This window comes from Patiria miniata, unplaced genomic scaffold (genome assembly GCF_015706575.1).
Source record: "Patiria miniata isolate m_02_andy unplaced genomic scaffold, ASM1570657v1 HiC_scaffold_1, whole genome shotgun sequence".
NCBI lineage: Eukaryota > Metazoa > Echinodermata > Asteroidea > Valvatida > Asterinidae > Patiria > Patiria miniata.
Window position 1 is genome coordinate 13,401,774 of NW_024037047.1, and position 72,089 is coordinate 13,473,862.

Consider the following 72,089-nt stretch of genomic DNA (forward strand, 5'->3'; position numbering starts at 1 on the left):
TTTATGCAAATTATTATCGGCATATCGCAAATTTGGGAAACATAGGGATATTGAAACTTACCAAGGTCTAGAATAATGAGTAAATTCGCCTGATGATCGCCACGCAGTGTGCGTGTGCGTGAAACCAATGGTAGCAGAATAGACTGAACCTATATTTTATATATAGATTCATATATATATCATATTGCAGATAGTATATATATATTACAGCATAATAAATAAATATAAATCATCTACAGATCCTTTCTGAAGTCAATGGGCATCTCAATAATAAATTAAGATCAACTCTCTGTGTTTAGTATTAAATATACTGTTGCAGCATCACTAAATATTCCATTATAAAGTAGCAAAAAAGTGGTACTGGGTGTGGTTAAGAAACACATTAGAAAACTACTTTCCACCACTCGGATTTATTAAGACTTTTAATATGTTATAGAGGAGATTTTTCTGAGTAATAAACTTTTTAAATAGTTTCTGTTGCAATTTGTTTGAGGTTACCCCTTAATTGTTCACATAATGCCTGTACTAATAGGTACATATCAAGTTACAACCAAGTCGACCCTAGCTCTTCATATACAGTACTTAAAAAACATCTCTTTAATGTGACGTCTCATGACATGTGATGCATGATCATGACGTCACTTCATTATTATCTAAAACAAGTTCCTATCTATGTATCTACACACCGTTGAGCCAATCTGATTCGTACTTTAGAAAATATAAGGCTTTGAAAAATGCACCTTTAATGTGACCTTACATTACAAGTGATTTAAGTTACGTCACATAACAAATGATTTCGTCATGATGACATCACTTAACACATTTTCCATCTACATGTATAACACATCCCGGTATGGGCACATATCAAGTTACAACCCAATCGAACCTATTGTTCTAAAGATATAGGCCTTAGAAAAGTGCCCTTTTAGCGTAACGTCACTCGACATGTGATTACGTCATGATGACATCACTTCAATTTTAACGAGTGTAACACATCCTTGTTTATGTGCATACCAATTTTAATCGTAATCAGACTTGTACTTCAAAAGTTATAGGGATTTGAAGAATGCACATTAATATAACGTCACGTGACACATGATGACGGCAATGTTACGAAACTCATCGGGACCATCTTCGGCTGCTGGTTAAAGTATCTGCCATGTCTGAAGTCAATCAGATATATGAAAGTACCAAATTGTATGGTTTGAAGACAATTGTGTACACAGCCTATGGAGAGAAAAAAAAACACCTTTAATGTGACGTAACTCGACGCCCGATGAATTCTTCTAGGACCATCTTAGGAGGTGCTCGAAGTATGTACCACGTCGATCGGATTTACGAAAGTGCCAAAGCGCACTGGTGGAAGAAATACGTGCACGAACCCTGTGGGCAGTGACTGGAAAAGGAAGGAGATAAAGGAACAAGACATGTGGTTGTGGACAAACACGAGCTGTTTCCGCTGATTGGAATGAGTTTGTGAAATAACATCACGTTCATTACCCAAATATAATAGTTACTCCTAATGTTGTGAAATTGTAAGTCACGGTCAATGTTTTAAAAAACTAATTACTAAGGAAACGCATTTCTAAACTTACACATTTATGTTGTGATTGTTCTTCAAATACATTAGATAATAATGTTGAAAATTCATTAAAGTCCTGAATTCATCTGCACCACTGTAAATTTTTTACATTTTTATGTAATTTCTTTGGATTTTTTTTTTGTAAAGTGCATGTGAAATTGAATTTTAATTTACTTTGATGGTTTTTCTCTGTACTGCCATTTTTAAATCACCCATAGGGCTGAATTATAAAGAAACATGCCAATGTTCTTCTGAATAACACACACTTGTCATGTATTTAATTAATACCCTAACTTTGTTCGTGTGTCGTTCATTGGGTGGTCGAATTTCTGTTTTGGCTGGCTCTAATTCAAAAGTAACATATAAACCTGTGGATTACAAAGTTACAATTTTATCGCCGTTGTCAAATAATTTGTTCTGAATTTAAAAAGGTGAACCTTCATGGATAAGCGAGATTAAATTATACACAGATGTTATCTGTATAGAACAACAGGTGTTGATTGTTTTACCTAAAAGGGATCCACGATATATTACATTTCAACCGCAGTTTTGTTTCGTCTCTCAGTAGGGCACCTCACGGTGAGTAAATTCAACGATGTAAACAATACTGTGAAACAAATGCGATTCCATAAGATATCGTTAGCTTGCAGATCTAACAGAAATAGATGATATGCATAATATTATATTGTGTACCCGTAAATTGTAGGTTTTCTTTGAACCGTCACACTCTTATCAAAATATTTACACTTGTGTGCTTGATTGGTGATCCATGCTTGAACATCGGACTCTAAAAAAAGCATGGTTGCAAAGACAGACTGAGCGAACAGTAATATTACGGGCGTGTTGAAGAGCAGCCATTTTTAAGAGCAGCCATTTTTAAGAGGATCACGTTTTAGTCATCGGGAATCGCTGATAAAACATATAGTTTATTCCTGCAGATTTCTGAGTTTTTTGTTATTATGTACGTGTAAAAAGCAACTGCTTTCACATGAATATACAATTGTTGAAATTAGTGGCTGTGGTTAGGAGTTGTGCTATTTTCATAGAAGTAGCTCATTTTCCAGTCTGCACACGAAATTAGTTTTGCCTCTTTAAATATGTGAGGATGTCCAAGTGAGTCAGTCACCCATGTTAGATTATATTCGTTATCACACTGCTACACAGCAGTACACGATTTCAATAAATTTGTTGAACTATGGTCAGTGTGTTTGTTAGCTTGTGTTCTTTGCTATACCATCACCTTTCTTCGAAATGATACAATGGTTATACATAAAACTTAAACCAAATATGTCAAAAATACCAGCCTATAACATATCGTTTCGGGTTGCTGTTACACCATACATCATTAATGCTCAGTAGATATGAAGTTCTGAAAGAACTTATCCTGCTTTTTATCAACTTCGTTAAATAATTTTAGTTCTGATAAGAACAGTCCTGCTTGAAGTTATAAAAGAACTTGTTTTTGGTTTCAACGTTTCGACCAGCTTTCTCTAGTCATCCTCAGGAGACTCAGTAGAGTTAAAGATGCTGCTCCTTAAGTAGGCTGTACTAGGATAGGGAGTGCTTCAAGATTCTGATTGGTTGTCTGTTAGGTAGTATCAGTGTTGGAATGGGATGCCCTGCTCGCTTGGGTCTGTCAATTGGCTGTGAAGCCCGCTGAGTGCCTGCTTGCTCAGGTGTACGTTGGCTGTGAGCCATGAGTGCTGCAACAAGGTATTAGTGAATGCCATATGTTGCTTATGACATAGCCGATGTCTTGTGATACAGTGCCATGTTTGTGGAGGGGGGGGGAGCACATTTTTTTTCCCCCAACATCCCTCTTTTCCCCAGCATTTTCCCGATTAATCATTTTTGCAGGGTGGGCAGGGACATTTTTCGGGGGGGGGGGGCATCGCCTTCTTTGCCCCACCCATGGCTGTGTTACGATTTAAGGAGAGCAGTTTGGCGGCAACTTTCCTTTCGATTGCTGCATTTGGGTTCTTCTTTAGGCGGGCATAGGTATATGTGTTGAGGATATCCTGAACCTTTTGATCATAATATGTTCAATTGGGATGTTTTGAGTGCTTCAAGACTTGGTGTATTTGGATATGGTTATTGTCTGCCTTTTGTTTGTCCATCTTGGGGATGGAAGGTTCAATCGATTAAATGAACTCCTCCACCGGGATCTTATAGCCTTGAATCTTTTAGCCATTGATATATCTCATTTGCACTTAATTTGATAAATTCTATATATTTTTTATTTTATTTTTTATTTTGGGTCCAGATCATTTGGACTCCCTCTGTTTTTTTCAGGCTCAGAATCCAGGGTCGAAATACGTGATGATTACAGCTCCGATCCCTGACCCCGCTGGATACCCTACTTTCTGCCGGGAGTTCCAATTGTTTGGGACCAAATACTTGGGAGACATGCAGCTCGGAAATCCAGTCGTTGGCTTGGGAATCACCGTTTCTCATAGTAACATGTATTTAATCGTGCAAACTATAGGCAATGTGTGTCAGTCATACCTTAGCCCAGAAATATAACCGCAAGAAATATAGCATTCCTTTATTGAATCGTTTCAATGGGACCAAACACACACGTTGAGGGTATGCAGACGTGTGAATAAAGCTGCCACCACATTTTTGTAGGTTATTTCAGCAATTATCCGTCCATTTTGACGTGAAATGGACATTGAAATTTGAGAGCATAAACTTCGATGAATGGAACCTCTGACTTAAGGTAAACAGAGACTGGTTTCAATTGGTGTTTATTCAACAACACTTCAGAGTTTTTATTTTTGGGTTTATGACCGACTTACTTTTGGCTCCCGACCCAGCGAGTCGACTCCGCCTGACTTTAACTATCCCCCGCAAAGAAAGAAAGAAACAAAAACCACACAAACACAAAGCAGAGGAAAAAATGATGATGAAATGAAGGCAATTAGGTTTTGTGTTGTTTGAGTATAGCTGTGGCATTTGTACTCAAAGTACGGCATATTCCAATCAATGCAATTCGAGAAAGTGTTGCCCTTCACATCACGGACCCCTTTTTCGCATGGCTGCCTTATTGCCAAAGCGTCTGTGAGATGAGAGGTGTATGCAGACAATGTAAGTTAAAGAAATATTGCCAAAGATGGCACATTTATTCTGTTATGTGCAATGATAATGAAATATGACAATATCATCGCATGAAATAAAGTTACTTAATAAGTTAAAGGCATATAGGATCGTTCCAAAAGTGACTTACCGAATTTTGATCAAAACAACATAATTGGATTGAAAAAGCCCAGAGATCTGGAGATATTAAAAGGATTAGAACCATATGTATCTGCGTCTGTATAATCTAAAATCCTTGATAGGATATCCCTATCAGGGTTCAAGCTTTAGTGTAGACAATGACCAGATATAGTTACTACTTTACAACACACAATTCATTATGTAAAGCATGTGGAAACTTTGTTAACTAAAACAATTATCTGCATTCTGTTAACATAACTGCAATTGCATAAAGACCCAATTGCTCAACGAACAAATAATATGAACGAAATAAGTTCGCAGAAAGCATTACGTTTCTCCTATTGATCTTTAATAGGGGGTGTTTTAATCGTTAACCCTGCGAGCTGCGAAGCGTAAAAACTTACGCAACGTAGCTGAGGTGCTCACGCGTGAAGCCCCTGTCACACCTTTGCGTATCCTAATTCCTTATGAGTTCCTTATCAAAAATTTTCAATACGCAGCCGTACGCTCAATTAACGTCGAAATGTTTTGATCACTTTGACTTATGTGCGACGCACATCTAGCGTACAAGTAACGAATTCAGCGCATCCGTTGCGTATGATATGCGTATGAGTTGCGTATGCAGTGCACAACATTATTTTTCGGGCTGCGAATAAGTCAGTATGCAGTGCGCATGCCAAGCGCATTCCGGACGCACCCGACTTATGCCGACCGCATGCTTGACGCACTTCTTAGAGTATTCCCGCCGCATTTCCGCCGCTCGCCGTTCAGCGTGCGTTGCATCTGCGCTGCAAGTACGCTATGTATACGTCCAATACATGCGGCTCACATGCTGACGGGATGCGTCACGAACACATAGCGTACTCATAACGCACTCGACCGATGTGGGACCGATGCGCTGCGTATTTAAAATGTATGACCTGCGCAACAGCGTACGCAGCGTAGTTTTGTGCATGCCCAAAACTATCCTGCGTACTGGGCCGTACCATGCGTATATCTGCGTACATAAAACCTACACAAAACGATAGAGATGCATATGAGGTTTGTATTGTGCGTACGACTGCGTATGAAAAAAATGTCGATGCGCAACTCATAAGGAATTAGGATACGCAGAAGTGTGACAGGGCCCTGAGGCAGTTTTGATTTCGCGTATAAAATACTGTTTTGTGGACACAATCCTTCTCTAATGGTCTAAATATCATGAATGCAGGTCCCCAAAACCAACACCAGATTGAATCCCCTCCAGTAGGTCACTCACAGACACTGTGGCTGCACAGTCATGTACATATACACTGCATGCACTGTGACCATTACATGTTGGATTGACCATTACATGTTGGATCGACCATTACATGTTGGATCCCCCAAAAAGATGGACATGAAACAGTCGGGACAGCCTTTCTGTGGCTCCAGACAGCTGTCGCTGGGCCAGCAGTAAAGGATGATTGATGACATTGTTGTGACGGCGGAATGTAAAACACAGAGAACTATTTTTGTGCACAAGTGAATGGGCTTTGGCTGGAGCGACCATACCATCTCAAACCACAAGGTTCACTTTAAGAATACATGTAGTTTCAAGGGAATTGGGCGATAGCTTCATAAAAAAAGTTAAGAAACAAAAAAAAGTGCCTAGCGCGCGAGCCCCTTCGCAGCCCGCAGGGTTAAGACGACAGATACACACATCTAATCCAAAATGGTTTTTTTCGCCTTACACAATAAATCATCTGATTATAGCAATGACAATAGGAATCGGAAAAAAATCCTACTGTTTGAAGCTTTCACACAGAGTACAACAATAGTGAGAATTAAAAGCGAGATGGATAACAAATGAGAGTTGCAGTTCTTCTATTGTATGGTTTCACGCATTTTCCCTACGTACTGCATGAAAACGAAACTTTTCTGAAATAATTCATTGTATGACGGGTTCTTTTCACGTGTCGTTATGATTTCAGTTACAAATTATTGTGCTATCCAATAGGCAACAATTGTTATAACGAAATTTATATAACCGACATACAGATCCTTGTCATTTGATTGGCGGAACTCACATCACGTGGCATTCGTTATTTCTTCCATTCATGCCGCGGTTCAAAAAGTACTATCCGCCCATAGGGAATGGGAAATACTATTCAACACGTATGTTCACGTCCCATACTTCGCTCTTACCCCCCCCCCCCCTCCCCGCCCTGCAAACAGGACGCTGGGATACTCTGATGAAGTCACGCTCTGATTGGTTGGATTTTGCGTGACCAGTGACCTGCGCGTCATCACGGTCATGACTCTGCAAGGTTTGAAACGGCCGTTAAGACTGATTCATTACTCTTTTATTCCAGTTTAGAGATGTTTTTTTTCGTTAAAAAGCGTAATTATGTAGGAAATTCTGTAAAACTTATCTGTGTTGTAAATTTACAATTCCCGTCTCTTGCTCAGGCTCCGTTTCGAATCACGAACGGTCGGATTGCATTATGCGATGCTCAAAATGTTGTCCACATGGTCCGCAATGAAACAGATAAACATCTGGTATGGAACGTGTGCATTTCTATGGAAAGTTTTCGGATAGCATTTGCGCACATTGTCCAACTGTGGTCTTGAACAGCTGCAGCCAGATGCTTTATACATAGGTCATAGGCCATTTCCTTCACAAGATTCTGTGAAGCTCATCAGAGTATCCCAGCGCCCTGTTTGCAGGTCCCCCCGCACGAGCGAAGTCCCATACGGCCAACGGCCAAGTACTGTGCGCATGCACATATCATTTCAAACTTTGATGGTAATTGTAAAGAAAATAATAATTGTGAACAATAATAAAGTGGAATTACAATAAACTTTTCGGACCGTTAAAAAGTGGAAACTAGCGATTTACCTCTTTCACTTCCATCAGATATTTAAATATCCAAATCGTTTTTCATGAAAAAAAAATCAGAAGTTATACAAAACAGCAATAACACAGAAATATTTCTGCATACGTTTTATTCGAATGCATATGCAATTTTTCAAGAAAAACGTCCTGCAAATCGTCGTTGTTTTCGTCCGCCTGGAGTATGTATTTTAAACATTATTCGATTCTAGATATCGAATACCTACTCGGACGCATGGGCGAATACCTATTTCATTATTACATGCAGTTTGTGTACGATACTGATGAGTCGGTATCGATACTCGCTCAATTCGTCAGTACCGCGCCGAGTTCTGTTTTGGATATGCTTCTGCGGCAGATCGATGCACACGTCCATTCAGGATGACGTTAGATTTTCAGTTTCATTTCAGTTCCTTGCAGAAAATATGCCGGTTGTGTGGGAAAAGAATCACACAAATCATAAGGTCGCCCATCAAAGTGGCAAAAAAGGTCGCTGTCTATTCCAAAGAAGTGATGGAGGATTTCAGCACAGAGGTGACCGCCGACGATCTGCGTATCCACCCCCCCCCAAAAAAAAAAATCTCTGCGAATCGTGCTACAGGAAACTTTTCCATAAGAAGAAACAAGTGGCAGTCAAGTGGGAGCAACACTCTGAGGAGTGCAGGGTTTGCAGATTATATGCTGAACGGAGCAAGCCAGGAAGGCCAGCGAAGGTGCAAAACAAAGGAAAATTCCTTTAGCAGCGTTCTGGACACAAACAATCACTTTGCCTCACTCGAAGTCCAAAAGAATCACGCCAAATTAAGCAGCAATTTCAGACCAACATGTGAAGTATACACCTGCCAAATGTGTGAATAGTTTCTATCCTCCCCAGTACAGACCCAGTGCTGCCTTATATTTTGCCTTGAATGTATGAGAGAGTACACAGCACGCACAGAACAGGAAAATGCAAACTGTCCCAAATGCCACAAACCTCCAAATTTCAAGGACTTTTTTTTATGATTTACAATCTGCATTTTAATAACGAATTTTGTTTAAGTTACAAAATTCCTACAAACAATTATTATCATCAAAAGAGTTAAAGAGTTACTTAATATACACATTGCCTGCAAATGAGGGCATGCTTATAATGTCCAAGTAAACATTGATTAATTTAAAATCTTTAAAAAAAAGAAAAAAAATCTGAAATACATTTACTACTCATGGAAAGCATAATTTTTTTCTTCAAAATTTCAATTACAGTGGAATATTACTTAAATTAAGCAATATCTTTGCCAAACAGAGTTTGCACGCAATATGTGTACCCAAAGCACATGCGTCAGACAGCATGTCTTCACGAACAAAAAAAACGGCGCACTGCACTTGTCAGTAAAGCTTGTGAGAACATCATGGGTGAAATGTGCACCATCCAAGCTGACCCTGCTGGGCTGAAATCTTATCCGGAGAGGAGTTCAATCAAGGTTCCCACTGGAGACTTGCTGGTACTCAAAGCTAACATGGGAATCAGCTAGAAAAAGAACAGGGAATTGAAAAGATTTGTAAGGCACCCATGCAACCTCCAAGTGGCGGATCCACCATTAGCTAGGGGGGGGGGGTCAGGTAAAATGGAGGTGAAACCTGAACATATAAGCGGTCAATATATTTACTCATGTAGGTGAACATTTCTGTTTTATAAGTTTAAATAACCAGTTGATAGCAGAGAAAATGGGGAAAAACGAGACATACTTCCAAAATTAAAAACCCAAAAAACTTCTGCCATTTGATTAAAAAAAGTGTATTTTTCTCAAGAAATCTGCATAATTAATGGCAATTTTCTTCCTGTGTTAACAATCAGGTTTACATGCTTTGCTTTCTCAAGGTGGCTTAGAGAAAATGGAATTATTACTGAATGTGAGAAATCCCTGCGGAGACAGCGTGACCAGATCGTAGGAGACAACATCATCGCAGAGACTCTGCCATTTCAGTTTCACGATGAGAGGAATGGCAACAAAATGATTCAGCATGCTCCATGTGTCCAAGTAGAGTCACTGCTAGCCAAAGTCATCAAGCAACTGGAAGAATATGATGCGTAAGAGTAAATATTGTAATTAGAAATATTTAAGCATATTATTGTAATGTGTAAACTGTTTTTTTCAGTCGCAGATCAATGGGGGGATGGTTGGGTGTGTGTGTGTGTGTGGGGGGGGGGGGGGGGGGGGGCAGGCCCCCTCGTTCAGCTGCTGACTAATGTTACAATACTAGGACCCATCTTATATTACCCCCCCCCCCCCCAATCCCTCCCCTTTCATTAAAGCTAGGTCCGGATATTTGTTTTACTATCAAGCAAAATGTTAAGATTAATTGGAGGAATCTTTTTCATTGTCAGGGGTGGCAAATTAACTTGGCATGATGAGCTAATCCCCAAGGACGAGATCTGGGTGAAAGTAGGAGGAGACAAGGGTAGCCACAGCTTTAAAGATATGTTCCAGATTGCCAACGTTGAAAGCCCTAATGCACTGAGGAACACTGTAGTAATCTGTGCCTTTGAGGCAATCGACAGCATTTACAACATGGAATTAGGCCTTCAACGTTACCGATGTGATGTTGTTGAACTGATGCGAGCATCATGGAGGTAAATTTCAATAGAATTTTCTAAAAACATTGAATTTTGTGCCCTTTACTTTTTGAATGGACAAACTGATACATGTATTTGTATTTCAACCTTAAGGGGCCGGGTTATTTTGACCATCTCTCAGCCGGGGGGGGGGCGCCCCCCCCCCCCCCTAAGATCTCGGCCATCGAGTGACGAAAAATTTTCAAACTCGGTACATGCATAGAGCAACTCTTCCTAAACATACCCAAGAAATTTCATGACTATAGGTTTAAAGGGTATTGGAATTATGGCTTATTAATTATTCATTTGTACGAATGGCAATTCTGCTCTGTGTACACGACGTATATGCGAACATTCAGTTTTCACGGCGCGTAGCGCCGAAAAAAAAATTTCCGATTTGTATGTTTTTGGGTATCAATAGATGCGCAAAGCTCGAGGCTAAAAAGTCATAACAGCTCGGGTCGCGAAAGATTTTTTTTTAGAGGCTATCACGGAAAATGTTGAGGGGGGGGGGCCGCTCCCCCGGCCCCTTTAGGGTTAAATCCTATTTGATATGGCCTATGGTAAAATAAAAATTTGCAAGTAACTGTTTATCCATTTAATTTGTAACTTATTCAATTTTTTTTCACAGACGTTTTCACTTTAAGGTATTCCTATTTGGAGATTACGAGTACTTGTGTAAGCTGTATGGTATCAGTGGACCCTCAGGTGAGTTTTATGATGCTTCAACATTGTTGTTGTTTACATGTAGGTTGACGGTTCAAACTTTAATATGAACATGAAAATAAGATTTAAAATTTAACATCCCACACAGGTAGACACTGCTGTCTCTATTGTACTACCATCAAAAATGCCATGCTTCTACCGCAGGTGAAACGACCAACCACACTGCCCAGAACTCTGAAGTCCATGGCCGATGACCTGCATAACTTCCAGAGAGATGGAAGTAAGCCTGAGCGTGCCAAGATGTTCAACAATGTTGTAAGATCTCCAATTCTACCAATCCAATTGAACCAGGTAAATAATCCAGTTGAATGCCCAACAAGATTGTGTTGGATTGGGGGGGGGGATAAAAGAATGTTGAGATCATAGAAGTACTACAGTTTCTCAGTCAAAACTCAAAACCTTCACACTGACCACAGCAGAGACTCTGCTATAGATCCGTGAAAAGTTATATTCGTATGAAAATCACCCATGACTAAAAAGCAGAAGATAAAGGGTACAAAAAGAACAAGAAAAAAACAGAGATTGTGACACTACTCATGAATGATTGAAACCTACAGGTCTGCCCACCAGGTCTCCACCTGAGCATCGGGATCTTCCTAAAGCACTTTGTGAGGTTTGAGAAAGCATGCCATGAGCTAGACATCAAGCTGAGTAACACACTAGCATCCAGCCAACTTGGAAAACTGGGAGGCAAATACAAGGTGTTTGTTGAGAACACTTGCAAGATGTCAGCACTACAGGTAGAAGCAAAGGGATGGGAATCCAGCATGGATGCACTGCAAGACCAGCTGACTGCTACCAAAGCTGCAGTATCTGATGAGTGCCATCCCATGATTGAGATGATAACTGAATCTGTAAATGACAGTGCTGCTAAATAAACTGAGACGGTAAGGATTACCTGTGCTGATCAGCATACAAAACTACACGTGTAGAACATACTGTTTTTTTTTTTAAATAGCTGTGTAGAAAGCGTTCCTAATTTGTAAATACCAGGGGCAACACTGATCTCTGAAGTGTACTGATGTATTGCAATCAGTGTGTAATTATTTTTTGAAGTTGTGGAATGAGGTTGAGGTTCATAACAGTCTGGTTTTGTTTTGACAGGATTTCAGGATCACTTCTGTAAATCTTGTCAAAACAAAAACAGTCTATTAACTTTGATTATCACACAGAGCAATGCTGCAGCAGAGGTGAGAAAGCAATTATCACTGAAAGTTGGTCAAAGGCCAATAGCAGGACAGCTAGACCCGACTCTCAAGGACCGAAGCGTTCATCGACAGGCATATCATGGTAATTCCTTCTTTTGAAACCATGTGAACAGGTGTGGCAAGGTATGTCAAATGTAACTTCAAAAACTTCAAACATTAGTAAAACAAAATATGTTCGACAGCATAAATGTGTTAAATGCACATTTTCACGCAGGAAGAAAGCATCAAGAAACTCACCCAGTCCATAGTGGAGAAAACCAAGCAGCTGTTCCCAACTTCTCCCGCGAGACTGCATGATGCTGAGAAGTACAGGCAGCTGCTCACACTCTTTGGCAGACGTCATCAGTTATACAACTGTGCTAGACAAATGGATGACAAAAGACATGTTTCTTAATTCAAAGACACCCACCAGTACCTCCACTCCTCCAGCTGTCACCCCAGGCACTGCAAATCTGGCATAGCGTTTAGCCAGGCACTCAGACTCAGAAGAATTTGTTCTAACGATTCCGATTTCTCCCGCCATACACAGATACTGAGGAACAACTTGTTGGCCAGGGGTCACAGCTCTCGCCAAGTTCATCGTGCCATTGCCAGAGCTAAAGCTATCCCCAGAAATCAAGCTCTCACGGGAAAGGCCCCTGGTGCCATGGCCAAACCCATGATTCCCTTGGTTACCACGTTTCACCCCAATCTCCCTCCCCTTCGCAAAATCACTAATGACAATCATCATATCCTCCATACTTCAGATCGCCTTGCCCGCGCCATCCCCAACGGCCCCACATTGGCTTACAGGCGTCCTCGAAATCTACAGGACTTGATTGTTCGAGCTGAAGTCCCTTCCTTAGATGCATCCCCTCCCACCCAGCATGGTACTTTCAAGTACAGTTCCAGATGTGTTGTCTGCCAGATTCATATCCAGGAGTCTGACTCCTTTTCTGGCCACTCTTCTGTCACTACCCACAGAACCATTGGTAACATCACTTGTAACACCTCTAATGTCATATATCTCATTTCTTGCAGGGTCTGTGGAGTGCAGTATGTAGGTGAGACTAAGAATACGCTCAAGAAGCGTTTTTATGCCCACCGGTCAACGGTCAATACCAAGAAACTAGACACCCCTGTTGGTCATCACTTCAACCTGCCTAACCACTCCATTTCTGATATGATTTTGCAGGGCATTGAATCTCTTGGCCATCGCAAGGACTCAGTTCGCCTCAGCAGAGAGAAAGTGTGGATGAATCGTCTTCGAACTATGCAACCACATGGTCTCAACATCCAACTTGGAAATGATTAATCCTGTTCTTCCTCCATTGTCTTCTGTTACAGATAATCCATCTGGTCTTCCTTGTTTGTGTTTACCCATCTTCCCCCATCTTTCATCCCTTTCCATCTCAATACTGTCCCCCCCCCCCACATCATCCCTTCACTCTCACACTCTTTTGTCCGTTCCCACTCCCTGTGACCTTTGATCCTTCCCCTTTCTGGTCCCTCCCCTGTTTACACAAGACCCCTTGTGGTTTGCCATCTCCCTTTGTTTCTTTGTTCTCTCATCCACCCTCCCCTGCATCTTTCCACACCTTTCACACCTAATCCTCCTTTTGTGTTTCTTCTTTCAGCCCTGCATGTTTGTGTGCACCCCCATGTTAATGTATGTACCTCTGTCATTTCTGTTTTAGCCTCTGAAGAAGAACTTGCTAAGTTCGCAACGTCAGGCCACATTAATTTTAAGATTCAAAGAAAAGAAATTAATTCCTTGAGGAGCAACTGAAACACTGTATTCACTCTGCTTGCAAGAATATTAATAAGAATGCAAATTACAAACACAATTACAAGTACAATCCTGTTCTATATTCCAATGCAGAAAGCTGCATCACAGCGTACTTCAATTTCTTTCGAGATAATTTCCTGGATGAATCAGTTACACCTAAAATGCACATTTTAGAAGAACATGTCATACACTGGATCAGCCAATGGAAGGTGGGCCTGGGCTTTCACGGTGAGCAGGGTGGCGAGTCGGTCCATGCCCGTTTCAACACCATCAGGAGCGACATCAGAGGCCTCAAGGGGGACCTGGCCATCCTTACGGCTGTCATGAAGAGGCACTGGCTGCAGACAAGCCCTGTAATTATTGCAAAGTAAACTGTAGGGAATGTAGTATCTCATTGACGAAAGTGGAAGTAAATGGAATGGCCTGATAAACTTCCTAAGTCACCTGTTACGTAAAAACGTTAAGACACATAAGAAATATAGCAAGATTATTGATGTTAACTGGTGTACATGAGGGTACATTTCACAAGCAGCTTCTTATTTTCATACCTTGATGTCTATCACGCAGGCTTGATGCAGTATATAGAACTCACTATATTTATTCGGTTTTAAACATAATATATCAAATGTTATATTTATTATTGAAGGAGAATTTATAAAACAGAGGTAGGGATAGTTAATTATCAGGAGTCACGTGCAGTAATTATTTATGATTGAAATTTACATATAATGTCAAACATGTAAAGTGCATTAAATTAACACTTGAAACAATTATAATTAAATCGAAAACAAAATTATTTGGCAAGAAAAGAAAAGAGGGGACAAACCATGTTGTCAATAAATTGCAATATTTCACAGTATTGAGATGTGTTGAGAGTTTTGTTTGGTTTTGTCAGTTCATCGTCATTCACTTAACTAAATACCACCAAAAAACTACCAAAGAAATGACTTAATCTGAAGAGAAGAGACTGCATGAGGCTGCAAAAGCCAGTTTACAATACAAGCTGTAAATTTGATTGGAACTAAACGCCAGCTGTCATGGCTGTGCTGGCGCTTCGTCCCTTCGTACATGCGTACATATGAGTTTGTCTTACATTCACTATGTGGACTTGAGAGAAATGATGGCTCTATCCCATTCAGATACGCCTCTCCTATAGATTGGCTTGTGAATAAAGAATGTGCGTAAGAACAACACATTGAGTTATTCGATGGTGTGATATTGTGTGGTTCATTTCTTCAATTGAGACACATGAGGGGGTCTCAAAAATTGGGAGAAATGAGAGGGAGAAATCAATGGAAGTTTTGACCGTAGCCAAATTTACCCAGGCAGTGGGGTGGGTTAGGTTTTACCTGAGGGCAATTGCGGGAATGCATTTTCGTCCCTTAGGGGACTCATCAGCCGCTGGATTCAAAAAAATCCGTAAGTATGGGTCAGTGAGTTAAAAGGAACTCACTTGGAGGAAAATGTTCCGTCAAAATTTATCTGATATGTGACACTAACAACTTCATTTGGATGAGATTGGTTCATTCAAGAGTGAAATTTGGATGTCAAAGGTATTGTCGTTCTCAGATAAGTGGAAGACGGGTTGGTATAGCCGGGTTGGGAACAAAGTTGGATCTTTTACTTCAAGCTATTTTCTCGGTAGGGGAGTGATAGCTTTGAGAGGTTGGTTATGAATTGTTCATTTGGTGGGCTAATTCTTTCCGTTGGTTAGCTTGGGACAGCCGATGGGGATTTGAACATGAATGGGCAAATCTTTTGGCTTTAATTCTTAGTTTTCCCTTTGTGGAAGGAAATAATGTTTTTCCTAGTCATGGTTATTATGATAATAATAATGATAATTATTATTTATAATAAAATGGTAAACACAATGAACAAATCTCTTTTTGGAAGAGGTGAAGGCTCTGAAAAGAGCCGTTTGTGTTTGATGGCGACCGGAGGTGGTTTAGCGGTGCCGCTTGGCTGGTTGCTTGGTAGACTGCTCACGTAGGAAATGGTTGAGCAGTTAACGAGCAGTGGCGATGTTTCCCTTGGTGAGGAGTTGGCTCTTGATTTGGTCGAGAGCTTCGAGGTGCTGTTCTTGGAAGAAACCTTGATTTTCCTCTTTCCAGTCCTGTAACTGCTGTAGGTTCAATCTGGCGAACCCGAGGGCAGCGGATGTGGCCACTTGTTTCCACACGGTCTTCAAATTTGTTTGGAGATAATGACCTTTGGGTGGAGTGGGTAGTGAGACTTGGGTGTAGAGGTATTTCGGTGGGTTCTTGGTTTTGACAGCTTTCTCCAGTAGGGTGATCTGCTTGTTCAGGGAGACTCGATGCGAAACAAGTTGTTGGAGGGGCACCGCTAGTTTTCGGACAAATCTGTAGTCCTTGTTTTCTAGACGATGATTCCTATTTGTTTGCTGTTGGTCTTTTGTTCTGGGTACCGGTTTGTCCTTACTTTTTGGGTCTCTTAATGAGATCTGACCTGTGGAAGTTTGCGCTTCCTGGGACAGAGTATGAAAGAGAGATTCACTGTTTTCAGACATGTCTGAATCAGAGAAGTCAGTTTCGGGTATTACCTGCGCACATGAGAAAGGGGAACTGAATGGGCTTGAATCTTGGGTTGACATGATGTTGTCAAAAGATGTCCACATAATGCAGGTTGTGTTGACGTTATGTGGACTTAGGGCCCTGTCACACTTCTGCGTATCCTAATTCCTTATGAGCTGCGCATTGACATTTTTTTCATACGCAGTCGTACGCACAATACGCACCTCATATGCATCTCTATCGTTTTGTGTAGGTTTTATGTACGCAGATATACGCAGGGCCAGTACGGCCCAGTACGCAGGATAGTTTTGGGCATGCACAAAACTACGCTGCGTACGCTGTTGCGCAGGTCATAAGTTATAAATACGCAGCGCATCGGTCCCGCATCGGTCGAGTGCGTTACGAGTACGCTATGTGTTCGTGACGCACCCCGTCAGCATATGAGCCGCCTGTTTTGGACGTATACATAGCGTACTTGCAGCGCAGATGCAACGCACGCTGAACGGCGAGCGGCGGAATTGCGGCGGGAATACGCTCAGAAGTGCGTCAAGCATGCGGTCGGCATAAGTCGGGTGCGTCCGGAATACGCTCGGCATGGGCACTGCATACTGACCTATTCGCAGCCCGAAAAATAATGTTGTGCACTGCATACGCAACTCATACGCATCTCATACACAATGGATGCGCTGAATTCGTTACTTGTACGCTAGATGTGCGTCGCACATGAGTCAAAGTGATCAAAACATTTCGACGTTAATTGAGCGTACGGCTGCGTATTGAAAATTTTTGATAAGGAACTCATAAGGAGTAAGGATACGCAAAGGTGTGACAGGGGCTTTAGCCGTATCCACATAACGTTTTGCCCTTTCTGGAAAACAGGTTTAGAGGCATTTTTGGGTTAGGTTTATCCGTAGCAGAATGAAGAGAAACACTGTAGGGAATCATAGAAAAAAAATTGGGTTAAAAGAGTTTTCACAGTTTAAGTAAAGTAATTTTTTGTACCGAGTTTTCTTAACTACACAAAAACAAAGGAATGTCCACATAGCGTATGTAAAACAAACATGGGTGTACATGTACGTGCACGGCAGGTTTGAACACAAACACACGTACTACTAGTGAAATACGCACGTGGCGCCAAAAATAACCTCAAAAAGAAACTCACCTGTCATAAAAACCTCCAAATGCATTTCATCCATGGCATGAAAAATGGCTGTAACAGGCCCTCGACTCGTAATTAATGAATGATTTTCAAGTAGAAAATGGAGTAAATTTACACCAACTTTTTCACGAAACTCGAACAAGTCATTGAAAGAAGTGGATCGTAAATGCAACATTTCAAGCCGAATCGCTTAGAAATCCAAAGATAATCGTTACTACAGCCTGAATTTCCTCATTAATATGAAATGTGCACTGAATATTTCACAATACTGTCCTCACATTTCATGCAGTTTATCCAGCAAAAATTGTCAAAAAATTTTCACACAAACCGCGCTAAACCTAAATTCACTGGTTGCTATGTGTAGCTAGGAAAATTTAACACGCATGCGCACTGACCTATTGGCCGCCGTGGACATACGTGTCAACAGTTAGGATCATGACGCGGTATTTGTGTGCAAATGCATGCTGGTATGCGCGTTCAGCGTTGCGCGTATAGCGCATATTGTTCCAAAGAGCCAGCGCTACAGCGTTGGGTTCAAACATTTTCGTGAAAGGGTGGTTTGGAAGAGAGAAATGCATTTTCCTCCAGTTTTGTATTAAAAAAAAACAGTCAAATATATCAAATGACAAGGATCTATAAGTCAGTCATATAAAAAAAAAAAAAAATGGCTTTCAATTGTGAAATTGGAGGAATATTATCGCTCGGTAAAATCTGGACTTTTCCAATTCACTCGGCTTCGCCTCGTGAAATGGAAAAGTCCAGATTTTACCTCGCGATGATATTCCTCCCATTCCACGCTGAGCCACTCAATATTGTATATTATATAACCGACATACAGATCCTTGTCATTTGATTGGTGGAACTCACATCACGTGGCATTCGTTATTGCTCCCATTCATGCCGAGCCTCAAAAAGTACTATCCGCCCATGGGGAATGGGAAATACTATTCAACAGTTAGGATCATGACGCGGTATTTGTGTGCAAATGCATGCTGGTGTGCGCGTTCAGCGTTGCGCGTAGCGCGTATTGTTCCAAAGAGCCGGCGATACAGCGTTGGGTTCAAACATTTTCGTGAAGGGGTGGCTTGGAAGAGAGAAATACATTTCCCTCCAGTTTTGTATTGAAAAACAGTTCAAATATATCAAATGACAAGGATCTATATGTCAGTTATATAAAACAAATAATGAGTGGCTTTAAATTGTGAAATGGGAGGAATATTATCGCTCGGTAAAATCTGGACTTTTCCAGTTCACTCGGCTTCGCCTCGTGAAATGGAAAAGTCCAGATTTTAGCTTGCGATAATATTCCTCCTATTCCACGCTGAGCCACTCAATGTAACGATAATGTGATGTAACGATTAAAAAGAGCCCTTTGAATAAATATTTATTTTTACAATGAAAGTAAGAGTAATAAAGGAAACGACTCGACCATTTCAAAAGAGAAACTGATATATTAATTTTAGTTTGATGTCATGCGCTGTTTGTTTTTGTTAAGATTAGCTATTCTTTTTCCACAACTTTGCGGTAAGACTTTGTTTTTGTGTGATTTTTTCTTTCTTCTCTTTCTGTGTATGTAGGCCCTAAATGTACAACTATGAATAATCCTTTTAATCAGGATATATCTCATAGTTAGTAATATTTCTTATGTAAATACATGTATTCCATTTTTCTCTGTTATGCCTTGTAATGTAGCAACTGTTACTGTTAACCAATCAGGATAGTGCTTATTCTGGCGTCATTTGTTTCTAAACATTCTTCCGAAATTAAATTGCAGACAATATATGAATGTCGGGTGCCGAAGAGCTCGTGGTTTTAACTATATAAATGTTACACCCCCAACGGCCACGGGAGCAGCCGCTGCAGAGTGTTCATTAAAAAGACTGCAAAACTGCAAGAATAAAGACAAATGGACACTGGTTTAGCTTGGTGTGGTGGTCAATGTTCCTCACTCATCGAAGTCTTAGATCAGAATAACAAAACAATAGTAAAAACAAATGCACAAAATAACTCAATAAGCATGATTCGAAAATCGACTCTGGTATCGATAATAATACCGATTCTGTCCTGCTTCTGAATAAACATAATCGATCACCTAAATCGATACTGGCCATGTCTCAACCTCACTGTTTATCTCTGGTCCAGGACTGACTCACTTCTAATTAGTTATGCATGAGTGATTCCAATCCTGTGCTCTAACTATCAAAGAATTCATGCACATGTACAATACATACCTGTCATCTAGTAGTACAGAATGTCCTGAAGTACATGTATGGAGTAAGCCAAAAAAGGGTAAAGTTTATAATAGAGAAATCTCTGTCTGCAATAAAATAAAGTAAAACAGAGTAAGCAAAGGAATTGTTCTTAATTATTCTTAACAGTCCAAGCATGAAACCTTGTCACAATGTCACTCTCCATAGAGTGGGACAATATAAAAGTTATAAATGGCACAGCCAAAACTAGCTCTCAAGAACCTGGCAACTTCCGTCTAGTATACGCAAGTCAAAAGCAACTTAATATCTCTAAGAGCAGTCTCGACTAAACCTGGGCGGACAGTACTTTCTTGTAAGTACCAAGTTACAAAATAGTTGAAGGGAACGCCGTACCTGTCCGACTTATCTTTCCATTAAGACAATCCAGAAATTAACAATGACTACACATAATTATCAGGCAAAACAGGGAACATTTATGAAGGCAAAATTGAGTAAAGGCTAAAGTATTTGCCTCTGTACTCTGGCACACTCTGACCATGTGCTTATTTAAAGACGAAGAAGCTAAGAGTTTAGCAGACTCTGGCATCACTTTTAAGTAAAATTTATATGTTTCCTCTCTTCACTTCCATAATCTGTCATCAAGAAAAAAAATGAAAAAGAATACAACATACCTGCATGAATAAAGACAAATGGACACTGGTTTAGCTTAGTGTGGCGGTCAATGTTCTTCACTCATCGAAGTCTTAGATCAGAATGACCCAAGAACAAAGACCATCACACAGCCCTCCAGTGCCCCACAGGAAGTGACATCATATCCTGCCACATGTACCCAACAGCTGTTTCCTGTGAAGGTGGGGTATCTCACATGAAACAGTAGTTGGTACACTCATGTACTGATAAACATTAAATGCAAATGTGGTTCCACGAAAAGTGGGGGAGGCAGTACATTAAAGAAATGGGGGGTGTCCCAATACTACAACATAAAGACAAAATGAAGATTGTTGGCCCGTCAATGAATTTAAAATGATTTCAAATAAAAGTGTGAGGCTCTATTCACAAAAACATCGGCATTTATTGATAATAGGCGACGACGAAGCGATCCGTGGCAGCTACGTACGGGTATATACAAGCACTATAAATTCATTTACTCAAAACTAGCCTAAAAAGCCGTGATCTTACGAATAACAAAATCTTGTCCTCTAGTTATTAATACAATCTTTTTCGATCGAAATTCGTCTAAAATTGCAGCCTTTAAACAGGGGCGTAAATCCAGTGGGTGGGGGTTCATATCCGTCGTTGAATTGAATTTTTTTTTTGATGTAAGTGTTTTGATTTAAGCGCGAGTGAACATATAGATGTGCATCTGTATCATAAACAGCGCTCCCATAGTGTAATTTGGTGTCCACCCTCCCCCCCCCCCCCGTCCCTGCTTTTCGAATTTCTACGACCCGGTAATGTTTGGATTTTGGTCATCCCCTACCCCTCCCCCACCACATATTTATGCCACTGCCTTCAAACGTATTTTAAAAACCGCATGGACTTTATACAAGTCTTCACAGAATTTCAACTGAAAAAAAGAAACAAAATGAGAACCTATGTGGACAACAGCGGTGATCAATATTACAAGGGGATTATCTGTAAAGTACCACCGATGTTTTACACCAGTGTTCCAATCAGGGTCAGAGATCCCAATGTGTTATAATAGCTGGGCACTTTAAGGTGAGTAAATTCAACCTTGTAGCAATGTTCCGAAAGCAAAATGGGATTCTGCATTACGCAAACAATGATGCAAACGTAAACCTGCAAATTTACCAGAACTGGTTGATAATCACGTGTTTGAGTATAGATGTTTGGTGTACTTTGAACTGTCACAACCCACCGATTATTTGTACGTGTGCGTGATGGATGGTCGATGCTTGACGCCATAATAAATAAACGGTTGGAACGACAGACTATACAGGCGGTATTATATGCGTGCTGGAGAGGAACCATTCTTCAAAAGAAACAAGTTTTAGACACCGGGGATCGCTGATGAAACAGGCAGTATATCCTCATAGATATCTGAGATGATGTATGTGTTAATAGCGACGGCTATCTTCGCAAGCAGCCTGTCTGCTGCTTATGACATGTCCTCTAGGCGCTGGTAAGTTATATAGCCCATTCCATGAAGGATCGGGCATGGCAATGAGCTTGCTTAATAGACCTTTCATTTAATATTCGCATTGTCGAATAAGCATAGATAAAGATGATACTGTATTCGTGAACTAGTATTTTGTTTAACATTTTAATGGTAGCCATTCTCATGGATTCTAGAGGCATTAATCTGTATGATGGAGCACGTGACCCTTTCCGCTATTCATGATGTATTTGGCCAGTCTACAAGTACAGCACATTTACAGAGCGGGCTTTGGCACAGCTAGGGTTCCCTGTACATCGCTCCGCGAAGGTGACATCATAGTGGGAGTTATTTGGTACAAAGGGAATTCATTTGATGATCCTTCAAATTTGCCGAAAAATCCATCGGTGATCCATCCAAACCAATATATAAAGGAATTGAGTTACTCTGCTTCTTATATAATTTACAGTGGTGAACCGTGGTTACACTATGGTTTGGATGGATTTTTTCGTCCAAATGGAGATAAAAAAAAAATTGAAGAAGATGATACGTTGTTTGTGTATCCTAATACGGCTTTCACGTCGAACACAATCTGTATTTTGTAAAAAAAAATATCGGCCAAAATGACATGGTGCACCGTCATGGTGAAACGTGTGCATTGACCATGTTACCAGCGCGCGCGTGTGTGTATTATAATTTGAGCGCATACTACGCCCAATATCCAAATCCAATATCAAGGCTATCGTATACATTCATACAATCCTGGCCAAAATGGTTTGGACACTTGGAAATAACCTTAGCCTCCAACGGTCACCAACTCCCCGCTCCCCCGGTCAATGTTGTTTTCTCCAGCGGATGGAGCACACACCGCGCAAGGAGAGACAACATTGACCGGGGGCTGGGGGGTTTGGGGGCCCAGCGAGATTTGGCCAGGATTGTAGCCGACACAGCTCAATGTTCTGTTGATTAGCACACACTTGTCATGTAGTTAATTCATACTTGAATTGTTTTCGACTGACATTCATTAGGTGATTGAATTTCCGTTTGGCTGGCTCTAATTCCAATGTAACATTTGAACCTGTGGTCAACAAAGTTATACCTTAATCGCCGTAGTCAAAGAATTTCTTCTGAAATTAAAAAGAAGAACCTTCATGGAGATAGCGGTATTAAATTTCACACCGGGGTTCCGGGGGTTATCTTTATAGGACCCAAGGGTTTGATTGTTTTTGAACCTGTGTTCCCTAAAAGGGATCCACGAAATATTAATGAAGTGAAGCGACGCGTGTCCGTCGGTTCGGCTTTTACGTGAGCAGTCAGCCCACGTGGTTTGAGGTTTGATGCCTCGGTAAGGAAGACTGTACAAAATGTTGATGTTCACTGAGCTTTTATTCCCAAATCTTCAGCAAATAATCCCAGCAAATTAAACCTAAATGAAAATGATAGTGTTTACAATTGTAAAAACATGTGATTACAATAAACACAATGTTTTGAATTCACTTGACAATCAAGTTATTAAAGCAACATGAATGTGTATACATGTACATGTAGTCTCAATGTGCGATATGGCACGGAGCTATAAAACTTACCCAGCACCTCGTCTATGTGCAGTTTTAGAAATGTAAATCTCAGTACCGGGAGGCTACAGAGCTTCTGTAATACAATGTTAAAATTATACAATATAAATGACATATAAGGGGATGATATGATATTAAATAACCCACGAAGTACATCTGAAAAAGTACCCAAATGATTATAGCCTTGGTCAATGCTCTCGTCGTTATTCGTCCCGTACGCGGTCAATCGTCGGCATATATCCTCACGCACTATGCACATGCATGTAAAAATACAGCGCGAACAGCGACCTCATGCGGCCACTCTTTTTTATGCAAATCAGTTGAGGACGATCTCGAGCCTTGGTTCAATCGTCCATGTGAGGTTTTGGGGGTGGTGCTCATTATGTTAATAGCCTAAGCTGACCTTAAATGTCGTTTTCTTATTGGTCGATCGTTGCGTGGAAACTTGCATAGTGAAACGTGGCACCGTACATAATGCATACACGTACAATGTACACGTTGTGTGTCTCTGCACACGGCACCAATGCACAAAAACTGTGTTTCCTGTCACGTCCGCAAAAGGCGAATTGCTGCAAATAATTTGATGACGTCCGGATTTACCAAGGTGTGATTGGACACTCCACATATTAGCCCCGCCTACACTTCTCTGTATTCGCATACGAGGTCGTGCGCTAGAAATCCAGCGCAAAATAAAGAAAAACATAAGCTTTTGCCGACAATTGAACCAAGGCTCGAGATCATCCTCAACTGATTTGCATAAAAAAATAGTGGCCGCATGAGGTCGCTGTTCGCGCTGTAATTTTACATGCATGTGCATAACGCGTGAGGATATATGCCGACAATTGACCGCGTACGGGACGAATAACGACGAGAGCATTGACCAAGGCTAAAATGATTATTGTTTTGTGAGTCCCTAAGATATACATGTAACGTGAGAATCATATGTACGCGCGCGCCACAGTGATAAGCTGGGATCAAGGGTCATGCGAATCGAAACAATGCAGTGCAGTATGTATGCAACACATGCCCTGTGATGCTACGTGTACAGTGCACAGAGAAACGTATCAAGTGGAGAAAGTTTTCAGACTTTGTCCACGGACAAGACCATCAGAACATTCCCATTTGTGTCTAAAATCAGTATGACATAACATAAAAATGAATATGAACATACCCAGTAGTTGATTATTGTTAGCCTGGTATGTGTCAGCTGTCTGGCTCGATTCTGGGCGCTTATGAAATGAGAGGTTTTCAGCGTCAATTTAGAAGGGCAGCTCACGAAAACGATTAAGACGAGAGAGAGAGAAAAGTGGGTGGAGCTTCAGAAGACGCTTATCAATATTCATGATCCCTACATTAAATTTAAACCGCAGTTTATTTTTTTCGGTTTCTCAAATAGCAAAGTCCATGATATAACTTATTTTGCAGATTTAACAGAAATGTATACTATGCATTATTTATTAGTGTAGATGTACGCATTATTTTTAGGTGTACTTTGAACCGTCGCACTCATATCCAATATTCAGACTTGTGTGCTTGATTTGGTGATCCACACTTGAACATTGGACTCTAAAATATGCACGGTTGGATAGTCAGACTAAGCAAACACTGTTATTATGGGCGTGTTGCACAGCAGCCATTTTTTTAAGAGGATCAAATTTTTGTCATCGTGAATCGCTAATGAAACATACATTATATTCCTACAGATACCACAGGTGTTATTATGTATGTGTTGATAGCAACTGTCATCTTCGCGAGCAGCCTGTCTGCTGCCTATGACATATGTCCTCTGGGCACTGGTAAGTTTTATCGCCCATTCCATGAAGGGTTGGGCGTGCCAATCTGCTTGTTTGATAAACCTTTCATTTAGCATTCGGAATGCACTCAAAATGTTGAATAAGCATTGGAAAAGATGATCTGACATTCCTTTTCTACCATATTTTTAACGTCTTTCTCATGGATTTCTGGAGGCATTTCTCTATAGACTGAGAATTTGTCTTCAGGTCCGCCTTCATATTTGTCCCAGAAAGAAAAATGACGGGAGAGATGAATCAGATGACTTCAACCCTTTATTTTAAAAAAATCCATGTATAACAGGAAATACACAGTATAGAGCAAGTTATATAGAAAATGGGGTTTAAATTCACCTTACTTTCATTAAGGTGAAGCCTGAAAGCGAAACCAAATGACACCAAGAGTCCACAGAATTGTTGTAAGTTAAAAATAAAAAGGGCTTTTTAGGATATTTTAGTATCTTTTTGAGGGAATACTGAAGTACGACACTCTTCTTACGATATGCTTATCTTAAAAGGGTTCTTAGAGAAAAAAAATGAATTTTTCAAATAGAATACACTGATGTACCACTCAATTAATTATTACATTTTTTTCAGACGAGATTATTCATGATGTATATGGCCAGTCTACAAATAAAGCGCATGTACAGAGCGGGCTTTGGCATAGGGTTCCTTGTACCTCACTCCGAGAAGGTGACAGCATAGTGGGAGTTGTTTGGTACAAAGGAAGTTCACTGGATGATCCTTCAAGAAAACGACTTATTAGTCGCTCCAATGGTGTAGACTCTCCCTCGAGCAACAGATATGCAATGTCGTCAGGTTACAGCCTCGTGATTAAAGGTGTCAGCGATTTTGATGAAGGGAAGTACCTTTGTCGTGTCATAACACATACTGTCAATAGACAAGGAGAAATCTTCCTGGAAGTTCTTGGTAAGTCAACAAAATACTCCAACCTGACTCCAACTCTCAAGCAGATAAAATGATTTGCTAGAAAAACACAAATACATGACATGTTACATTCAATCTAAAAGTGAAACTGACTAGGTTATTATGTTCTGTTTCAACATTCAAGCCCTATGTTGGCGGTTTCCCATTTTGTCAATGCCTTTGTTCAAGGCGCGTTATGGTCAGATGCCCTTATCACGTATGTGCCGTGTAACCAGGGATCATAACCAAAGTCACCTACTAGCTACGTTAGCAGTGCTGCCAACCTTGGAAAAAGCAAAGTTGGGAAACCGTAGTTTGCACAACACTTAAACGGCAATCTTGATGCCGCAGGCTCAAACAGCTCTTCAGCCCGTTTCGTTGATAAAGTTGAAAAATCGTTAATTTACTGACAGTTATGTTAATGCATTTGAAGATATCCTCGTATGACTGCTTTTTGAGGGACTGCTGGTCTAAATAATCGCAACTATCGTGTATTCAGGAGGCTCGTTCTCGGCTAGAACCAAGTACACATCGTCCACTGCTGGACTGAAGCGAGAAGGCAGACAGAATCTACGATGTCAGTGTGCGTCAGTGACACCAAACGCAATATCCGTAGTGTATTGGTCAACGGGAGATGGCATAACTGAAGATACAGAGATCATTGGTGCACGTTTTGCTGATGGTGCTACACTACAGTTTCAAAATGACGTTGATTACAGCATTGACAGCAACGGAACACTCACAGTTAATTCTGTCGGCGCTTTGCATGATGCAGCGAGGTTCTGGTGTCATGTATTTCAGTCAGACGGATCACAGACAGATTGCTACATAGACGTCCACGTAGCAGGTATGTTGTTATATTCTAGATAGTCTTAAAAATATGACTATCATATACAGACAACTGTTAATTTTCCGTTGTCCCTAGCATCGCCAATTAATATGGACGTTATACTCGGAATTTGAAAAAGAGGATCTTAATCGACATGCATGCACATTTACAATCAAAGTTAAACATTAATTGTTTAATCTTCGTTCACTAACTCCAGGTGAGACTCCATTGTTTGGTCCTCTCAGGGCATCAGAGGCATCATTCTACCTGCTGAAGGGAAGGAGGCAGATCATTCCTTGTACAACTTGGAAACCTGGCAATGCAACATGTTTGGTGCAATGGTTTAAAGTTGATATCCCCAGCCACCATGTCCTCATCAATTACACGGTGTCCACCAGTACTGTTCATGCTGATCCATCGTTTGACCTTGCTCTTGACTTTGGTCTGGTAATCAAGTCAGTTGATGAGGATGACAGTGGGAACTACAGCTGCTCTGCAAACCCTGAAGCCAGTGAAGGACTTGTCGAAGTCCGTGTCATTGGTAATTGTCCATTCATACTTTTTTGAGGGGGGGTGGTCATTGTTTGTTTTTCTCTATGGCAATTATGTTTGTCATTTAGTGTACGTTTTTACTTTCTTTTATTTCCATGTGTCACTGGTTTCGATTTCGTTCACTGTTTAAAAGGGAAGTATTTTGAACCACTCTTTTCTCACGTGCTGTTATTGTTGTATAAACAGGAGATATGTTTCCGTCGGATGGAGGGAACGCCACTAAAGGAGACTTCAAAACATTTGCATCGGATAGTAAATTGACACTGCACTGTCCAGCCATGGAAGGTGTACCTATAGGTAGCAGAGCCACGTTGATTTGGTCATTTGGTGCTGTTGACGCACAACTGACCACTGTGGTTGGCAAGCTCGATCTACCAGCTGGCTCCAAAAGGATGTCTGACATTGACGGCAACACCTGCTTCGGCATAACAGTTGAAGGTTCTCTCCTTCTAACGAATTGCTCTCAAAATAACGCAGTCAGATACTGGTGTCACGTTTTTCCCCATGGCGAAGCGTTACGAAGGTCCTACATAGATGTGGTAATGAAAGGTAAGGTTTCCTACGTAATTTGTGGTCATAAGAACATTCTTTAAATGAACACAAAACCTGTTTATCTGGTCGATGGAGTGATAAATGCGGCTAGGTTAAGTATCAAAATGAGGACGTTATCAGATAATCGCCGTCTGATACCGTCCTGATGTATAGATATGATTGTTTTCTTCACATCCACAGTTTACAGAAACTCATACACAAACACTCTATAGACATCTTTTGCTCGGGATGGTTGAATGTAACTGAATTTCTCATTTACTTTGACAGATTCCATCAAGCCTTCTAACATTGGTCTCATAGCTGCCCTTGTCTCTATTTCTGCACTTGTTTTTGTTGGTATCACTGCGTGTTTGATGTGGAAGCTAAGCAAACGGAGTCCACCTCACGTTTTGGAACAAGTTGTCTACCACTCAATTCCTAAAACAGGTAAGTGGCCTTAAAATGGGCTAATTTGTCGTTAGTGTAATCATGCATTTTTTTAAACTTGATTGTATTGATTGTGCAGTACAGAATATTATCATCTTGTATGGTTCAAAGGACCAAAAAAAAGAAAGAAAGATAATAAACAACACAATGTTCAAACGTATTGCTTATTTTACAACGTAATGTTGATAATCTATGTTTCTTAACAGAACCTGCCCAAAAATTTAGCGTGTCCACGCTCGCTACGATGATCCAGGAGTTTGTGTCAGAGAAAATGAACAGACTGCCCAACACGCCTTGGGTGACAGGTGATGACAGCTACGCAGCGATGGATGATGTATACACACCACTGGAAATGTACCTTAATGTATCTATTGCAGGTTGTAAAGCTAGATATAGAATAGAGTCAGAGTCTGAAATCTTTGATGACGGTATCTCTGAATTGTCGAGTTGTCATGTACTCCTTGAAGGTAGATCAGGTTGTGGTAAAACTGCCTTCTTAAGCAAAATGGCATCTGATTGGTCACTGGAAAAGCCGCACGCAGTACTTGGTCAGAAAAAGATGGTATTTGTTTTGCCGGCGAAAAATCTCATAGAAGCTAGGAATATTGGGCAAACAGTTGTTCAATATATGCTTAAAGGTGGCACGAAGCATTGGGCAAAATCGATCAATGAATACTGTTTGACTCACTCCGACGAAGTAGCCATTCTTGTTGATGGTTGCAATGACACACACGACATAGACAACGTATTGGAGATCATGACGGAACAAGGTCTTTTGGGGTGTCAAATAGTGATAAGTGCAAGACGTACACGGTTGGCGGAAGAAACGAGCAAATATAAACTTCGCCACATAACAATTACTGGTTTTACGCAAGAAAATGCAAAGACGTACATTGATAGCCACTATGATGCATTCAATCGCTTAACTACCAACAGTAAGATGCAAACTAAGACAACTAAAATCTCTTCAGAGATTGACAAAACACAAGAACACAAAGAAAAAGACGATACAAATTCACAAAGTAGTTGTGACAAATCGGAGAACGGCTGTGAAAATCAAAGTCGACGATCTCATTCACTTGTTCACAGCTACTTAGACACAAACATTCTACACCCAAATGTGGCTTGTCTTCCCGTTATCATAACGACTCTTTGTCAGTTATCCTCTTGGACTGATGGGGTGGCCTTCCAAGGTAATCCGACTATGGGTGACGTGTTTATTATATTGGTGAAATGTTTGTTAAAGAGAAGCAGTGATAGAGACAATGATGATACCAGAACACATGAGGCTTTGAACAAACACGTAGAGCTTGATGATGTAACAGGCCTTTCAAAAGTACAACTTGAAATCCTGCAAAAGTTGGGAGATGTAATTCTGCCAAAAATGTTGAAAAATGAAAGCCCACTTAAATTGTCCAAGGCAGATTTCGTGAATTCGTGTGATAACGGTCAGGCAATCTTAGACGTGGCAATTAAAATTGGTCTTGTCCGTTGTGAAGTGGATACATATGTTTACTTCGTCCTTGAAATACTTCAGGACTTCTGCGCTGGTATTGCCTTGGCTCATACTGCCGAACAAGATGAAAATTGGATGGCTGAACTTCAGCACACTGATATGATGAGTGCAGCTAAAACGTTTTCAAACGTGAATGTGTTTGCCTGTAGAATAAGTCAAACGGTTTGTAGTGGACTTGTGCAAAAGATAGCAGACTGCCAAAAGAAAGAAACAACCAATGTCATTGGTATCCAGACAATGACCAAGTTGTGTCTACTTCTGAACTTTGAAGGGAAATGTAAAGGTTCGTTGAATGCCAAGTTTGCCGGCCTCTTTGAGGGAGGGAAAGTTCGTCTCGGAGGCGTTTCTGGTCACACCATAAGAATGCTGTCGTATTTGTTCGAACATGCAGACAAACCGGTAGAAGGTGTTGCTTTGTGTGTTGAATCGGTTGAGTTGTTGCGACTTGATGAGAAAGATAACTGGGGAGAGTGTCGGGAATACTTTGAGTACTTTTTCCCATTGAATCTGGAAGAGGACATCCAGGAAACTGAAGAGATGCGAAGGTGTTCAGAAAACGGGACACTGACAAAGTTGCGTAAAAGAGTGAAGTCCAGAAACAAAGACATGCCTCAGTTTTCCCAGGACCAGTCAGACATCAGGGTCCTTCGTGCCGTGCGGTCGTTGGGTCTTTATGAGCTTCTGGAGTGTCAGGCAGGTGAACTGCACAAACTGGAGGCAAAAGAACCGTTTCCAGCAAACCAGCCTGATCAACCTGCACAGTCTACAAGGTCGCCACCAGGGATTCATGGGTCGGGTTCTAAAATTGAAGGTTCGGTTTCTAAAGCCGATTTACTTTCTGGTGAAAGTCACCAAACAAGTGCATCAAGTGAGTTAGTTCGATGTCTGTTACAGTTGACAACGCTTGAAAACCTCGTTCTTGTAGGGACAATTTTCAGTTCAAATGATATTTGCCGCTTCGTACAAGCACATGAAAAGGTACCGAAGTTGAATAAGCTCGATCTTCGTCTGAATAAGCAGTTTGATGATGATGCGTTCTGTGCAGTTGCAGATTCACTCGGGCAGCGTTGTAAGAGAAACGTGATTACAGACCTCCGATTGTCGTTGTATAAAGTAACTCGTCAAGGGTTTCGTAGCGTAGAGACGAACACATGCAGTGAGGGAGCCGTCGCCTGGTGTCATATAGAAACTCTCTATCTTCTGCATGGTAACATTCCAAAGGAATTCTGTGATTTCCTAAAAAAAAGCGTGAAAACGAAAATACCATTCTCGGTTAGAAAAGATAGAAAACCGTATACTGAAATACTATATGGTAAAGGAATGGAAACGCTGAAGCCACCTTTTTTTTAATTATTCCCCCCCCCCAAAAAAAAAAATTCAATAATTGAACCATCAATACCTTTTCCTAGACGATTTTTCGATGAGGATAAATCATGCTAAATGAAAAGAAAAAAATAGGAAGTATCTCGCAGTTATTAAGTATAGTGTAGAAGCTAATACAAATCAAGGAGGAAATAAACGTTTTGTGATACACTGTTTTACCATATAAATTAAGTTGTTAAAAACTTTAAAGGGAATATACAACATTTGCAAACATCGAAAAATAAAACTACCAAGTTTTTGCGAAATACCTTTCTAGGATGTTGGTAAATGAAAGTCTCAAGCATCTTGTAAAATTATGGCACCTGGTGTGAAGTAATTTTCAAGAAAATGGTATATTTGTAAACATTTCCAACGGTGGTCGGCCGACTGCAGTGTTGAAAAAACCTAACTATTTTTAAACTACTGCTTCAAATTTACCATTTTTTTCAGTCCAAATTTTGTTTGCTATTGGTTACATGCTCATGAACAGGCCAGCTAGACTGGTTCCCTTGCATTACAAGTTTCCATCATCTATAAATTGATCCATTTCATCTTTTGTGGAGTCGGGGAACCAGACTACTTGGACATTTTTTGTTTTTCTTGGTTTTTCCAACCTTTTCGAACACAAAACTTCAAAAATGTCAGTGAAACAATATTTGATCTATTATACTAACCTCTCAAAGAGTTCATTTCTGAAAATTAGAGCAAAAGCCAATGATGTACATTCCCTTTAAATTATGAAGATCAATTTTTTGGAAGACTTGTTTTGCTGAAGTGTTCTTGAAATGTACAAAAACGTTGGTGATTGAGAGAAATCAGCTCCATGTGATGAACGAATTTCTGTACAAGCGTAGTATGAAGTTCATGATGTATTTTGTATGATGTAGTATGATGATTTTGTGTATGAATCCCCTCAACTGTTTTAGACAGTACGAGGCTCTTCGCCCGACAAAGGTCAACATCAACAAATGTTATTGTCAGTTGTTAGGAATCCAAGGGCTTAAGATTTACGTGGATCCAGAGCTGATGTTGATTTAATCAGATTTTTTTTTTTTTTTTAAATAACTATGCCCAGAGCTTATAACAAGAGTAAGTTATACACACAACGCAGTAAGTCAACTCGCGGAAAAAAACTTACGGGTGGAGTTTCAAATATAGGACTTGGCATTATACCAGTGTCACGTAGGTGTAACTGAGTTTTTGGCAGGCCTCTTTGTCATACTTTTCCTGTTCCCTGAGAAATATCTTATCAGGTGTATGGGAAGATGTAAACTCAGACTAATTGTTCAGTGTACGGGAGAAACAATCAGGTAGCCTAAAACCATCCACTATGACTAAATTTAGTCTGTAGGTGAAGCAATTTATATATACTGCCTGTGGGACGAGCTATTCTCCGAACAGCTCCTGTACAGTGTACACCCTGGTTGAAGCCGAACAGCTGTAAATCTGCTGTAAATATATTTTTTTGAGTTTGTTTTACATTTCCTCGGCACTTCAGTCATCCTGTCTTTTACATAATCTTATCTGGCACTAAACTCTTGCAGTTTTGAAAAAAGCAAGAAACTATTTATAGATCCATGCTGTTCAGATATATACACATATTTCGCCACCACTGAGAGATTTTTTCTCTTGTTAATGTCTATTAAATTGTCAACTATGATGGAACATATTTTTTTTGAGGGAGCGAACTCATGACTTCCAAATTGTTGGTCATAAGCCTATTCCGTACATCGGGTAGCGCAAGAATTTCAACAAAGTTACCGCCGTTTCAACTTTCCACCTGTCCCTGTGTCTACGCTGCCAGATTGAGTTGCAGTTTTACGGAGATCTTTGCAATCTCCTTAATGTAGTGTCCGTTTTCTGATATTGCTTCTGATGAACAGATACGAGGGCAACCAACAGCTTGTTTCGTGAAAAGGAGAAAGAATCAGCTATAGCCGTACATGCACCTTACACTCTCCATGACCTTACACTCTCCAAGTCTCCATGATGTTAGGCTGTAGTTGAAACTTTGCATTGTTGTGTAATTTTGTGGGGCGAGCGCTTCTCTGAAAATCTTCTGACCACCCTAATATTATTGATGTCGAACAGCTGTAGATGTGCAATAACAATGTTCGAGTTTATTCCACATACACGGTACTTAAGCCATCTTTTTCCACACATTTTGTATTCAACTCTTGCAGTCTTGAAAATGCAAGAAAATCTTAACCGATGCAGTTCTGATATACATATCTCAATATATACATATTGTTTCTTCTGCTTAAGTCCTTTGATTCGTCAACCATGATGGAGAACTGTTTCGAGTATGCCAACTTACGACTTGTTTCTTCTTGAACCATCTTTGCCACCAGTTCTATAATCTCATTTGAAATTATAGGGTCAAGGTAATTCACTCTGTTTGGATCTTCTAAATGGTTTCTTATAACCATGTTCTGTTCACCGATTAGCGCAAGAATTTCCACAAAGTTACCATCCCTTTTCAACATTCTTCCTGATCCCTGTGTCCACTCTGCCCAATTAAGTTGCAGTTTCACGCAGACCTTGCAATCTGCCTGTATCTAGTGTTTGTTTTCTGAAAATGCTTCTGCCGAGCAGACACAACGGCAACATCAATGGTTGTTGACACACTTCACCCCGTTGTGGTATTCACTTTTCCTTATGATGTTTAAGTTATGAAAATCAGAGGGTTATAAGGGGATTGCCATGATAACATGAATCAAAAACACACGCATGCCGAAGTAAATTACGGTCACATTCTGAATGAAAACCTGGAAGAACCGGGGTTTAAGTCGATATATACACTGGATTGATATAAAATCTTATAAATTTTCAGAAAGTGTCTCAAGCGAACTTCATATCCTTCGCCGTTTTACAACTGATACGTAATGTTCGTACTGTACTGTGCAAAAACATACCTATAAATAAATAAACAAGTATTTAAGTAAACGTAAAAAGAAAACACAAGCTTATTAAAATTGATCTTAATTATCACAAGCTTATATTTAGAAGATTAAGAATGGCTACATTTATCGTATATTAAGTTTTACTTTATTTTTAGTACAAAAAATACACCTTCGCCATTGGCGTTGCGAATACACTAATTGTAAAATCATGTTTCTTACATGGGACGAGCTTTTACACACTTAAGCACGTGGTGTACATGCTATTAAACACATACGAAAAGGCAAGCCTCGTATGGCATGTGACAGGGAGATTTGCAACCAGTCGAATTCATTTGTGATAGCCAGGCAGGCAGTCAGTCAGTTAGTCAGTCAGGGAAAACAGTCAGGCTGGTCTCCTATGGGACGAGCAAACATAGGGCATACAATATGTTACTAACGCAATTATTGTGTACCTACGAGAACAAAACCCAAACGTAATACCTATAAGGATATTAAATATCAATTATTAAGTAATAATGTCATATTAAAGATACTAAGTTTAGCCGTATTCCCGTGAAATCAAATGAAGGTCGTTTGGCTTTCGATAAAAACTAGTCAAATTAGAGTGGAAACAGATACAGTTATATTATGAACAGAAATAAACTGACATTAATTTGAATGAAGCAAATTGAAAGTAATTTTTGCATTACACACACTCGGTTTAAAACAGCATACAAAAGTGTTTTTCGTGGGAGTTTAAAGGTTTAATCTTATTATGACAATTAACTTTTGCAAACGGCTCTGAAGGACCATTGGAGTCAAATGTTTCATTATTATAACTTCAGATCCATGGGGCTAAAATATTAAAAGAAATTTGGGAAATAGGCGGAACATAATTGTATTAGTTATGCGAATGGTTTTACTGTCTTACAATTTGATTCAGCTTATAATAAGTTGAATCACTATGTACTAAGATTTACATTCCATGACTAACCATAAGTACTAATGAATAGGAAATGCTTTTACCCAATAATATCAGGGGCTATCTCTTATTTTTTCATCCGACGCTGAATTTGGAACCCAATTATACGATTAAACAAATAATTTGCGGTCTATTGAACAACGATAACATTAAGGGATAACGAAATGGCGATACTGTTGCTTGGAAACCTATTTTTACATCAGCCAAAGTCCAACCTGAAACACGCGAGGCATACTGGATTACCTATACTCTCTTGTGATTGCTTTGGAAGTATAGGATGAATAAAACGTTAATTAATTGAATATAACGCGTTTGGCTCTCATATAGATACTTAAGTTAGCCTCCCTCTACCCCATTCCCGTTTGCCCCCGATAGTCACTGGGATAAGGCCGTTTAACCCTCCGACGCAAAAAGCCCATTTAGTAACACACTTACAGTAAGGGGTCCCCGGGGACCCAAATATTTAGCGCCACGGTTTGAGGCTACACAACACTGTATCCACATGAACACAATCTTGCTATGTCTGTAGACTAAGGAGGTGTATTTGTATACATAGTCTGTGGTCAAGCCGTGCACTGTCGGGGTGCAAGCGACCTTGTTTGTGCACGTGTATATGGTGGGTCCCCGGGTGGGCAGAAATTGCGTCGGAGATGTTTTGTGCGCGTGTATATGGTGGGTCCCCGGATGAGCAGAAATTGCGTCGGTCCTTAGCCCAGGTTGTCATGCTCAGATATGCCTGACCCGGGGTCACACACTAAAGGTGACTGTATATATCCGTAGAGGGTGTCTCTTGCTAGGATTAGATGGAAGATCACCAGAATTGGTTTGAATTTTTTTTTTTAATTAAGGTAATTACCCAAATTGGGTCCCCAAAAGGGCGAGATTCTGCGCCGGAGGGTTTTTGAAATAATGATTTTATATTTACATCTTGAGCATTTAAGGTAGGATTAAAAAGGCCTCTTTGGTTTGAGTGTCATGGATACAACTTTCAAAAATCTTAATATTATTTAAAGTTGTATTACACCTTAGGGCATCCAAAAATGGTGCTCTTAAAGGAAACATGCAGTCCAAAATTTTCATAACGTATTTTATTTTATATATACATTCATTTATGTGTATTAAATGTGAATCAAAAGCAGAACTGGTTCTGGTGTACGTTTAGTGGGGTAATTTGCCGTCCAAAATTGAACCCCCCTTTTTATTTTCGCGGCAACTCCAAATAAGGGCGCTGTTCATGACGTAAACAAAGGCAGATAAATCCAGGGCCCGTAAATGACGTCTGGGTACGAGACGGATTAGCGAAGCTACTGTGCTGTGTGTATGTGCGCAGCCGCCGCGTACCCGTACGTGGCGTTATATGCACACATACGAATGTGTCTACATGTACATGCACACGTGGACGTGCCACGGTGCCACCGTTGTCGAATGAAAAATCGAAATGAATGACGACCGTCATGACCGTGAAAGTTCCGAAGACTCTTTCTCTTCTTTCCTTAGCGAATCCGATGAAAATGGTACAGATTCGTCCAATTCGAATCAGAGTTCTAATGATTCAGACACTGACTCGATGTTTTTTTAGGGGCATGCCCAAGTTGCTGTACAGACCAGCATGCAGCGCAGAGGGCCGCGAACTCACTGGGCCCGGACCACTTTGCTCTGGTATTTACCTTCACTTAGGCTCTCCAAATGCTCCGATATTTCGGATTTACTGGAAACAAATGAAGGCTTACTCCATCCTTAGTAGTTTTGCTACACCCAGCAGCCACACACCTTGTCGGCATGGCCGAAAATCGGGTGTTATTTCTCCTAGATTCCGAACGAAACACCAGAAAAATGTATATGTACATGTATTATGATGCACGCCGCATCGCGCAATGCCGGTGCCCCCCCGCAGCGCAGCAAGTCTCTGCCTTGATTTGCGTCATACCCCTCGCGAAGTTTCATGTTAATGAAGCTTCCCTTTGTGGGGCAGAGTAGTTTGACCAAACATGTTCACAAATTATTTTCCCCCATTTATCCCAGAAAATAAACACCGCCATACACAAAAAGTTGTTAAGAACATCATCCTTTATTGATTTAAGCAAACAAAATACAATCAACATTTTATTTCATGTTCCCTTTAAGTTGCACAGCCGGTATTGTTGTCTTCCGGCTCAAAAAGACCCATTATTTTTGGAGCTATTTTTTGAAAAACCGCTAAAATTATATTTTGGGCCACTGCTCTCTCAAAAATGGTCCTATCGTTACCTGTTTGCACTTTTTACCATCTTCATAGGATGTGTAAACAAGATGAAATATTTGTGGTCCCAAGTTCATCCGCATACGTGTTCTCGGGGAATATATTGCGAATGGATAATAGAACGATGAGGTCCACTGATAAGCTTGGGTGTGGGAAGAATGTTCCATCTATGTACAGACGGACACAAGACAACAATTAATTGATGTCGTAACCTAGCTGTATTATTTGTAAGGCTTTCCCTTATTACATCCTGTAAATACGCGACTGAAGCAGTGATGGCATTATCTGCTTACGTAGTTTACAGAATGGTCGCAACGTATCTGTATTAGACCAGCCATCAGATAACAGACCGTTCGAGTACCGGGCCCGGTAAGCCAATCCCTTTCACCCCGATTGATGTGAAGCCATTTGCCACCCGATTACTGGAGCGTGATGCCCCGATCTGTCCAACTGGTGACTCAGGGCTTGAACATAAGGCAACATAGATTGAAGTCCGGCCATTGTTGGAGGACTATAGTATTAGTAAACGTCTTATTAGTACACAAAGACAATGGCAGGCGGACTACCGCGGCAAACTTTTGTTATGCTTTTTCCGTCTATTGACGGTAGTAGGTTAAGTGAAACAGTTTTTATACAGAATTATTGAAATGATGAGATAACTGAATGGCATGACTGTCGGTAAGCCCTCCTAGTTTTGTTTCAAGCAAATCTTCCGGCAATACACTCTTGCATTTTATGTTATAGACATAAAATCTAACGTAGCTGTTCGACAATTCGTAATGTTTTTTTTTAGTATCTTAGATGATAATGAGCATTTTGTTTCGACGACTGTTTGCGCAGAATTCCTCCTCATTCACGAAACAGTCATTTAATCAGCTTTTCCAGTTGCATACTGAGACCTACACAACTTGAAAATGACTTAGTAAATTGCAGTCTCGGCCGAACCTGACGTGGAATTTTCGGTATCTTCAAGCTAGACATTTCCAACGGTCAAATCCTTAAGCATGTTTGTATTGAAATTCCTACAGCAGCTGTATATATTACGTGCAGTCCTGGCCGAAGAAGAAAAAAAAGTCAGTTAAGTCCACTTTTGTTCTGAGTTCTGCCCTAGTGGCCAAGGCATTTTTGTGTTCTATTGCCCATTGTGTTCAGTTCTTTGGACTGGGCAGGGCAGGGCATTCCATTCTACGCGTCGGTACATAAACCAGGAGCACATGCTTTCACCACCCACTCCTTCGCTGTGTAGAAACTTAGCAGTGTTATAGTCGTCTACTCTACAGTCTAGTCGCCGTTTTAATGCCATATGTGTCCGGATACGGGAATAGGGACCATTAGGTAGTGTTTGCTCCTTACAGTGACTGTTCCCGTGGAAGGACACACTAGTTTTCGTATATATACGCCTGTAAATAAATATCATCTACCAAACCAAGAGAAGTTTGACGAACAACCAGGGGTCCAGAAGAAGCCGCTGCAAGTTTAGAGCGCAGACTCAAGATATTAATTTAGCGTAAATATTTATAATATAACATAGTCCCTAAATGTTAAGTTAGGATTATTATACGGGCAGCCCCATGTAATTTAGGAATTTATAATAAGTTAAAAGAAAAAAAATCCCCAATCAACTAAGCATTTTACCCAATCTTCAAAGCAGCCCATCAGCCAATGTTAATGATATCATCAATAAAGTTCCAAAACTGATTATTGTCAACTTTAATGCAAACCTTGTCTGAACTCAAAACTACTACAATTGCTCATTATAAACTCCGGTGAGCTCATATTCCCCACATTAAGTGCGTATTACATCCATTCGTGATGGAGAGGGTATAGAGGTAATTAGTTGCACTCAACGTCATGACAGTTTGTGATACAGAAACATTTCGTAAGTGGTGCGTTTTGTTCCTTCGTGGGGTAAAGTACACACTGACGCTCGTTTTTTTTCACTCCTAATTATCATTCTAACTATTTATAAAACATGTAAATTAAATTCGTTGCACTACATAATTATCTTGGTCTTAATCATGTAATCAGTGATTAGTCCATAATGAACGGTCGATCCGCACATGAATGCAATTAGTTGCTCTAGTGTTCTCATTGATGCTTATTCACCCCTGGTGACCTTTGACCCTTTCTTAAGTATGGATAGCACATTTAAAACTTGTTTAAGTGACGAATTTTGCTCCAGCACGGTGTACGGTTATACTTGCACTCGTTATTATGATAAAACGTGTAAGTAGCGCTAATTAAAGACCTTCTTAATTGGACTTCGCACTATATCCTGTTCTTAAAAAAAACATTTATTCAGTGATTGGTCTATGCTAACGTTATGGTTATTGGTATTTATTGACCCCTGGTGACCTATGACTCTTTCTTAAGTAGAGACGGCACCACTTGAAACTTTCTTAAGTGGCGAATTTTACTCCAGAACGGTATAAGGTACACACTGAAACTTATTTTATCCAAGCACTCGTAATTATGATTAAAACGTGCAATTAGCACTAATTAGCTGGCTTCTTAAGTGGACTTGGCACCAATTACTGTTCTGAAGTATGCCAATCCTATTCAGTACAGGATAAACTTTCGATCCATGAAGAAATTTGGTTTGCACTCAGGATTATGATTAAATCGAATTTTCGGGGGAATATAAGGGGTCCCCCACTCCCAACGCACCACTGGCAAACCTAGGAAATCCCATTTTGCGGTTGTCTCAGTCACTCCTACATATCCCATGCTTCAAACCTTTTGCACTCAAATTAGGATTAAACCTCGCTGGGCTCCCGACTATCATGAAGTGTTTTTAAACAGTATTTTGCCTATTTAAAAATAGGCAAAATTGTTTATTGAATCAAGTTCAAAGGCTAAACTAACAGCACAGACTAGACAAATTGTGTAGAGTTAATATGTTAATAATAAACTACTGTATTTGTCATGTCTGAGTATTGATAATCTTTGCGCTATCGTTGTATTGCGTATGCTTACTGTAGTCGCCATAATTTTGTTCAAGGAAACGAGCGGTTTGTATCACTCAATTACGTCTATTTCATTACTTGTTAAATTCCTGAAATCCGTAAGTATATATATAATATATATAATTAGACATTTCGAATCATTTTGACAATTTCTCTTACTTATACCTACATTTTTACTTTAAATAGAATTTACAAACATAACAGTTTGGCTGAAATGTAAATTTCAATACGCAATTTTTCCCAAGGACTACATTTTGAGAGCCGCTAAATGAACTAAGGAGGCATTTTTAGTTGTATTTTTGTTTGTGCTTATTTTTAGAATGGCGTTGTTTTTTTGCGAAGCTAAGTCGCCTTGGCTAATCAATTTATTGCGTCGTTTACTCATATCCAGTATATACATTGCTTTGAATAGTTACAGTTGGAAGATATACTTTAGTTAATTCCTTCACGGACATATTAATTACAATGGTATTGTTATTGCTTACGAGGATTTCAGAGAGAAAAAAAGCACAATTCTTATTTTCAGGTAAGACTCGAACATTCATCATGTGTATAAAGATATTGATTAGTTTTGAAGAATCATACACAATCCTCAAAGCTCTATCAAATAATCAGAGGTAAATGTTTATGGCAACGTCATTTAACTCCAGAAATCCAAATTAATCTATATATACTGTATGAGAAACTGTAACTTCAATCTCCAATCATGAGGTGCTGCTCAACATGACATATGTGGTATTCCAGACAACAGATTTATACAGAAGCATGGTCGTTGGGTACCCAAAATAAATGTTAAGATGTTTGCATTACAAAGCAATCTATGGCAAATTGTGACATTCACTTGCATTGTAAAGTAATGGAAACAATTGAAGCTACTAAACGTGGACACCTCTCAGTAAGAAGTCTCAAACTTGCAATTGGCAGTGTGTTGTCATAAGAAATGTAATTTCATTTAGTTGAGCGAGGTAACGAATTGAAACAACATTTTATTCGTTTTGTAAATATCACTGCGCTACGCAAATGGATAATTGGATGATGAGGTCCACTGATAAACAAGCTTGGGCGTTGCAAAAATATGCCATCAATGTACAGACGGACACCAGACAACAATTAAATAATTAATGTCGTAACGTCCCATCCGGCAATACACTTTGGCATTTTATGTCTTTGTTATGAAATCTGACGTAGATGTCCGATAATTCGTTTTTGTTTGTTTTAACATCTTGGATGAGAATGAACAATCTTTGCGACGGTTGTTTGGGCAGAATTCTTCATCTATCATGAAACAGTCATCTAAACAGCTATTACAATTATGTACTGTAATCTACACAAGTTGAAAATGCCGGAGTATTTTACAGTCTCGGCCAACCTGACGTCAAATTTTCGATATCCCCCAAACTAGACAATATTATTGTGGGTAACCTCAAACACGCGGCCAGGAAATTATAGCATAAATCCAATTCACTGTACTAATATATAGTGTAAGGACTCATGACATGTTTAAATAGGCAAAGTTGTTATTGAATCAAGTTCAAAGGTTAAACTGACAGCACAGACTAAACAAATTGTGTAGAGTTAATATGTTAATAATAAACTACTGTGTTTGTTATGTCTGAGTATTGATAACCTTTGCGCTATCATGGTATTACGTATACTTACTGTAGTTGTCATACGTTCAAGGAACGAGCAGTTTGTAGCACTCAATTTACGTCTCTGTCATTATTTGTTAAATGCCTTAAATCGGTGATTATATTTCGGAATTTCTAATTATTTTGACAATGTCATGTACATATCACCTACGTTTTTATTTTAAATAATATTTACAAACATAATTATTTGGCTGTAGTGTAAATTTCAATACACATTTTCCCCAAAGACTCATTTGGAGAGACGTGTTATGAACTATGAAGACATTTTTACTTGTATTATTTGTTGCTGTTGCAAATGTGTCTTATTTTTAGATTGGGATTGTTTTTTAGAAGCTTACTTGCTTTGCTAACCATTTTAACGCGTCCTTTACTCACATCTAGTATATGCATTAGTTTGAATAGTTAGGTTGGGAGATATAATTTGGTTCTGTTAAAACAATTGTTTTCTCAGTGCTTACGAGGGTTTTCGAGAGAAAAAGGTCAAAAGCATTATTTTCAGGTGTGACTCGAACATACGATCTCTTGTTTACCAGATTTCAACTTTCGAGCTGACACAGACGGCAAAAGAAGACGATGATACGCCGAATGTATGTAGATTAATAATAATAGTGTCCATAATGATAAGCTTTGTCACATTGAAAATAAAATATCTACCAAATAATAAGAATTGTCATATGCATTCATGGCGTATATGTATTAATATATCAGTTGAATCATAATTCGGGTATACAGAGGGTAACCTTAAAATGTTAAGTTATTTGTATGTATTTGGTTTTGCCCTTTACCAACGTAGAAAATATACTTCAATCTTCGGCGACATCAAATTATTACTTTTCGGCAACTTGAAAATGAAATTCTTCAAACTAAACCAACTCCTGTAATAATATGCTTATTTTTAACTGGAGCAAACTATTCATTCCGTTGGATTCTCTCCCTAAAATATCGATGTATTAGAATCAGCTTAAAACTGTAGCTTCGACTTTTGATATTGCATCCTTTACTTTTGAAGTGCTCCTCACAAGCATAATATTCTTTTTCTATTTTGAGGTTAAAGAGACAATCCCTCGCTGACTTGTCTCCATTGGAATGGCTATATCTCGTCCTGTCCGTCCTCTATGTTGGATGCGCAGCAGCTCTGTCAATCAAGATGTTTGCAGAAGAAAAACTGGATTCGCCACAATTTATTTTGGCAATCGTTTTGGGTGTCACAACAGGTTAGAAAAACCTCGATTTCAATAAATTGAGACAAAAACAGTGTTTCTTAAATGTCTTTATGTCATTTACTTGAAAAGAGTTTGGTTGCGACACCTTTTACTGGAATTGCATTTGCCATCACAAGATATTTGATTTGTTAAAATTCGGTTTATTCTTATTAAAGCCATCTATTAAAAGAGTAGGTTCAGATTTGGTTATCTACATAAGAGGGGATGATTGAGTTGGGATTTACTTTTGATCACAAGTGTGACCTTGTGTCATTTACATCGCATCAACCAACAACACGCAATGCAATCGTACCTGGCCCGTAAACAAAATCACAGCAGCAACAACACCAGCAACACGCTAATTTCAACGGATATAATTGAATTTAAAGTAATTATGAAATGAATTGACATTTTTCTCTAATCGCTAACTACTCATAAAATCCACAGACGACAGTAAGTAATACATATGATTTATGAAAAGTAAATATTATAAACCTATTTAGTGCCGTTGAAAGAAACAGGTGCATTTTCCAGGTGAATAGTAGAAGGAAAAGGTGCAATTTTGAGTAATTTCCGACGTAGATAATGTATATGAACATATAACCTAACATTTGTAAAAATGAAATCAGATTTTAAATACATCTTCTTTTTAGTACAACAATAACGAAAAGAAGTCTGAGATGATAACAGTACAAACAGTACAAAAAATTAAACATTAACAAAACGATGCTAGTGATGTGACAATCCTTTAGGTGGAATTGTTTTTTTTAATATATCATTATAGGCAATATCCTAATAAACAATCATGTTGTTAATTTATAACACTGTGAAACATATTCTGTTTCTTGATTGTAGTTTTCCTTCTGGTGTACCCTGTACACGGCGTGTTTATGAGGATGCCTTACAGCCTTGTACTGCATTGCTTGTGTATCGTGGTTCTGATAGCCTATGGCATAATGCATTACACACTGCCGGAGGATACAGAATCGATACTGAGTGGAACACAGATGTCAAATGGAGATCAAAAATCTAAGATCGTAAGGAACTTTTTTCCTTATAAAAATAAGGTGTTTCGATATCTTCTTATTCATATTTAGCCAGTTTCCTTTGGTGTTTATCAAAATATGTCCTCATGCTGTGCTCTCTTTGAGTGATCCCTGTTTGCTTTTTCCCAGATGTTCAGCATTCTCAATTATGTTGTGACTTAATACATAATCCATGGCTTCATGGCATAATACAGATTTATGGCTGATGAAAAGCCACCTTAGGACAAAGATATTGACAAAAATGGTGAACCGCCATCATTTGGCTGGAGAGCTCAATTGTAGAGCGATAAAACGGCAATGAGGAGGTCGCGGGTTCAAACTGAGCTCCAGTCAATTAAATAATTGATCAACTTAAAAAGGAGTCATCCGAATTTAGAGAAATAAAGTTGGGAATCTGTATTAGTCATGTTCACATCAATGTTATTTTATAGATTTTATAGAGACATTTACAAGTGTTTTCTTCCTGAAACAACACCTCATGAATCACTGATTGTCTTTCTATTGCAGGCAATTTTGGTCTTGTGTGTAGCCGCTGGTGTTGTTAGCGGTTTGTTTGCTCCGTACTTGTTCAGAAAGTACTGGCAGGCAAGGACAATGAATTTTCCTTGTGGAGCAGAAACACATAATCAAGATATCTCTTATATTCAAGTGCGTATAAGGCTAGAAAGCATTTTTATCTAGCGTCTGCGATGATCCTGGGCCTGTTAATAACAATGACTGTAAATTATTTCATTTAAAAATATTATATACTGTTTGTGAAGTGTACCCCATTTTTCAGTCTGGAAATTGTTCAAAAAGATTAAAAACAACAACAACAACAACAACAATTTTTTCAGAGAGTGTATGGACGCAGTGACTGGCAAATAAAAATCCCTATATATCAATGCCAGTTTCTAGTACCATTAAGTATAGTGTTACTTGTTTATATGTCATTTGAATGTCATTTATTGCTAGATGAGTACGTCAAACAGCTGTTCGTGATGTTTTTGCTGTTGTTGAATCTTTATCTGGAGGTCAGTACACAAATAATAAATGTTTATGAGTGTAGTGGTGAGAATAATTTAATGAGGCGATAGATGGAATGTTCCATTCCACCAGGTAATACCCAGCGCAATATGGAACCATCCATTTGTCACCGAATGAACCTATTTTTCCATTGCACGAATGATTCTTCAACTTAATCACAAAACTCACTTTTAATTCCCACTTTTATTTTAATGTTATATGGACTGATTCGGTCCGTACAGTTTTCTCTGATCTATCAAGTTTGGTATGGGTCTTATCTGTGAACATTTATTGTGATCTGTTATGTCAAGATTGATTTGTCTGTATACTTAATCTTTGTTTTAAATGCTTAATGTTTCATACTTACTTAATGTGTAAGTTAACTGTTCTTACTGGACTCATGATTGCACACTTTTTTGGCAGCTGACGTTCGTGGCATTTGTTCTGAAGATTGACGAGACAGGATTGGCCACTGTAGAGATTGTGAAGCTGGTTGGAGGAGTTATATATTCTACTTGTATGTTTGTCCTTGGCTTCTGGTTTGTAAGTAGCCCATACTATCGTGTCGTTTCCAGTGAATGCAAAATATCCATACAAATAAATTAAAAATATTACTCGAACAAATACAATTATGCGGGTATAAGGAGTGTCTCAGGGTTGATGGAAATGGTGCGGTTTTATTTTTCAGTTATTCAAAAAAAGGAAATCGCTGATGTTTATCATCACGTTGGCAAGTTTGCCTCAGGCGGCCTACATCATATACAGCCTGGTCGTTGTGAGTATGACATATGCAATAGGTAACAATTCGATCATTCTCTGTTCCATCCTGAAATTTGGCCGTGCATTTGAGGTTGTAGTTTTTGTTTACAACGGCTGAAATTAATTGATTACTTTTTAATTGTGGTATGATTAAAGTGGAGGAAAACGTTGTTTTGAAATATTTCAACTACTTTGGTTAGGGGTAATTTCTTAACACACACAACAACCGAGTAATTATGTATTTCCTTTCAATAGACTGGATTGAACTGGACAGGTTTTGTCAATGAGGTCATCCCTACATTCAACTTTGTTGTCGCCATCGCTAGTCTTGTAGTGAGGAGCTTTGTAGTGAGGAGCTTTCTGATCTATATATACAAATACATTCGGACCGAAGTTGGTACGTCAAGTTCTTGGGAAACGTTTTTCTCATCTCCGTACCGACGGATTAATTATTGGGCCTTTTTAATGTTCATTTCCCATTTTTCTTACACGTTTATTAACTCATATCCATTGTTTAGAATAACTCATCCCTCAAAAAAGAAAACAAATCACACTTTTGTAAAACCAATATACTTTTTTGTTTACCTATTGTTTCCCTTCAATCTTTACGGTGTAACATGCCGAAGTACGGTAGTTTCATTGACGTATTCGCTGTTTAATGTACAGTGTTACATATTTGATGTTTTTATCATCTTCATTGGTCATCTGTTATCAGGCATAGTTAGGTAAACTTCTAACCAGCCACGTTTTGCAAACTGACCACGTGTTGCGTTCTTTCAGTTCACTGTTACTAATTGATCATTAGTTGAAACACACACGTTTGTCATATAGTTGGCTTCAGGTCATTTTCTCATTTTCGATTATCCTGCTTCTCTAGAGACTGCTTCGATCTTTATTTTATGTAAAAATCCTCCAGTAGAAATTGCCTTTGCTGCAAGATACAGCTTTTACGTGATCATGCTTTCACGATGATTTAAAGAGCCCATATAGTCTAGGCGTAATATCAAACCAAAAATAAAAGATAAACGATGATTTATTTTGTAAGATATGAAGCAAATCACAGAGATTAGCCAGTTGTTTTACCGTCTCGTCTAATGCTTTTGGTGTTCGTTATAGGTTGTAGTTTTTGTTTATAACGGCTGAAAGTAATTGATTACTTTTCAATTTTCTCATTTTCGAATATCCTGCTTCTTTCGAGACAGCTTCGATCTTCAACCACATGGTCTCAACATCCAACTTGGAAATGATTATTCCTTTTTTCCCTCCATTTTCTTCTGTTACAGATAATCCACCTGGTCTTCCTTGTTTGTGTTTACCCATCTTCCCCCATCTTTCATCCCTTTCCACCTCCCTACTGTCCCCCCCCCCGCATCATCCCCCTTCACTCTCACACTCCTTTGTCCATTCCCACTCCCTGTGACCTTTGATCCTTCCCCTTTCTGGTCCCTCCCCTGTTTACACCAGACCCCTTGTGGTTTGCCATCTCCCTTTGTTTCTTTGTTCTCTCATCCACCCTCCCCTGCATCTTTCCACACCTTTCCCACCTAATCCTCCTTTTGTGTTTCTTCTTTCAGCCCTGCATGTTTGTGTGCACCCCCATGTTAATGTATGTACCTCTGTCATTTCTGTTTTAGCTTCTGAAGAAGAACTTGCTCAGTTCGCAACGTCAGGCCACATTAACTTTTAGACTTTTCAATTTTTGTATGATTAAAGTGGAGGAAAACGTTATTTTGAAATATTTCAACTATTATGGGTAGGGGTAATTGGTTTCTTAACACACAAAACAACCGAGTAATTATGTATTTCCTTTCAATAGACTGGATTGAACTGAACAGGTTTCGCCGATGAGGTCATCCCTACATTCATCTTTGTTGTCGCCATCGCTAGTCTTGTAGTGAGGAGCTTTGTAGTGAGGAGCTTTCTGATCTATATATACAAATACATTCGGACCGAAGTTGGTACGTCAAGTTCTTCGGAAAAAGTTGTTAACTCAACGTTTTTCTCATCTCTGTACTGACGGATTAATTATTGGGGCCTTTTTAATGTTCATTTCCCATTTTTCTTACACGTTTACTGACTCATTTTCATTGTTTAGAATAACTCCTCCCTAAAAAAAGAAAACAAATCACACTTTTGTAAAACCAATATACTTTTTGTGGTTGGAGGGGGAGACTAACTATCTGTAATCTCGTGAGTTCTTCGTAAGATACAATCGAGGTGCGAATAAGACTTTTTGGAAAACAAGTACTGGTCTCTACAAACGTCAATGTGGCCATTGCAAAAGCCATGAACTAAATTTGAGAAACAAAGTGCTAGTACTAGAGCTTCAATCATTGGTTCACCAACCATAGGGAGCGGTTTGGGTGAACCTTGTTTGAACATCATCTGGTTTTTTTTAAAAATCTTACTAATTACGGATACGTTGGCGTATGACATATACATTTTTTTTTTTTGGGGGGGGCGGTTAAAGGTTCAAGTTAAGAAATGACTTTGCATGCAGTAGAAAGTAAATCAGCAGGGTACCCAAATAAATTAAAAGAGAAAAAAAAGTTTTCTTCTGTTTGATATATAAAATCATCATTGTTTGTCAGTTTATTCACACCAGTTAAAAATCTATGCTGTGCCTAGCTATATTAGTTTGTTAACCTATTGTTTCCATTCAATATTTACGGTGTAACATGCCGAAGTACGGTAGTTTCATTGACGTATTCGCTGTTTAATGTACAGTGTTACATATTTGATGTTTTTATCATCTTTATTGGTCATCTGTTATCAGGCATAGTTAGGTAGACTTCTTACCAGCCACGTTTTGCAATTGGACCACGTTTTGCGATCTTTCAGTTCACTGTTACTAATTGATCATAAGTTGAAAACACACACGTTTGTCATATAGTTGGCTTCAGGTCATTTTCTCATTTTCGATTATCCTGCTTCTCTAGAGACTGCTTCGATCTTTATTTTATGTTAAAATCCTGCAGTAGAAATTACCTTTGCTGCAAAATAAAGCTTTTACGTGATCATGCTTTCACGATGATTTAAAGACCCCATATAGTCTAGACGTAATATCAAACCAAAAATATGAAGCAAATCACAGAGATTAGCCAGTTGTTTTACTGTCTCGTCTTATGCTTTCGGTGTTCGTTATCCAATCATCTATGTAGCCATTGGCAATAGTCATACTTGTCATACACATATGTCACGTGTCTGTCCTGATGTCACTCTTTCCATCCTGTCCCATTTTCTTACCTACATATTCAGCATGCTCTCACGTTGTGCTCAAGGGCCATTTTTTAGTGACTTCGCAATAAAGGCAGGCAATGAGTACACCACCATTTTTTCTTAAAAAAAAACATTGGTTAAAGTGATCAAATATTGCCTCAGATCGCACCACAGAGAACCTAGAATCAAAAAAAAAAAAAAATTAAGCGGGCCCTGAACCCCACGCCCTATGTTTTTTGGGACACACTTTTTGGAAACCAATTTTTTTGGGCCCCCCCACCCCCAAAAAAATTGTGTTCTGGATCCGCCCGTGGTTGTGCTGCGCCCAATTTTCTGTATGGTTGTCTATTCCCACTTGTCTGCATGCGACTTTCTTTGGCAAATATCCTAAGAATGTGTTTCTCTATCAAATTTGGAAAAATTCCTCATCATTTTGGTATAACAAATTTCTCTGAATAAATTTTGTGATTTCAAGTTTATAATGTAACAAGCATTTGTATATAGATCATTGCTATAAATCTGCAAATATTGTAACTCATATAATAATTACAAATGGAATAAATTGTAATCTGGTAACCTCACGGGGTTTTCCAAAATAAGATTCTAATTGTATCAGTGCATGTTTGCCGTAGTTTTGTGTGTCTTTGTGTACAGTAAGTCGGACCTACAACGATTACTTTGTATGTTTAGTATTCGGAAAATTAATCCGCAAGACATATACAAATGAAAAAGCCACTTACAGCCTTTGTCGAGTTTGACAATTTGTATTTTAAATTTGACAGTAAAGTTGCAGCCACTCCCCTTTCTAGATGAGTAACCATTCACCTTTAGTCTTCCAAAATAAAAAGAAAATCCACAGAAATGTTCAAGCAAGTAAAACTGATAGCTTTTGACCGGTAATCGCCCGGCCGGGGAAAAGTGGCTATATCGAGTACTTGGTTCTAGTAGCCACACACTAATAGTTCAAGAAAAAAAAATCCGTGATAGCCATGTTTAGTTGAACGTGATCAAGACCTACTAAAAGTCGTCCTTTTGAAGGTCAGGGGTCAAAGTAGTTTTAAGCATAAATGACTTAAAATGGGGTACAATCCGATCCTGTGTAATCTATATCGCACCCATCTGACATCATTATGACGTATTTTATGGTAACTCACATTCATGCTGAATCTTTTAAAAGATCACCATAGAATATGGAAACTACGAGCAACGAGCAGACCAAAATAATTATCCTGACTTTAACGACTCCACATTTCTAGATTATAATTTATCGGGAACTGTATGAAACGGTAAAGATAAACCGTCATCTCATTGACATAACACACGATAACGTACACTCTAAGTATATACAAGTTCAACGAGTATCGATTGATGATGCAAATGAGGAACCTTTGAACATGTGCTTCCTAGCAACGTCATATATTGCATTATACATGTCTACATAACATCTCATAAACATGAATATTATCAGAAAAAAATATCAGTAGAAATAAATACTTGAGGGTCATGTCGGCCTTACCGCGTCAGATACTGTATTTGTATAGTGTGTGTCAATGTTTGTGTATAATACAGCAATTTTCTTTTAGTCACCCTAAATTAAGATAACTGTCCATTTGGTTTTGAATACAGTTGCCACTGAACTCAAATTGTAGAAGATAGTGGTTTTACTATTGATGTTATTGTTGCTATGGTAGTTAAAATACGACCATTTTAGGCTTACTTGTCCTAGAACGTACAATTTGTAATGAAAAGTAAGTGAGTATTCGGACATTTAAACAAAAACATCGCAACTATCAATACATATTTGGAGAGTTTAGTCATTAGCCTTAACAACGAAAACGAGTTTCCAGTAATTGGCAATTGAAAACAAGTTCCGCCTTTTCATTTTGTCCACGGCGACTGATATCTGACTGCCGCAACAAAAAATCGAGCCAAAACTTGCATCCGTGGAAGAGGCTGCCAAGTAGAAGGCAAAGGCAGAACAAAACAGTTCTTTTTTCAAGACTTTAATTTCTTCCAAATTGAGAAATGACCACTGTTGCAATTGCCAGCTGTTTCGAATGCCCTTTAATGTGACGTCACATGAAGTGTGATTAGGTCAAAATGAAGTCACTTGCAATTTCATCTAGTACACATCCTGGTATAGGTGCATGACCCTATAGCTCTTTAGATTTAGGCCTTAGAAAAGTGCCTCTTTAATGTGACGTCACATGACATGTGATGCATCATTATTCCGTCAGTTCTATAGTTATCTTTAATAAGTTCCTGTCTATGTATTTAAACTCTTAAACATTTCCAAGCCAATCTAATTTGTTCTTTAGACGATGTCAGGCTTTGGAAATGCACCTTTAATGTGACATTACTTGACACCTGATGGCATCACGATGACGAGAATCATCGGCGACCATCCGCTAATGGTGGTGTATGATTAGTGTGACGTCACTTGATCACTTGATATGATTACCTCATGACGACATCACTTGGATTTTGATCTATAACACATCCCGGTATGTTCATATGATGAAAAGTGCCCTTCAAGTGTGACGTCACTTGACATGTTGACGTTATGATGACGTCACATCAATTTCATCTGGAGCACATCCCTGTCGATGTGCATACAAAGTTTCATCCAAAACGGCATTGTAACGAAAGCCATCGGGGACTTTTTTCGGCTGCTGGTTAAAGTGTCTGCCAAGTCTGAAGTCAATCAGAAATAGGAAACTACCAAATTGTATGGTTTGAAGAAAAGTGTGTACAAAACCTAATGAGAAAAAAAGGCACCTTTAATGTGGCGTAACTTGACGCCTTATGTCTTCATTGTGACGAAATTCTTCTAGGACCATCTTAAGTGGTGGTCGAAGTATGTACCAAGTCGATCGGATTAACGAAAGTGCCAAAGCGCACTGGTTGATGAAACACGTGTACAAACCCTGTGGGCAGTGACTGGAAAAGGAAGGAGATAAAGGAACTAGACATGTGTTTGTGGACAAACACGAGCGTATTTGTGGGCAAACACGAGCACAATATAGTAACTCCCTATGTTGTGAAATTGTGAGTCACAGGCACTGTTTTAGTAACTAATTAAGGAAAAAAGTTTCTTGATTAATACATTTATATTGTGATTGTTGTAAAACGTATGAAATTATAGACGGAAAACGTAAAGTATGACAAGTTTAATACGTAAATATTAATAAGCATAGGGTCAAGGACTTTAAGCTATACAGAGTTTTGGAACGAGCTGTTGAAATTTGATTTCATAATGAACCGTTTTACAAATTCCTTTTTTATTGTTCTGAAAGAAAACAATGTTTGGTTGGTTATTATGAATAGATATATTAAAAGAGCATTTTTTTTCTAAAAAAGTTTTGAAAATATGAAAGAAATGTGGCACTAGCATCCCTTTGTTTTGATGAATGGAAAAGAAATTATAAGCTGACGTCATTTTAAAGGCATAGGATGTTAAAACTGTAATGATACATTATAAAAAAGTGCATAAAATCGGAAGCAAAAAATAACCAATTTTGTGCTTTCGTGGTCAATAAACAACTGAGATATAAAAGTAAAGGCGTAGTAGCTAGCTAGTAGACAACAAAATAGATAGCAGTGAGTAATCTTGAGGCGGACCGCGATAGAATGAAAGTATCATGGTCAGGACCGGACCGACCCTAGCCTGGACGTTATCTGAAGACCTTGAAAATGTGAATAGCGCCCTCTTTTGTTGAAAACCCATTAACTTTAGGTGTTCTTTGAACCGTCAAACTGATCGAAATATCTACACTTGTGTGCTTGATTGGTGATCCGTGCTTGAACATTGGACTCTAAAATATGCACGGTTGGAGAGTCAGACTAAATTTTGAAGAGAATCAAGTTTCAGTCGTCAAGAATCGCTGATGAAACATACAGTTTATTCCTACAAAATATCCGAGTTTTTTGTTAATATGTATGTGTTAATAGCAACTGCTATCTTCGCGAGCAGCCTGACTGCTGCTTATGACATATGTCCTTTAGGCACTGGTAAGTTATATCGCCCATTCCATGACGATTGGGGCGTGCAAATCTGCTTGTTCGATAAACCCTTCATTCAACATTCGGATTGCACTCAAAATGTTGAATAAGCATAGATAAAATGCTATTGTATTCGTGAGCTACTATTTTGGCTACCCTCTCTTAACGACAGCTTTTCATGGCCTTATTAAGGCATTTCTCTTTAGAACTGAACACGTGACCCGTTTTTAGAATGCAGAGGATAATTTATCTGAAACTGAGGATTCGTCTCCAGCTTCGGCTGCGTGTCTCAGGAACCAAAACAATAGGAGAGATTCTGACTCTTTACTTTTAACGAATTCATGTTTAACAGGAAACGTTCATCTACACAGCAACATATCTAAACAAAATGGGGTTTTACATTTTATTTAACTAAAGCCGGAAAGCCCCAAACCGCTCTGAAGCCAATGTCTCCGAAAGGCCTGTGTGGTTCTGTGTGGTAAAAACTTTCAAATTAGAAAAACATGTATTGATATTCTAACTGCTCAACAATTATTTATCACTTTATTTCAGAAGAGATTATTCATGATGTATTTGGCCTGTCTACAAGTACAGCAAATGCACAGAGCGGGCTTTGGCACAGGGTTCCCTGTCCATCGCTTCGCGAAGGTGACAGCACAGTGGGAGTTATTTGGTACAAAGGAAATTCACTGGATGATCCTTCAAAACAACGACTTACTAGTCACTCCAATGGTGTAGACCATCCCTCGAGCGACAGATATGCAAATTCATCAGGTTCCAGCCTCGTGATTAAAGGTGTCATTGATTCGGATGAAGGGAGGTACCTTTGTCTCGTCATAATAGACGGAACTGACAATAGACTAGGAGAAATCGTTCTAAGAATATTTGGTAAGTTCAATTAAATGTATGCACCACCTCGATTCATTCGTCAAGCAGATACAATGGTTTGCTCAAAAACACAAAAACAAGCATGTAAAATGACGTAACGCAATCGCAATTGTTTTCAATAAATCACATAGTGAAACTGACTAGTTGCGTTTTGAAATTTTTTCAACTATTCATCCCTACTTTGGCGGTTCCCCATGTAGTCAGGGTCCTTGTTCAGGGGTCTAGTCAGACGCAATAAATCAGTATGTGTCGTGTATCAAGGGATCACATCCAAAGTCACAATGCTAGCAACATGCGCAATGTTGAGAAACCCGAAAAAAAAGTTGGGAAACCTTAGTTGTCACAGCACTGGAACGGCAATATGGATGTCACAGGCTCAAACCAAGGCTCAAACTGGATGTCGAAAGCCCTCCACTCAATTTCGGTGATCCGGTTAAAAAAATATATAAAAACTTCATTTATTACTGACAGCTATTTTAATGCATTTGAAGATATCCGTGTAAGATAATACCCGCAATTTTTGTGTCGACTTTACATGTATTCAGGAGATTCCTTTCCGGCCACAACCAAATTCACATCGTCCACTGCTAAACTGCAGCGAGAAGTCAGACAGACGCTACCATGTCAGTGCGCGTCATTGACACCGAACACAATGTCTGTAGTGTATTGGTCAATGGGAGAAGGCATAACAGAAGATACAGAGATCATTGGTGCACGTTTTGCTGATGGTGCTACACTACAGTTCCAAACTGGCGTTGATTACAGCATTGACAGCGACGCATCACTTACAGTTAATTCTGTCAGTGCTTTACATGATGTAGCGAGGTTCTGGTGTCATGTATTTCAGTTGGACGGATCACAAACCAATTGCTGCATAGACGTCCACGTATCAGGTATTTTGGTTTTATTCCAGGTGGTCTCAAAATATGAATATTATAATCAGACAGCTGTTATTTTCCGTTGCCAATTAATTTGGATGTCGTATTGGCAACTTGAGTGAGAGCGACTTATTCCACATGCCAGCGCATTTACAATCAAAGTTAAATATTAATTGTCTCATATTTTATTTTCACGAAATCCAGGTGAGACTCCATTGCTTGGTCCTCTCAGGGCATCAGAAGCATCATTCTACCTGCTGAACGGAACAAGGCAGATCATTCCGTGTACAACTTGGAAACCTGGCAATGCAACATGTTTGGTGCAATGGTTTAAAGTTGATGTCTCTAGCCATCATCTCCTCATCAATTACACAGTCTCTTCCAGTACTGTTCATGCTGATCCATCCTTTGACCTTGCTCTTGACTTCGGTCTGGTAATCAAGTCCGTTGATGAGGATGACGCTGGGAGCTACAGCTGCTCTGCAAACCCTGAAGCCAATGAAGGACTTGTCGAAGTCCGTGTAATTGGTAAATGTTCAGTCGTTTCTTTCAGGGGTCATTTTTGTTCCGCACGCTCATTTGACTTGTGTGTAACATTGTTTATATCTACGACAATTCTGTTTGAACGTTTGACTTTTTTCTCTTTATGTAAGTGTCATTGTATACGAGTTTGGTCGCTGTTAGCGAATTACTTGTTTTTAAAACACTGCGCTTTCACTTGTTGTTTTTGTATTACACAGGAGATATGTTTCCGTTGGATGGAGGAAACGCAACTAAAGGAGACGCCATAACATTTGCATCGAATAGTAAATTTACACTGCGCTGTCCAGCCATTGAAGGTGTACCTATAGGTAGCAGAACCACATTGATTTGGTCATTTGGTGCTGTTGATGCACAACTGACCACTATGGTTGGCAAACTAGACCTACCGGCTGGCTCCAAAAGGATGTCTGACATAAACGGCCACACTTGCTTCGGCTTAACAGTTGAAGGTTCCCTCCTTCTTACGGACTGCTCTCAAAATAATGCTCTCAGGTTCTGGTGTCATGTGTTTCCCCATGGCAAAGCGTTACGAAGGTCCTACGTAGATGTGATCATTAAAGGTAAGATTCTCTGAGTAATTTGTGGTCTGATCAGTCAGTCAGTCGGTCGGTCGGTCGGTCGGTCGGTCTTTACTGACTGTTCTATTTAGATTTTACTGAATGTATTCATTTCTCGTTTACTTTAACAGATTCCATCAAGCCTTCTAACATTGGTCTCATAGCTGCCCTTGTCTCTATTTCTGCACTTATCGTTCTCGTGGCCATCATTGCGTGTTTGATCTGGAAGCTACGCAAACGGACTCCACATCATGATCGGGAGCAAGTTGTCTACCACCCAATTCCTAAAACTGGTAAGTGGCGTTCAAACACGCGTCTATTTTTCGTGGATGTAATCATGCAGTATTTGTTTAATTGATTGTACGCCATTGATTTTGCAATGCTGCAAATTATCATTTCATAGTTCTTATCACCAAAATTAAACTACACGAGTAATGCAGGTCTCTTAATTTCCAGGTTTATCCGGTATTGATGTACACAAAGTGTAGATATTTGTGTGCGCCAAGCGAGAGTATAAATTTGGAAGTTCAACAAAATTGCTTAAATTTACTTCGTCCCGTTCTTGTCACTGAATTTCAAAATGGTATTCTTTGTTTCTTAACAGAACCTTCCAGAAAATTTAGCGTGTCTGTGCTTGCTTCGATGATCCGGGAGTTTGTATCAGAGAAAATGAACAGACTGCCCATCACGCCTTGGGTGACAGGTGATGAAAGCTACGCAGCGATGGATGATGTATACACACCACTGGAAATGTACCTCAATGTATCTATTGCAGGTTGTAAAGCTAAATATAGAATAGAGTCAGAGTCTGAAATTTTTAATGACGGTATCTCTGAATTTTCGAATTGTCATGTACTCCTTGAAGGTAGATCAGGTTGTGGTAAAACTGCCTTTTTAGGCAAAATGGCATCTGATTGGTCACTGGAAAAACCGCACGCAGTATTCGGTCAGAAAAAGATGGTCTTTGTTTTGCCGGCGAAAATTCTCATAAAGGCTGGGAATTTGGGGCAAGCAGTTGTTCAATATATGCTTAAAGATGGCACGAAGCATTGGGCAAATTCGATCAATGAATACTGTTCAAAGCACCCTGACGAAGTGGCCATTCTTGTTGATGGCTGCAATGACACAAACGACATAGACAACGTCATGGAGATCATGACGGAACAAGGTCTTTTGGGGTGTCAAATAGTGATAAGTGCAAGACATACAAGGTTGGCGGAAGAAACGAGCAAACATAAGCCGCGCCACATAACCATTACTGGTTTTACGCAAGAAAGCGCAAAGACGTACATTGATAGCCATTATGATGCATTCAATCGCTTCACTACCAAAAGTAAGGTTCAAACTGAGACAATACAAGTCTCTTCAGAGATTGACGAAACACAAGAACACAAAGAAAAAGACAATACAAATTTACAAAGCAGTTGTGTCAAATCGGAGAACGGCTGTGAAAATCAAAGTCAAAGATCGCATTCACTCATTCACAGCTACTTAGACGCAAACATTCTACATCCAAATATGGCTTGTCTTCCCGTTATCATAACGACTCTTTGTCAGTTATCCTCTTGGACTGATGGGCTGGCTTTCCAAGATGATCCGACTATGGGTGACTTGTTTATTAGGTTAGTGAAATGTTTGTTTGAGAAAAGTAGTGATAGATGCGATGACAATACCAGAACACATGAGGCTTTGAACATACATGTAGAGTTTGATGTAACAGGCCTATCAAAAGTACAGCTTAAAATACTGCAAAAGTTGGGACAGGTAATTCTGCCAAAGATGTTTGAAAATGAAAGTCCAGCTACCTTTTCCAAAACAGATTTGGTGAATTCGTGTGGTGACGGCCAGGCAGTCTTAGATGTGGCAATTAAAATAGGGCTTGTTCGTTGTGAAGGAGATGCAGATGTTTTCTTTGCTCTTGAAATACTTCGGGACTTCTGCGCTGGTCTTTCCTTGGCTCATACTGCTGAACAAGATGAAAACTGGATGGCCGAACTTCAGCACACTGATATGATGAGTGCAGCTGAAACGTTTTCAAATGTGTATGCGTTTGCCTGTAGGAAGAGTCAAAAGGTTTGCAGTGGACTTGTGCAAAAGATAGCAGACGGGAAAAAGAAAGACACAACCAATTTCAGTGGTGTGCATGAGCACAGAACGATCCAGTTGTGTCTACTGCTGAATTTTGAAGGAAAATGCAAAGGTTCGCAGAATGCGAAGTTTGCCGGCCTCTTTGAGGGAGGGAAAGTTCGTCTCGGAGGCGTTTCTGGTCACACAATCAGAATGCTGTCGTATGTGTTTGAACATGCAAACAAACAGAAAGAAGATGTCGCTTTGTGTGTTGAATCTGTCGAGTTGTTGCGACTTGGGAAAGATGACTGGGGAGAGATTCAAGAATATTTTGAGTACTTTTTCCCATTGAATCTGGAAGAGGACATCCAGGAATCTGAAGAGAAGCAGAGGTTTTCAGAAAATGGAACACTGGCACAGTTGCGTGAAAGAGTAGAGTCCAGAAACAAAGACATGCCTCAGTTTTCCTCAGACCAGTCAGACATCTGGGTCCTTCGTACCGTGCAGTTGTTGGGTCTTTATGAGCTTCTGGAGTATCAGGCAGGTGAACTGCACAACCTGGAGGCAAAGAAACCGTTTCCTGCAAACCAACCTGATCCTACTGCACAGTCTACAACGCCAAGGATTCAGGGGTCGGGTTCTGGAATTCAAGGTTTGGTTTCTAAATCCAATCCCAATTTTGGTGAAAGTCAACAAACAAGTGCATCAAGCGAGTTAGTTCGAAGTCTGTCGTATCTGTCAAAGCTTGAAAACCTCGTTCTTGTGGGGACAATTTTCAGTTCAAATGATATTTGCAACTTTGTACGAGAACCTGAAAACGTCCCGAAGTTGAAAAAGATAGATCTCCGTCTGAATAAGCAGTTTTATGATGATGCGTTCTGTGCAGTTGCAGAATCACTCGATCAACGCGTGAAAAAAGGCGTCAGTAACTTGAAAGACATCCGATTGTCTTTGTATAACGTAACTCCTCGAGGGTTTCGTCGGGTTGAGAACAACACTGGCAGTTCTGGAGGCAGCGGCTGGAATATGATAGAAACTCTCTTCCTACTGCATGGTGAAATTCCAAAGGAATTCGGTGACTTCCTAAAACAAAACCTGAAAAATAAAATTCCTTTCTCGGTTAGAACAGATAGACACCCGTACAATGAGATACTCTTTGGTAAAGGAACGGAAACGCTGAAGCCACCCTTTTGTGGACTAATTCACTAAACCAAATCATCAAATCGTTGAAGAACATAAGAAAAAAAACCTTCAGTTAAACTAATATAAACCAAGTAGCAAATCAACATTCCGCGAAACCTTTTTTTAATCAGTGCTTTTTGAAAGCTTGATATTAAAGAAACGGAAAAGAAACGTCTAGCTTCAAACACATAACATTGTCCACGATGGCTAAATTGAATCAGTGGTTGAATCTATACACTGCTTGTTGGGGCGAACTATTCTCGAAACAGCTCTTGTACACACTGATTGACGCGAAACAGGTGTAAATATACACAGACAATCTTTTGAGTTTTTCCCCACATTTCTTTGGCACTTCAGTCATGTTTTTTTTTTCTCATATCATATCTCATATCTGGTATTTAACGCTTGCATTCTAGAAAATGCAAGGAACTCTTTATATATGCAGTTCTGATACACGTATCTCACCACCACTGAGAGTTTTTTTGTCTGCTGTTGCTCATTTGATTTATCAATCATGATGGCTGTTTCAGTGTGCCAACTTACGACTTATTGCTTCTTGAACCATCTCAGTCATTAGTTCTATAATCTCATTTTGAATTATAGGGTCAAGGTACTTCACTCTGTTGGGACCTTCCAAATGGGTTCTTATAACCTTGTTCTGTTCACCGAATAGCGCAAGAATTTCCACTAACTTGCCAGCCCTTTGCAACTTTCTACCTGTTTCCTGTGTCCACGCTGCCCAAATGAGTAGCAGTGTGACGGAGACCATGGCAATCTGCCTAAGGTCTGAAGGGTTTGTTCTCTGAAATGTAAACAAAGTTACCCCGTTGCAACTTTTTACCTGTTCCCTATGTTCACACTGCCAAATATATAGTAACAGTTCGACGGAAACCTTGGTAATCTACTTAATGTAGTGTCTGTCTGAAATTAATCGTGATGGGCAGACACTACGGCAACATCAATGATTGCAACACCTCTTTCCAGACACACTTCACCCCGTTGTGGTATTCACTTTTCCCCATGATGTTCAAGTTATGTAAAACAGAAGGGCATAAGGGGATTCACATGATAAAATGAATAAAAAAAAACATATGCATGCCGAAGTAAATTACGGTCACTATCCGGCTACATAAATATCGCCAACCGCTATTCCTGCTTAGATATGCCATGTTTTTAACAGTAATTGTACTGTATACTGCAAATAAACGACTGCATAGTTTCAATATGTAAGTATTTGTGACATGTTAGACATACTTAATATGAACCTGGAAGAATCGGGGTTTACTAACACTAGATGGATATCAACTATGTTCGAATTTTTCAGAAAGTGTCTCAAGCGAACTTCATAATATATCCTTCGCCGTTTTACAGCTAAAACGTAATGTTCGTACTGTACAAAATCATACTTATACATCAACAAGTTTGTAAGTAAACATTAAAAACACAACGCAACCTTATTAAAACTGATCCTAAAGCTCGAAAACTTATATTTAGAAGATTCAGTATGTGGCTAAGTATGTCGTACATTACGTTTAAGTTTTAAATTTAGTAAGTTCAAAGAAATATACTGTCGCCATTGGCGTTGCGAATTGACTGATTGCCAAAACATACAGGGTACGTGTTTCAAAAAAGGAAACGGAGCTTATTTTGTTGATTTCTCGGGTATGACTAATTATTTTGGAAAATGGTAACCACCATCTGTTCCATAACCATGTCTTTTCTTTTTCTTGACACCACCAAATCCATTTTATCGTCACGGATGACTGAGCACCAAGTGATGTAAATGACATGCCAAAAATGGCCTTGTACCACATGCACCATAAGACCAATTGACAGTCATCAGAGAAAGAGACGTTATCAGGAATGCGTTCACAGCAATTAGAACCAGGGCAGAGATTTGCGTTGAAAGGAATGGGGGGTGGGCATTTTGAAGGACAGTGGGGTTAACGGGGACAGTGAAAACGTTGGTATGTTGTAGCAATTGAAAACATGACTTTGATAATGTGCGTCCTGGATTTTGTTATTTTCAACATGCTGAAAACTATCGATTGAAAACTGTCAATTACTTATATCTTAAAAGTAGACGGGACAATTAAGGTTTGCCATACTAAAGCACGTGGTGTACATGTTATAAAACAGATATGAAAGTTAAAGGGAGATATGCAACCAGTCGAATTCAATTGTGATAGTCAGTCAGTCAGTCGTACGGTCGGTCGGTCAGGCTGGCCTCCTCTGGGACGACCAAAAATAGGGCACAAAATATGTTACTATTTTGCACGCCATTACTGTGAATCTATGAGAAAAACAAACGTAATGCCTGTAAGGGTATTTAATATAAATTATTAAGTAATTATGTTATGTTAAAAAAAGACTCATTGTAGCCGTATTCCTTTGAAATCAAATGAAGGTCCGTAGGCCTACGATAGAAACTTGACTCCGACTTGTCAAACAGATACCAGCTATATATGAACAGCAATGAACTAGCATTATCTTTCCTTTTTTATCCGACGCTGAACTTTGAACCTAATTATACGATTCAAAAACAAATATGCAGTCTGTTTGAACAACAAAATGGCGATACTGTTGCTTGGAAACCTATTTTTACATCAACCAAAGTCTATCTCAAAAAGTTTTCGTAAACACGTAAGGTATACTGGATTACACATAGGGCCCTATTCTCTTGTGATTGCTTTGAAAATGTAAGAAGAATACAACCTAAATTGAATGAATATAACGCATTTTGCTCTCAAAGAGATGTTTAATTTTTGGCTTTTGTTTTTTTGCGTTAAGTACAGTTAGCCTCCCTCTGCCCAATCCCCCTTTGCCCGTTACTGACGAACAACGCCACCTTGTGTTTGATATGGTTCAGTGTCGTTCGCGTCCGAGGGATCCCATGATGTTTCCTAGCCCCCCAAACCCCCTCCAAATGATGCTATCAAGGTGATAAATGAGTGCTTGTTCTGGTCATCTGATGAGAACAATTGCAATACGATAGTTAGGAGTCATGCCTTTTGGAACCACACGCACACTATCTGCTTACCTATGGTAGATCTGGATAAAATGGCCCTTGTGTAAAACACATATGTACAGTTAGAGTTCAGACTAAACTTGATACATTTCGCAAAATAGGACAAATACTCAAAATAACTACAGACTGGAGTTAACTATATCATGTGTGTAAATAATTGATTAGTTTCGAAGTATCATTACACAATCCTCCAAGTAAAAAACAAATAATGAAAGTTAAATGTTTATGGAAACTGTCATTTAACTCCAGAAATTCAAATCAATGTGTATATATACTGTATGAGAAACTGTAACTTAGATCCCAAATCATAAGGCGCGACTCAAGATGTCATATCCGGTATTCCGGACAGCAGATTTATAAAGCAGCATGGTCGTTGGGTATCCAAAATACATGTAAAGATGTGTACATTACAGAGCAATCTATAGCAAATTGTGACATTTACTTGCATTCTAAAGTAATTGAAACAATTGAAGTTATTAGTAGTGCTTTATCTTTTTGCCTGGACGCCTCTCGTTAACCCTCTCAAATTTGTAAATGGCAGTGTGTTGTTTTAAGAAATGTAACTTTATTTAGTTGGGCGGGGTAACGAATTAGAACAGCTTATTTTGTAAATATTGTAGCGAACCCAGAATGCTTGATTATGGAAATCCGTCCACTCCGTCCATGAGGTACACGCTCTTCTTGTTGTCTTTTACTGTTCCTTTAATTTACCTATTTATCGTAAATTGCAAACTTGCACATTTATTCCCACGGTCTCTTACCAAGCACAGCGCATGATGCAATACCACGCGCTGCTGCATTCATTATTCATGAAGCGGTGTACGTGTGCGCGATTGACCACACCTCCCTTCGCCCCAGCGAACTAAGTTCCTTTTCCCAAGCATGTTTGCTTTGTCGTTATCCGAGAGACTGCTCAGCGGCACGGAGCGTTTCTCTCCCCCGTGTGTTACCCATGAACACTAACTGGAGTTCTCGGTCCAGTTTTCCAGTCCCGTACTTAGCTCGAGGGAATGGAATGTTACCCTTGCGTTGTCGCGTAGCTGGGCGTGGTAAGACATCCTGCGGTGTCAATAACCTGTGACACAGTAACATTTTAGCTTGTAACTCACTCCATCAAGGTTGCTTGAGATGTTGTGTAAGCACGTTTGCAGTCTGATCTAACTATTTGCACACATCACTCTCTCTGAATTTGCACACTTCTCTCTCTCCATGTTTTTTCTTATGTAAATGCGCACGTTTCTAGTCTCTTGCACAAGGCACTAGTAAATCATGTGACTAGTCATGTGACTCTTCGACTTGGAAGATTACTATTGGTTTATTCCTAAATCAGTGCCCATGCATTATTTAATCCCGAGACTTCCTCATTTTCGGCAGTGCGGCGAACCGCGAAACCAATGCAGTGCGATCTAATCCTAAACCCAAATTTGTGCGGCGAACGCGAACTCGACTCTGACAGACCGATTGTTGAGCGACTCGTGTCACTACGAAGCACCCCTCCCTCGGTGGTTGAGGCGCGGTGAAAGTCTTACTAGTGTTATTATGAAGCTTCCTTTACCTAGACCTTACATGGAGTGTGAGAAGCTGGTGAAATAGTAATACACTAGTCACAATGCTGCTGTGCGGTTTATAATGGCCATTGGACTGCTAGTCTTAGCTTGAACCTCTTGTGCGGTTGTCTGGTGTTCTAGCCCAGCCAGAGATAGCTCATCCCCATCACCACAGCGGACCTCTTCCGCTGTGGCCAGCCAGCTCCCCGTAGCCATTCCCACCCGTACTTCAGCTATGCTAGCACGGTCTTGTCGTAAACACTATCCTTGGTGCATAGTGCCTTGGTTGACCTTGAATACCCGATACGCTACATGCACACTTTGGATCGAACTGTACACTTAACTGGCCCAGTCCAGCTGCCGCAGCCGTTGCCTCCCCGGTCACCGTAGCGGACCGCTCCCGCTTCGGTCTGACCGTCGATAACCCGTACCCGTGCCCACTCGTTTCGTATTGGTTTTGCCATAGTACATGTATATACTTTGTAGACACAAACCTGTTATCTCTATAACGCTACCAAACGGAGAAACCCTAGGTTGATGAAATCTACACAACGTTATGTAAAAGTAAAGTGATGAATAAATCAGTGTATTGACATGTGTGAATGTCACCCCAAAGATCTGTTTCCATCCATCTTTATTTGATACTGTTGACTCTAATAAATGTTTCATGAACTGCTATTAGGGAACACAACAATATCACTGCGCTAGCAAATGGATAATGAGATGACAAGGTCCACTGATATGAAGCTTTGGTAGGACAAGGATGTGCCATCGATGTACAAACGGACACCAGACAGCAATCAATTAATTGATGTAACCGAGCTGTATTTTTTGGTAAGGTTTAATCCTTATTGCATCCTGTAAATATGCGACTGAAGCATTGAGGGCATCATCTTCTTATGCAGTTTACAGAATGGTCGCATGTTATCTTAATTTACTTGTAAGACTTTTTTTTCTTCTATTGACTGTAGTAGGTTTTTCCTTGTGGCAAATATGCGGATGAAGTTGTAATGCACAACAGATTAATAAATTCTTAGCATGTTTTACTACACTTCTGACAACAAAACTGACGAATTAAATGAAAACAATATTTTGAATGTAACAGATTTTGTACAGACTTATTGAAATGATGAGATAAATGAGTGGCATGACTGTCGGTAAGCCCTCCTAGGTTTGTTTCAAGCTAATCTCCCGGCAATAAACTCTTGCATTTTATGTCGAAGTTATGAAATCTGACTTATGTCCGATAATTCGTATTTTTTTTATCATCTTCGATGAGAAGTGTTTAAATAGGGCAAAGTTGTTTATTGAATCAAGTTCAAAGGTTAAACTGACTGCACAGACGAGACAAATTGTGTAGAGTTAATATGTTAATAATAAACTACTGTGTTTGTTATGTCTGAGTATTGATGACCTTATATTGTAACCCGATATTGTATTGCGTATACTCACTGTAGTCGCCATATGTCCAAGGAAAAGAGCGGTTTGTAGAGCTCCTTAAATCGGTGAGTATATATAGACATTTCTAATTATTTTGACAATTTCTCGTACCAACCACTTACATTTTTATTTTAAATAGCATTTACAAACCTAATTTTTTGGCTGAAGTGAAACTTTCACTACAAAATTTGTCCCCCTCAGATTCCATTTTGAGAGCATTGTAATAAACTATGGAGGCATTTTCAGTTGTATCATTTTTTGCTGTTGCGAATTTGCCTTATTTTGAGATTTGCGTTGTTTTTGAGAAGTTAAGTTGCTTTTGCTCATCATTTTAATGCGTCGTTTACTCATATCCAGTATATGCATTGCTCTGAATAGTTAGAGTTGGGAGAATTAATTTCGTTAATTCCTTCACGGACATATTTATTTAAATTGTATTCTCAGTGCTTACGAGGACTTTCGAGAGAAACAAAAGGCACAAGTTTTATTTTCAGGTAATACTCGAACATATTGTTTACCAGAAAGTCATCTTGCAAGGAAATCAAGAACTCTGCTAGTTGATATTATTTTATGTGAATCTCCTCTCTCTTTGAGACTGTGCGAGTCTCTTCGCCCGACGGAAGTCAACAAAAACAAATGTTATTGTCAGTTGTTTGGAATTCTAGTGCGTAAGAGGTATGTGGATCGGGTGCATACCTAGGTTCCCCAATACCTATGTTACCAATACCTATGTTACACAATACCGATATTCCTAACCATAACCCTCACCCTCTCCGGGAGTACCACAATCTTATGTGCATGTTGTCAGAACATAGGTGAGTAGTCGAAACATATGGGTGTCGGAACAAAGGGGTGTCAGAACTTCGGTTGAAATGTCGGACTATAGGGGTGTCGGAACGGTAACAGCCCGATAGTCTGAAGGTTCGATGGTCAGAAGGTTCTTTAGTCCGAAGAGTCATTAGTCCGAAGGGTCATTAGTCCGAAGGTTCGTGAGTCCGAAGGTTCAATACTGAGTCCGAAGGTTCGATAGTCCGAAGGGCCCATTAGTCCGAAAATAGAAATAACAAAACCCGGTTTGGTTCCCCTTAGCCCCATAAATGTGGCCCATCATTAGAGACACACTCTTGGAAAAAATGGTCCTGTTAACATTGTTTACTTATTTCTTATGATGGGACTGCGGTTTGGCCGAAGTCAATTGAGCGTGATCGGCTGACTGATAAGGTTTACGTACAAAACCCCGAGCCAACGAGGTTTTTGTATAGAAAGCTGCCGGACCACATTTTGCGAGAGTGTGTCCGTAATGATTTACTGGACTACCTCCGTAAATAAAGGCCACACTTCCATCATGTACAAAAACATGTCAAACTTGGTCAAATTTCGATTTTTACATTTAGGCTTAGTTTTTATGGTTTTTTGGCTTTATAAGCATACTCACCCTCTTAATAGGCGAATCAGAAAGTGCTGCCTTTTTTAGATCTATAATTTTCGTGAAATTTCATGTTGAAATTTTGATACGCAAATGTGTGCAAACGAAAATCAGGAAATTTCACAAAAAATAGACATCTGAAAAAGGCAGCACTTCCTTATTAGCCTACAATGAGGGTGAGTATGCTTCTAAAGCAAAAAAAACCCCTACAAACCAAGCCTAAATGTTAAAATCAAAATTTGACAAAGTTTGTGTACATGGTGGAAGTGTGACCTTTTATTTACGGAGGTAGTCCAGTAAAATGGCCACATTTATGGGGCTTGGTTCCCCTGAGTCAGCTCAGTGTCTGACAAGAACCCTGTATGGCCGAATGCAATTGCAGGGGGAAAGCCTCAAAGATTACAATTGCGTACTAATTAGGTTGCATGATCGGATTGATGCCGCTACAGAAAATGTGCAAGAGAAAAATGAGCTTGCTCAGCTCAGAGAAAGCACACTGAAAGAACAATTCCCCAAAGGTGTGGACTGGCCGGCTGACAAGGCGACCCACTATAAGTGGCTTCAAAGCTACACATGTAATATATGCCATAATAAGGCGTTTATAATCAGCATTTCAGAAATCTATATAAAATCACTTGATTGTTGACATCATATTGACCTCACACATCGACAGTGTTTTCACGAAATGACAAAAACCTCAATGTCATGCAAAAAGGTCATTCCGTGATAATCGCCTTTGAAGTTAATCATTTTTTTCAAAACACCTTTTCGACTAGTTTTTAGAAACTCTTGTAGTATCTATAAGTCTCTCTTAATTAAACTGTAATTCATTAATACAGATCAATTAAAGTTGTTATCAGTTAGAGAAAACAGCAAAACACAGAGGCCTCACTTTTTTCCCATGAAGTTGTACACACTCTTCGTCACTTCGTGAAAACATAAAAAGTTCTAAGAAATTGTCACATTTGCGCGTCTGACGTCACTGTAGCGCGCGCGTCTGTTCTTTATCGACATCGTTCACGGCGTGCGCGTCCACTCCCATCTTAACGCGTGTGTAGAGAAATGCATTATTCCTCTGGCCCTGCTAGCGAGGTAAGTTTTTGCCACTTCGTGAAAACAAAAAACACGGCTTTTAGGTATTTTGTCAAATGTTTGTTTGCGATAATCGCGAAATCAAACATTATTTTGTTTTGAAACTCAGCCAAATTCTTCTTTTTGTCAAGTGCAATTTATTGGCCAGCAAAACTCCAAATCGAAAATGTTTCGATTTTGCAGGTTTTTGTCACTTCATAAAAACATCGTCGACATGTGTCACATAGTTGTGCCAATGGCAAAGATCTCACAAACCTTAAACAAAAAGACTTAAAAAAAGAATGTCCTTTGATGAGATATTGCTTTAAAGCTTCAAAAACTGGAGAAAAAAAAAACATATGACATTCTCAATGTTTACATATGACACATCCCGTTATGCATACAGACCAATGTTGAACCCTATCGGACTTACAGTTCCGTAGATATAGGACCTTAACATACTTTACCCATACTAAGAAATATCAGCACATTACCCCTGTTCTCCAAAGTCTTCACTGGATTCCGGTGGCACAGCGTATTGAGTTCAAGATCCTTATCTTGGTTTATAAAATCTTACATAAACACGCACCTGGTTATTTGTTGGATTTGTTGACAGTTCGGGAAAGTTCTATAGCCACTCGCTCCTCCAATGAAACACGCTTAGTCCAGCCCCGTTTCAATCAAAATCATTATGGCATGCGTGTCTTTTCAGTAGCAGCACCCAGTGTATGGAATAAGCTTCCTTATTTTATTCGGAACGCACCTTCTTTTTTATCTTTTAAGTCAGCACTAAAAACGTATTACTTCCGTCAGGTTTTTAAATAACATTCATGATGATTGACTGATTGTGGTTTTAATGTATTTTTAATGAGTTTTACTTGGTATTTAAATCAATAGATTGGTGATGTTTTAATATTTTTAATGAGCTTTTTAGTGTATTTAATGACATTTGTTTTATTAACTTTGTAAATCGCATTGAGATTGTGTCAATGATGTAATGCGCTATATAAGAATTAATTATTATTATTATTATTATTAACATAGATACCTTTAAGTGGACGTCCAATGACCTGAAATAACCTCATCATGACGACACCTCAGTTTTTGTTTGAATATTAATCAGAATTCAATTCTCTGGGACCTTAAAATATACATATTTAAAATAGCGTCACATGACCTACGATGACGTTATTACGATCTCTTATTTCGCGGACCGCCTTTGGGTGATGGTCTTCCTTATGCCAAGTTTTATGGTGGTTTACAAATGACAGAAGTCGTGTGGAGAAAAATCGTGTAAAAAGTCTGTGTGACTTGGGATAGGAGAAGCCAATAAATTAGCTGCACCGTTTTGAAGTAAACGCATTGTGTCCAATACATGCATCTTCGGTAACGTGTACAACAGTTGTCAAATATTTAGTAATGTTTTTAAAGTTGAACACGTTGAGTACAGAAGCTCAAAATTAAAAAATACAGCTGTTAAAAATGCATAATTTCTTCTTATTTTTTATGATGGATTGTCTTTTTTGAGCCTGGATTTCCTAATACATGAAGAGATGATTAATTGTCCCAACAGCCTCATCCGGTAAATACAGCTAGGGGTGGTTTTTTTCAGGATTGACGAGCATTAACAAAGCTGTTTACGAAGTGTGTCAACAGGCAAAGTTGTTTACTGAATCAAGTTCAAAGGGTTAAACTGACTGCACAGATCTCAAAGATTATTTAGAGGTCATATATTAATAATTTACTGCGTTTTTCACGTGACAGTCTTGATAACCTTTGTGCTATCATTGTACTGCGTATATTTACTTTAGCAGCCATTTACAATTTTTGTTCAAGAAAACGATCGGTTTGCAGCACTTGCTTTACGTTTATTCACAACTTTTTAAATATTGGAAATTGGTGAGTAGATATATGAGTTTCTGGTTTCTGGTTACTTTTACAATTTGTCATACAGATCGCCTCGTTTTTTGTTTTACATTGCGTTTATAAAATTAGTGGGCAGTAGTGTAAATTTAAATTTAAAATTTGATCCCAAGAGACTCCATTTTGAAATCAGGGTAATACACTAATGGAACATTCTAACTCGCCATACATTTGGCAAATTCGTCTCATATGGTGATTGGCGTTGTATATAAAAAGCTAACTCGATTTTGCTAATCATTTTAACGCGTCGTTCATTCATATCGAGTGCATGCATTGCTTTAAATTATTAAAGAGGAGATTTAAAGGACGGGAATTTGCGTCAGAAAATACTTTTATGTATCCGGTTTAACTTTCACCGGCGTATGAAATTAAGTTTACTCAGTAATATACCAGGGTTTTCGAGATTTCAAACCTACGACCTCCTGTTGTTTACCAATGCAGATATCGAACGCAACCACAGAGCCTAAACAGATATACAAAGAAGACGATGACGCCGAATGTATGTAGATAAATAATAGTGTATTTAATGATTACCTTTGAAACATTAAAAATGAAATGTGTACCCTAAATAATTCCTTTACATGCTTATATATATGCATTTATTTATCAATTGAATTGTAATTTGGGTAAAAAAGTACCCGTTCCTGTTTTTTTTTAATATTATATATTATACTACAGGGTGTTAAAAAAAGAAAAGAAAAGAAAACTGAGCTGATTTTGTTGATTTCTCGGGTTCACTAATTATTTAGGAAAATGGTAACCACCATCTGCTACATAACCATGTCTTCTTTTTCTTGACACAACGAACTCAATTTTACCGATGACTGAGCACTAGGTGATGTAACTGAAATGCCAAAAATGCCCTTGTCCCATATGCACAGTAAGACCAATTGACAGTTATCAGAGAAAGAGACGTTATCAGAAATGCGTTCACAGCAATGAAAACCAGGGCAGAGATTTGCGTTGAAAGGAATGGGGGCATGTTGAAGGAGATGGGTTAACAGGGACAGTGATAAACCTTGATATGTTTAGCAATTGAATAAATGACTTTGATAATGTACGTCCTGGATTTTGTTATTTTCAACATGCTGAAAACTGTCAGTTGGTCTTATGGTGCATGTAGTACAAGGCCATTTTTTTAAACACCCTGGATATTGCAATCTTTAACGACGTAAAATTATGACTTTTTTGAAAATTGAATTGTGTAATTTTTATAAATAAAGGAACTCCTGTGATATATTGCATTTTATAAACAAATAATCAAAAAAAGTATTCCGTTGAATTAAAGAACTCCCAAAATATCGATGTATTATTAGCAGCCCATAGCTGTAGCTCCGATTTTCGGTGTTGCATACTTTACTTTTCCTATGCTCCTCTTAATCAATTCACTCAAAAATCTTCTTTATTACCAGAAGAAAGAATATAAGCCTTCCATTTTCAAAATTAAGAGACAATCCGTCACTGACTTGTCTCCACTGGAATGGCTTTTTCTTGTCCTGTCCGTCCTCGCTGTTGGCTACGCAGCGTCTCTGATGTCAATCGTGATGTTTGCAGAAGGAACACCGGATTCGCCAAAATTTATATTTGTAATCGTTTTGGGTGTAACATCAGGTTAGTTCAATTTAAATAAATGTTAACAGATACTCTGCAATTTTTTAGATGTCTGTTATGCCATTTACTTATGGCAGATATTTGAATTGTTAAAATTCGGTTAATACTTATAAAATGGCAGATTGTTAAAGGGGTAGATTTGGACGTCTGGATAGGATGGAATAATTGAGTTAGGAGTGAGTATTCATCACATTTGGTAATCGAAGTTTGCCCATGCTGTATAGACGATAATTTTTAAGTGTGACCTCGTTTAATTTAGATAGCATCAACCAACAACACAAAATACAACACCAGCAACAGCAACATGCTACTTTCGATCAATATAATTGTATTGAAGTTAATCGTTGAAATGAATTATACATTTTTTCCGCTAACTACTCCTACAATCCACGGGCGACAATAAGTAATACATATTATTTATTAAAGGTACACATTTTAAACCTATATTGCCGTTGAAGGAAACAATGCATTTTCCAGGTAAATGGT